The following is a 70,620-nucleotide window of genomic DNA, read 5'->3' as shown; positions in this document are numbered from 1 at the left end:
GGTTCACAATAAGCCATGTCGTTGACAGGACAACTTGAGAAACAGAGTTCTGATATTAAAACGTTTTAATGAGCACCTAATGAAAACTGAGCCCATGTTGTCTGGCTAGTGAGTGATTTTGCAGAGGCAGCATTATGAGAAATGGGCATAAATGAGTATCTTATCGGTGCTCAGGGGTATGTCTGGGGATATTACAGGCTTTGGCCTTGTTTTCACCCAGGGTATATTCGAAGTGGGATTCAGGGCAAAAGGTTAGGGTACAGGAGGTCTCTTGCATGTGAAATCCTGGGGAGGCTTTAACAGTTGCCCATCTAACCAGTATCTAGATGGACTTCAGAGAGAAGTGAAACATGGAGAACTTCCTACGGTTTCTATAGCGTAGCATTTTATCTTCACCTGGTTTACATGCAAATCATTTGTGATACAATGAGAATAGTATGTCTAAATCAGTGCTAGTATTAACCTTTTTTTTTTCTTTTTAAAAAAAAGCATTAACATATTGTATATTTGCAGGTACGGACACTAGAGATGGTCGTCACGCTTCTTACATCGTCATCCTCAGTTGTTCATGTCCCTATGGGTTTGTCTTAGCAACTTGAAAAATCAGTAGTGTATGCCATTTAACCTTAATTTCTCCCTCTTGTATACCACTGAATAAAATCTTGCTGGAGCCTCCCGTCTAAGTTTGTCCTCCTTTCATGAGCGGCAAGTCGGTGAATGAGGAAGGAGAATTATCTGTAGACTTCAGCCAGGGAGCTCTGAAGCTGGGCAGCTCTTCCTGTCAGCATGCCCAGCTTTTGACTGTGGGTTTGGTCGTACTCCCACGTGATTCGGAACCACGCCTCTGGCCCTCTGAAGTCAGCATCGAGCTCCGTCGTGTAGTGCGCTGGGCTCAGGACATGCCTGGCTGAGTAATTTATGCAAATGGCATTTCTTGTGGACATGCTTCTCGTGGCTGAGCTGAAATGATGATCTGGACAGTTAGGGGTTGTGTCATTATTAGAAATTATTCTCTCATGCTTCGGCTCTCTAGTTTGACTAAACCAGCTCCCCAGCGGAGGAAAAATTCAGTACCTGTTTGCAGTTCCATCTGTTGAGCTTGGGAGATGCTAATTAAACGTTAAGATTTTTTTATCAGCGGTCATAAAGCACTTCGATGTGTCGGGTGCAAGTAAACTTGGGAAATTCACCTGATAGATTGACTGCAGAGCTGAAAATAAGCAGCGTCCGAACAAACTCGTGCTGGGTTGGCTTTCTGCTGGTATTTTCCCAGTTCAAGCCAACCCACGGTTCTTACTGGCCAGATGTGACTCTGAAAACTGCATCATGTTTTGTTTGGTATCTGCTGTGCCAACTGGTGTTCTCTTCACTGCATCAAAATTTGGCTCCCATCTTGAGAGCCTCAGCAGATGCCAGGGGCTTGAACAAGGTCAAAGGAATCCTCCCTGCTACGAAAGGCTGTGTCCCTTCACGCTCGCAGCGGTAGATACCGTAAATTTCTTGTGCTGGTTATTCACGAGGTTACCTTTTCATCAACACATTTTTCCTAGCTATTGAGGATGGGACATCTGAGAGCTGATGTTAAACGTTAATGTACTACAGTGATAGGGAACGAAGATCATCGATGGAACCAAAACTTGCAGGTTTTACAGCAATTGCTGGAGCTTTCTTTAACCTGCAGCAAGCAAATACCAGGATTATTTTACCAGCTGGTGTCAGTGCTCTGAAATGATACGGTTTCCTGTCTTTCACCCTGAAGAAGAAAATGGAACAAGCAGAATCAGGAGAGTTTTATCGCTAGACAGCTTATTTACACGGTTCAGTTGGCAGAAAGCTCATTCTGAATTTGCGAGGTAGTTCTGGTGGGGGGACAGGAACGGAGCAGAAGAGAGGGGAAAGATGATCTCAATGGTGGTCAAAGCATTGATCCAGGCAGCGGGGTAGGCAGGTTAAATGCTGATGCCTGGAATTTGGACTCCCATCTGAAAGTCCTGTCCAGACAACTGAAATGTCAGATGGCCCTGTTTATGGCAGTCCGTTGTGTTTACAGCGTTGGATTTCTCAGGACCTGGAACCCAGATGTTCGCTGATGGAGGAATTTAGTTCCTCAAGAACTTTGTTTTGGGTCCAGCTACGTTTTTTTTTGTTGTTGTTGTTTTTTAGTCTGTCCATATTGCCCTGAGCGTATTTTTTTGGCCGGGGACACGCACATCAGTGCGGGCATTTCCCTCTCTTTTCTGTCATTTCAGCTGCTGCAGGTCAAAGCATCCCTTCCCTGCCACTGGTTCACCTGCGGTGAAAGTCTGGGCTCTGTGGTGACCTGAGGCAGCTCCAGCACGTGGCCGTGCAGTTTTTGGTAGCGTGCGTTAAAGGTTGTGTTTGGGGGGAGAGGGAAAAGCTTCGGTGAGCGATCTAAGAGCAGCTCTGCGGTGTGGGGAGCATAGAGTGAAGGGAAGGGGGATCTATTTAATCCCAGGGCACACAGAGCCCCGTTTCTCCAGGGCATGGCTCTTGCTCCGACTCGCATCGCTCTGCGCTGACTTTCACAGCACGGCCCCATCTCCACAGGTGGTGGGAGGGGGAAAACCCTTTAGTCCCTGCCGTCCTTTTTCTGTTTTCCTAAAGCAACACTTGCTGCCAGCCACACCTTCCCCTCCCTGAAAGATACAGACAGACGTCCCGGGGCTGGGAGGAAGAGTCGGACACATTTCTGTCTATGCTTGGGGGGAGGAAGGTGCACAGGGGAAAAGGGTGACCACGTCAGTGCCGTTTGCCTGCTCTGTAAAGGGAGAATGTGTGTGAATTGTGAACCCAGCATACTTTGCCACCTGCAGTGCTGAGCAGGCCCTTCGGGGAGGGCTTGGGGCACGCCACTGTGGCCAGACAGCGGCTTCCTTTCCTATCCTGTGGGGAGGAGGCAATGAACTTCAGATGCTGCCTGGCATCAGCAGTGCCTGCTGCAGCGAATCCCTCGCTGCTAATTCATAAATCTGTCAGAATCAGGTGCCGAGATGGTGTATTCCCTGCTAGATACCTGCAGAAGTAGGAGGGGACCAAATGGCCGTGAAGAAGTGCAGAAGTCCCAGCGGCACGTACCCCTTGTGGAGGAGCCCTGGGAGCTGCTCTGACTGCAGCGTGATGGTGGAACCCCAAAAACACGTGTGATCGTACGCCATGGGGAGGAGAGGCAGGAGCAGCCTCCTGCAGCCATGTGTGCAGACAAGCAGGCGCCAGAGTCTGTCCATCCTCCCCTGCTGGGTCCTTGTGAAGAAGCTAATGGCATCCTGAAGTATTCTGGGGCCACAAAATGCTCAGCAAAGCTGCTGTGAAGGCGACCCAAGTGGAACTGGTGTTGTGCAGTGCCCACTTAGGCAGATGGAGCTTCCAGGAGGGGAGCGACCATGGAGTCTGTGGGGAGATGCGTGCTGCTTTTGAACCCCTGGGCACATCAGGGCAGAAAATGGCAATGAAACCACTTCCCCGACTGATGGCCGCTGTGGTTCGTTCCCGTAGCTAAAAATGAGCAGACAAGGAGAGTGGGTGAGAAGATAACATGAAGAGAAGAGAGGCAGAGACCAAGACGCTGTTCTGGTCAGCGAGCAGATGTCCTGGTGAGCAAAGGCTCTTCCCTGGCAACGCTGGCACGGCCCCTGCTGCTCCGCGTTGCTCTGGGCACTGCTGCCCCAGATTTGCTTTCGCCTGGATGAAAGCTGTCTCACCTTGGAGCCCACCAGGCCGTGGCTGGAGAGAAGCAGAGGAGATGGCACTGCTGAGGGTGGTTTCCTACAGCAGGTTCCCAGGGGGTGGAGGGGATGAGGAGGATGTCTGTGACGAAGCATCCCTTTTCTCCCTGCTTTGCATACCCTGTTCTTTCCCTCCCCACAAAAACTATGGAAAGAGCAGGCTCTTTTCTGCTTTTGCTTTTGCCTTCCCACCACCACACACTTTGTGTAACTTCATTTTCTTCCCCTATGCAACAGGTTTTGCAGCGAGCCTGTTTTGCTTTCCATGGGGCATCTCGGGCGCTTCCCTGTGCTGCTCACCCCCTCCACCACCGCCACGCTGCCCCCATCTTCCACTCCCCCCCGCCTCTGATCTGGTTCCCAGGTAGGTCCCGAGGTGCCCTTGTAGGTCCCTTGTAGGGGACATGTAGGTCCCTTGGTGCCCTTCCACCCTCTGCAGCTTGAGGGAGGGTTGGTGGAAGATTTTTGTCTCGCCTGGGCCAAACTTATAACAGATCCCACAAGTCAAGCTACAAGTTGCTGGAAGGTCTCTTTGGTGTCCCCACTACTTACCTCCTTCACAAGGCTGGGCTGTCAGCCTGTTGTCCCACCTTGTTTAGGCTGTTCTCCAGCTGCTCCACGTTGGACAGGGAAGGAGGTGCTGCCCAAAGCTCAGCCCTGTGACAGCAGAGAGTGCCGGGCCTTCTCATCCTGCTATTGCCAGCAATGGGCAGAGCTGCAAGAGGTTAATAAATAAATAAATAAATATGCACTTGAGGCTTCAGTTTAAAAATCTGTTGAAAATTAACACCACCTGATCCTGGAAAGGATCTATACAGGCAACGAGAAGCACCACTGCCTGCTTTCGAGCTGTATTTACCCACTCCCAGACCCACACAACCTGTGGTTTGCCTGTTTGCTGCCTTTTCCGCATGGCATGGTCACCTGCTTTCCAATTCCTCACGTGGAAGGTGAGTCCTGGCCTCAGTACTCCGTCACGTAAGCCAGGAGAAGGCACAGCATTTGCCTTTGAAAAGCCACCAGGGGTACCCATGTTGTAGGTATGTACGTAGGTGCTGGGGAAGGGGATTAAAGGAGGCCTTCTCCAGAGGCACAGCCTGGTTAGTCTCCTTTTCATCCTTCCTCCATGTCCTAAAAGACATCAGCTACCACGCAAACCCAAACAGGCATTCGTCTCCCATCCGCTTGCTGAGAGGTGGCATTTCCTTGGAGCGTTTTCTTCCTCGCAGTTGTATCGGATGCATCGGAATGAATCATGCTGACATTTTAGACAAGAAACATTACGATTTTTTTACTGCAAAGCATCTCTTTCTTAATGTTTGGGTACCTCCCTCTCCCCCCCCACCCCCGAATTTCAGTATTGTGGCTTTTTTGATGGGTGTGTGTTTGCCACAGTTCAGCTAGCAGCTGAATTCTATAAAAGTTCAGCTTTGTGCAGTTCCGGTGTGTAAGTCACTGCATTTCTCACAAAATCTTTTACTCGCCTCGGGGTTTGGGGTGAGGGGAGAGAGGTGGCTTCGGGTGCCAGGCTCGGGCATCCCCCTGCTCCACACCAGGCGAGTGGCAATCACCTCCCTGCCAGCCACCAGCTCAGCGCCGACAGAGGAGGCAGGAGCTCAGGACGCAGGAGTGAGACACCAAATCCTTCTTCAGGCACTTTAGGAACACAGAGGAGGAGGTTGACGACAGATTTCATTGTATCCACGCAAGGTATTTTGAAAGGGCTGGGGTAAATGTGGATCCCCACCAGTGTGCTGGACATCGCCGTCAGGAGGGTGAAATACGGGAGGTCTGTGTTGGCCTTGCCTCAGGAAGTTTTTGAGTATTTCCCAGACCTTGTCCCCATTCCCTCCCACTTTCTCCTATGAACAGGGGCCTCTTCTCCAGTCACCAGCTGAGCAGCAGACTCTTCATTTAGTTAGTTTTTGTGGTCCATACGCTACCTGCCTCTAAAACCCGAGACTGACACCCAGAGGTGCTCCTACTGCCGATGGAGAAACTGAACCCACCCTTATTCTGGTCCACTATTGTAAACAGCATCTCTCTCAAAACCTGCCTTTTCTGTTTCTGCAGCCGCTGTGCAGTGTCTGTCCTGGGTTGCTGCCACCTCCAGCACCTCACCTACACGGCCGGTCCCGTTCAGAGCTGCAGGCCTCCGAGGGGGAAGACGGCGTCCAGGAGAGGGGGACATGGCAAATCCTCAGACTCTCAAGCAGCAGCAGCAGCATTTGTGCTGAAAAGCAAGGTTAGAGCTGCGACCATTGCTCGTTTTGTGGCTGTTTCCTCAGCCCAGTGCTGTAGGCTGCACAGGCAGAACAGAGCCACGGGTGATGACAGCGGCCTCTTTACATCCAGGGCTGCTGCCACTGCTGGTGCACCACCTTCTGAAGCACCAAAAGCAGCTCCTGGAAAATCATGTGGCCTCATTTCTTTCCTCCTTTCCCACTTGCCTCTTCCAGGATCACCACAATTTTTGGCTTATTCCCTCCTGCTCGCTGGTGACTCAGTCCCTCTGAGTTGTCTACAAATATTGTAACTTTGTCAACATCCAGCCACCTTGGCAAAGGGTCATCCGTGAGCAGCCAGCTGTCCATGAAGGTGCCACGCTGGGGATGTGCATGAGCAGCCTGCGCTGGATGGGAGGCACCTGAAGTCGCTGATATTCCTGGGGCGAGGAGGGTGACCTCAGCCCAGCTCCTCTCTGCTGCCCATAAATCACATTAGAGTATATCAAAGCTCTGAGCTGTCAGCGCTACCTAGATGTAAATACTATAATTATCCAAGGTAAAATTAACAGTTTATCAGACTTCCTGTGTTGAATCTTTTCATTATAGGCTGCTTTTTTTTTTTTTCTTTTTTTTTTTTTTTTTCCTAGCACAGATTTGATTTGCCACAGACTTTGTGTGACATTGGATTATAAATCTCTGGGTTTCAAACACTACCTGACATCACGAGCTGTTGCAGCAGCTACTTGGCAACCTCTCAGAAGCTTATTTTGCTGAGGAGGAGGCCTTTTTTTCCTGGCTGCCCTAAAATTTGCAGGTCCATTTTGGAAAAATGCGGCGATGCCGGATCCATACCAAGGTCCTGAGGGACTCAGGTGGAGATGCAACCCCACAAAGGTGGAGGAACAAGGCTGCATTGAGGAGCACCTGGTGTGGTGCCCGTGCTGGGTGTGGGCTCCAGCCTTCCTCATCCCTGGCACAGCAGAAGGTGGCAGCTTCATGTGGTGAGCCCAAAGACCTTCCCAGCCCACCACTGCCATCGGAGGCTGCCACCAAGGTGGCCTCTACGCCAGGTGAGGCTGCTGACAGCGGCCACCAAGGTGTGTGCTTAAAGCTGAGCCCGGATAAAGCCGTGCTCATATCAGAAGTTATAAATAACACGGGCTGAAGCTTCCTGATGATCGTATCAAGCAGCACGGTTCAAGTCATGTGAAATATCATTTTTTTTTCTTTTCCTATCAGAACGAATGCAGCGGAGCGAAATGCATCTGGCAAGGAGGAAGCTTCCCGTGGCGGGAGCGTGCAGCAAAGGGCAGCGCCGTGTCCTCCACCGCCCGTCCTCCTGCACCAAGGAGCGGCGGGCAGCCTGCGCAGGCATCGCCCCGTGGGTTACAGGTGCCAGATAGAAAGAGGAGCCTTTCCTCACACGCACCCATCTTTGTGCCGCGGTAGGAAACAAGCAGCGTTATTGCTTTTGTCCCACTGGAGCCTGGAGCCGCGGGTTGGTCTCAGATGTTTTTCTTCCCTTTGACTCTCAGCCTGCTCGGTGTATTTCCAGCAGCTCTTCTCCTGCTGAAGGTGATTCAGAAAATGAAACATGACAAAACAAAACTCATTTTAATAGCCTGTCTTGGCCAAGACAAACTAGGGATGGATATAGCTGTGTTATTACCATGAGCTGGAACGCAAAGCTATTTACTTCATTAGCAGGAACGACAACAAAATAACAACCCATGATGTTGGCAAGGGCAGAGCCAGATCTAAAATATTGCATACAAAATGGAAAAAGATCTGGAATAAATTCCTTGATCCAGATCTATTTATTTTTTTTTCTTGGACAAAATAGGCTCAGAAAATTCCAACTGCTTGTGAGAGGCTCCATGGAAAGTGCATTTTTATGCAGTGTCTGACTGTGCGGAGAGTTGGACCTTCCACATCTCGGGGAGATGCCACCAGCTGAGAGCTGGGGGACATTGAATGCTGACACTGTATGACATGGGAACACTTAAAAGGCTGAGGCTGAGCAAGGACAGAGTTGAAACTGCCAACCGAGGAGGGTTTACACCATGAGCAGACTCTGAGCCTGGAACTAGGACTGGTCCTGAGCTTGTGTTTTCATTCCCACCTCTGTAGAAGCAGAGCTGAGCAGCTGCATGGGACAGTAGGAGTAGGCTGAATTCCTTATCATGGGGCTAACATATCTGGGTCGTTTTTTAGGTTGGGTTTTCATTTCTGGTTTTGGGTTGGCTCTCAATGCAATTTCCAGAAGCCTTTTCACTGATTATGGATAACTTCTTTCAGCCTTTCATTTCAGGGATGGATCTGTAGCAGATCCTCCAGCAATGTGGAGGTGCAGGGGTTGCCTTCTCTGGAGAGGGCATCTCATCAGGAAGTACAAGACGTTAGGATAGAAAGGAGAAAGATCTGCAGTAAATTCTGTTTATCTTTGAAAGAGGAACAGAGTGTGTATCTGATCTTAACAGCATAATGTCCTTCAGTTTTGTTCCAAATTTTCCTTCTATCTTGGGCTATCTTTTGCATTTTAAGTAGATCCAGCTGTCCCTAAATCCCCCACGAGCATACCTGGAAACATTTACCGTACCTCCAACATCTAAAATGCCTTCTTGTTCTTCCTCAGTCCAGTACAGAAGCCTTCTAAAGCAGCCCATCAAACAGTCCTCCACACGAGGAGCCCATCCCTCTGTGGGATTTAGATTTTCTTTCCGTTTGCTGGATATTTGGTTCAAATGCCCTGTCCCACACCTCCCCATCTCACCAGCCCTGCCACCGCGTGCTTCCTGCACGCCTGCAGGCATTGACAGAGGAGCCCAACGTGCTCTGGTGAGCAGGCCGTGACTGTCGGAGGTGTCCAAGGATCTCATGGAGCTTCAGTTCCCGGCATGGAGAGTGTCCAGACGGGCATCACGGTGTGCCAGGATGTTCATGCCTGGGAAAACGGCTCGCTCGTGAAGCGATGGGTGCTCCCACCTCCCCAGCTGCAGAAATACTGCCCCGATCTCGTGTAGCCATACGTGCTTCCTCTGAGCCAGCCGTGTTCATGCCAAAGTTAGGAGGAGACAGAAAGCTGGCAGAGCTGTGCTGGCTTCATTCTGTACGTGGATTATTTCCATCATTTATTGCTCCTCACACCTCTGCTCTGGGTCCAGCTGCAGGATGAGCCATTCAGAGGTCATCGCTTGAAGAAAACAAGGTAACAGATGTGCACCAGAATGGAGGTGCCTTGAGATATTTAGTCCACACACGTCTGCACATCAAATGGTGGTCAAAGGAGGAGTGGGAGTGGAAATAGGTAACAAGTCTTTGCTCTGCCTTTTTGAAAACACCGTGTGAAGCAAGGTGAGCCGAAGTCTCAGAAACACCCATGCTTTCTCGTTCTGACTCTGTGGTCTCTTCACTTGCTCGGCCTCACCCTCAGCCTTGGCTTTCTCACGTGCAGACCTGGGAAGGTAACGTGAACAACCCCGGCAGCGCGGGGTTAGGCACGATTACTCAGAGCCTACGGTGCCTGGGAGAGGAGAAATGCAGCGCAAGCACTTCTATTATTTGTGGTAAACACGTACGGTAATTATTCAGGGTTCGTGTGTTTGGGTTGCTTTCTAAGGTTGGTTTAAAAAAAAATCAGTCTTCAGTGATGATTTCTTAAAAAGAAGAGCGGCGAAGGCAGGGAAGTTTCTGCAGTGAGTCAGGGCGAGATCAGAAGCAATTTATCGGTGACTTCCCGTCGGCAGCTGCTTGTCCCGAGCAGCCTCTTCCCGGCCCGATGGATGTCTCCAGGCAGCCCCACTGCTGGTGGCAGCATCCAGCATCCCCCACGTGAGGCCCAAGCTGCTCACCTGCCATAGATGGGTCTCTTTGCATGTGTCTTTTTTCCTCCCCAAAATGTACCTTTTTTTTTTTTTTTTTTTTTTCTTTTTTTTTTCCTTTCATGGATTACCCGGAATGTAAGAGAGATTTATGCTGGGTCTCAAGTGTAAGCTCCTCTTTTAACAAATCGTGCTGTTTGGATGTAAGGAAAACCAAAAATCAATTTGCTTTATGCTCTATGCCCATCCCCTCCTTCTCCTCACGCGCTGTCAGAAACACAGACTGAATTAATTGCGCGAACATCAGGCACCAGAGGGGTAGGGGAAAAAAAAATCAAAGCCTTGTAGTACAACGGTAGCAGCGTTTTGTGTTCTCTGGGGTTTTCACTCGCAGCACTGCCGCATCCTGGTTTTAGTTGCAGAGAATTGAATGCCCATTTTTCTTTTGCTAATTCCATAGCAGGGGAGTGTGTTTGACATTTGCAAAAAAGCTCAGAGGCCTCAATGCTCCTCGAGTCGCGGGTAGGAGCAGGGGCATGGGATGATTTCTGTCTTTGGTTTGTGAAGAAACCAGGGGCTCTTCCTTGCTTTCTCCCCTCCAGTGCTGGTCGAACAGAGAAGCATTATCCATCCACTCGTGCCAAGGTCACAGCTCCTGGAGTGAAGGGATGAAATCAAAATTTGTTCTCTGTATTTTTGATAAATTGAACTTCCAGTCTTCATACTGAGAGGAAATGTGAAAACATCACCAAGAAGACGTCGGCTTGAGACCGTGGAGTGCTAGAGCTCTAGCTCCAAAAAGACACGTGCTGCACTGTGCATCTCAAGTGAGGCTTATCCAAAGGGTTTCTCCTCCTGGTTGGAGAAGACCATGGCTGGAAAGCAGGTCACCAGCCCATGACTGTGGTGGAGGCATGGGAGCCCCGCAGCCTGGTGTCCCTCTTGGTACCGTACCAAGGCCATCACAAAGCGTGTAGGAGCACTGAGATCACTGCACCTCCCACCTGCTCATCCCCGGGGGAAGTTTTTCAGAGTGGGTGACTGATAGGATGCCACTGGGGATATTTTAGAGCTGTATGGCAACCAAAATGCTCCAATAAAGTCTTCCAGGTGCTTGTGTGCCAAACGCCTTGGAAAATTAGGGAATCTACCAACATTATAGGCAACCAAACCTCTTAAAGCATAAGGTGATGAATGTTCTCAGCAGAAGATGATTGGACTTGGTGATCTGGAAGGTCATTTCCAAGGTAGATGATTCTCTGATTATGAGATCTCCATAGGAATAAATTCACAGAATCACAGAATCCTCTAGGTTGGAAGAGACCTCCAAGATCACCGAGTCCAACCTCTGACCTACCCTAACAAGTCCTCCACTAAACCATATCCCTAAGCTCTACATCTAAATGTCTTTTAAAGACCTCCAGGGTTGGTGACTCAGCCACTTCCCTGGGCAGCCCATTCCAGTGTCTAACAACCCTTTCAGTAAAGAAGTTCTTCCTAATATCCAACCTAAGCCTCCCCTGGCGCAACTTTAGCCCATTCCCCCTCGTCCTGTCACCAGGCACGTGGGAGAACAGACCAACCCCCACCTCGCTACAGCCTCCGTTAAGGTACCTGTAGAGAGTGATAAGGTCGCCCCTGAGCCTCCTCTTCAACTTCAACTTAGAGCAGGTCAGAGCCTGGACTTGTCAGTCCTTGGGGCCTCTGGAAAGATCTCTAGGGAAAGTCAGCCCAGTGGCAGTCATCTTTTATCTCTGAGCAGGGAGCCTTTTCTGATAAAAACACAGCAAGCAGTTAGCAAAGTCCAGATTACTCATTTTGCCATCGGTGTATGCTCCCTCTTGCATGGAAGGATTTCCCTGTCCTCCCCAGGGCATTTGCAACCCCCGTACCATGACGGGAGATGATTCAGGCATTTCTGTACTACAGGAACTCTCTCTGGATCCTGCTGCTTTAAACTATTCACTTCCTCTTTTTTTTTTTTTTTTTTTTTTTTTTTTTTTCATCGAGCAAGTGAAAGTACTTTGCCTGTCCTTGCGAGATGGGCTGTGCCTACTCTTTTCCCAGGATGGGTGCTGGGGCTGGGAGAAGACTCATGGTTTTACTACCAGTGCAGACACCAAGTGAGACACTTTGTAAAAGTGTGTGTCCCGGGAAATGCTTGAGACAACAAAACAGTTCCAGGGCTCAGTGTATCAGCAGCCAACACCAATTGCTCCCGGTCTGGGCTGAGTCACTCTGGAGCTGTCACAACCCCATGCGGCTGCCGCGGCAGTGACCGGGTGCCCTCCCAGTACCTTCGCCGCGGCCTCACCCATCGCCCTGCTGGCATCAGCAGCAGAGGTAATGCAGTCACCAGTGCTTTGCTCTTCCCGTGGCTCCGCCACGGTGTTCTGAGCCTGGCTGGCACCGCGGGATGTAGCCACGGACTTGTTAGATGGCAACAGCCCCATAGGATGGACAATCTCTGAATAGGCTGGAGGGTCTCCTGGCTCTCTGGGGGAGCTGAAGGTCACACAGCCTGTGCAATTTTGTGGCAGCAGCATCTGCCACTGTTGGAAACTGCCATTCCTGAGAGACACAGAGGCATTCAAAGACCCCAAAGGCAATAAACTTGAGTAATATGGGCTGTGGGGGTAGCCTTACTCAGCAAAGCACAAAAACAAAGACCATGGGGTTGCTGTGAGGGTAGGGTTGAGCTTGAGAGGCACCTCAAAATCCCAGCAAGTTTGGCAAGCTGTTCAAGCGTGTCCTCCACACTGGGTTTAAAATGTCCACAGAGTGTTTCAGAGGAGCTGAGCCAAGAGATTTACTCAAGGACCAGACTGCAGCACCCCAGCTTATCCCTACTTTGTCCCGACCCCAAAAGTGACCCCAGAAATGGCACAGCAAAGGACCAAACACGCTCATCGTAGAGGTCTCCCACCAGCAGCGATCTGCACATGAGCTTGTTTCCCCGCTTCACAGGGGTGTTGCCAGGCAGTGTGGATGGGAGAGGTGTCCTCCTCCTGCACAGCACCCACCTGTCCCCTGGACAGCTTCGTGCCACCGCCGTGCTGTGACAGCCAGGATTAGTAACAGCCACAGGGCCAGCCCCATCCACAGCTATCACCGTCCTCTTCTGGGTGTCCTGCCAGCTGTGTCTCAGCCCGATTAAATGGTGTTTTGGGGTGGAACAGCAGATGGGATGGTAGCACTTTAAAACTGGGTCCTTAAGCAAAGGTGGGTGAGCAGAAGATTGTTGTTTTTATAGTTGGAGGTGGGCTATTTGTAAGGAGAAAGGAAAAAAAATCAGCAATGTGATAATTCATTGTTTTGTCCTGAATTCAACTGCTGTTCTTTCAATTCCTTCAGAAGAAGGAATAAAGTATAATCAGGGATTTTCAAACTGACTCCTTTTCTCTGTAGCGGAGGACAAGGGCAATGCTCAGCCAATGTGCTGAGCTCTGCCCCAGGATCGTGGGTGGGTTGATACTTCCAGTATGGCATCCTGGGCTGCAACGCTGCCCAAAAAGCAGTGACTTCAACACTTCTCGTATTTACAGCCCTTCAAATCTCCCAGATCTCTGGGAACTCACAAAGCTCTGCCCACTTACAACTTCTGTTCTTTACAAAGACTTTGCTATAAAGAGGAAAAACGAAAGCGACGCTCAGAGCTCTGCTGAACGGGAACAGGGGCTGGCTTCAGGACAAGAGGACATGTAAGCCTGCATGCATGCATTTTTATGTGAGATGCTGCGTTTTAACCTATGCTTTTTTTCCCAAAGAGCCCTATTGTTAGTCCCTAAACAGCCTTCAGCCCCTTGGCTGAGGAGCAGGATGGTGCTGCACGGAAGCCAGTGGTGGAGCAATGGCCTGGGAGCTGGTTTTTGGTTGTTTTCTTTTTTTGTTTCCTGGATGCTGAATGAAGCAGCCCTTCTGTGAACAGCCGGTGTTTACATTCTTCCAAACAAAAGTTGGGATTTCCTCTGATGCTAGCAGCCTTGTCACTGCTGTGTACAGTCAGCCAGACTCTTGGAAAGGATTTTTAATAATGTCTGAGCCAACGCGAGCATGCTCAGCGCTTGCAGGAACAGCCTCACAAAAGCCAAAGCCGTGCCACTGGGACAGGGAGGAGACTTCTCATCACGGTTGAGCTTTCTTGTTTTGAGAAGCCAAGTATCAGGCCCTGCTCCCTGCAAACCTCAGGCCAAGGGCTGGCCCTCAGTCACATTTTCAAAGCACCTACAGACATCCCTCGACTCAGAGGAGCCCCTGATGTGTGGGGCGAGATCAGCCCAAGCATTTTACACCAGGCCTGTTTATCCCAGGCATCTGGCCAGGTTTTCCACACTCGTATGTGCGCTGTATAGTAACTTAGGGTTTCTTTTCATCTGAGAGTTACTGTGCCATTTCAAGATTTCATTTCTTTTTCACTGTGAGGGTTAGGGGAGCACAGAAGTCCTTTACACGTGGATTCTAGCAAATGGGTTCCCGACATTTTGGTTTTGCCCAGAAAATCAAAAGGTTTGATTTGCAGTGCCTAGGAAAACCTTTGCCTTTTAAGCACATTTATTTAAGAATTCCACCGTGTTCCAGAAGACCACATCCAAGAGCATTGTGCCCTCCTCTGCCAATGAAAATGTTAGGAAATCCAAAAAGAAAGTTGTTTATTTTAACTGTCCAGAGCAAATGAACTCTAAACACAGCTAAAAATACATATGGCTCCCCCATAAGCCTTATTTTCTATACTTGAAAGCATTCCGAACAGAGTTCAGTTTTCCTCCCAGATAATTTCTCTTGATTTCACATTTGTTCATTTTCGTTATTAGTTACCTGGTAGCTCTTATTAAATACACGTTGACAGACAAGATTTGCTCATTGCAGATCTCAGGCTTACAGGGAAAACCCTGAGTCTTCAGCCCGACAGCTTTTCTCATGCCTGCACCTGGATGTGAAAGCTGGGAATGCAGCAGAGGTACACAGAGATATTTCACTGTCTTTGAAAACAAACACTGTTGAACGTACTGTTTAGCTGTTAAATGCAGCGAATATATAAGAGCTACTAAGATTTGTCCGGGTTTAACAGCTCTTCACCTCCTAATATGCTGGAAAGAAGGAATATTTGCGGGTGTGTGAAGGGTAGTGCCAGTGCCACGGCTGGGGTCAGCGAGCAGCTGGAAGAACATGCAGAAAGCAGGAGGAAAACCTCTCTGCAAGAGGCAGAAACCCTCGTCAGGGACAGGTGAAGAAGGATTCAGATGCAATTTGTGACCCTTTGTTAAAATAGTCATCAGATCGCAAATGCCAAGAGCTGGCAGGTAAGAGCATGAACTTAGCTGTGAGGAGCTACTGTAGGGTTTGAAATGTTGCTTCGTGGTGAATAAGCACCTGCAGGAGAGCAAAGACGAGTGGAGTTACTATGTGCATGCTCTGAGGCTTCACCCTTTTTGTTTCTTCTCTCCTTTTTCCCCACAGCTCAGCTGGGGAACATCAGGGGAGGATCTCCACCAGCCACCCCCGCGTTGGCTCCAGACACCGAGGCCAAAATGGCAGAAGGCTGCAGACAGACCCTCGTGGTCTCCTGTCCTGGGGTGCACGGCAGGTGCCATGTGTCCCCCAGGAATCAGGGAACAGGACCACTCCTCGTGCTGCCTCCTGCCACCGGGTGATGATGAGCAATTTGGCGTCATCTGCATCCGTCCCAAGGGGGAAAGAGATTTGTCTCTCTCTCTCCCCCTGATGTTCTGTAAGGGGCACTGTGACAATGACACAAACTTGAGACAAAATTGATGAAAAGTCTCTTGTAATCGTTAAAAAATTAATGAACGCAACCGCAGACCACAAAGGTTTCTGAAAGTTTGTCTCTGCAGCGCATCGCTTCCTTCTTAAATTCAAAACCACCTACTAGCAATTTGAGTTAAAATCAGTACAAAACATAAAAGCTGCAGGATCGCTTCTGATGGAAATAGATGGACAACAAACCGATGGTAAAGCTGCATACAGTCGCCATAGCGACGGGACTTCCAAAAGGATGCAGAGAGCAGCACCAGCGTCCGCAGCAAACCGAGGAGCACGGGTGGCCTGAAATGGGGGCTGGGGCTGCCCTGTGCAGGGAGCCGTGTGGGGACAGGCAGGAGGTTGTGCAGGCAGGGTCCCCCCCGATGGCCCCCTCGCCAAAAGAGAAATTGGGCAGATGTGGGGACTGCAGATCTCTGCAGGGGACCCCCCGTAGCAGAGCCGCAAGTCCCCTGGGCTGACCATGAGCGCTGGGGAGGCAACTTCAGTGCCATAACGTGTCTTTGCCATCTCAAATTTCTGTCTGAGTAAGCCCAGAAGAACTTTAGAAAATGTATTTAGAAAATGGGCAGAGGCCAGAAGGAACCAGCTTGGCACTACACCACCTCCCCAGTCACGCGACAATTAAAAAAGGGGGTTGGCCACCCCTGTACTCAGTATAGGGCACAGCTCACAGAGGACTTCATCTCATTTCATGATAAGAAAATGATTACAGAGAAGTATTGCTCTGCTACTCAATAAAGAGCAAATACTATTGATAAATAATGACAATGAAGTCAAAGTGCCTAATACTTTTTTCATTATCGATCTTCAGTGAAAATATTGCTGCCAAGCAGACAACTAACGCAGGAACGGAGACGTAATCCCAGAATAAAGAATTGGCTAGAGAGCACGTGGATGAGCTAAATGTTTTCAGATTCACTCTGCAGGAGGAATTTCGTCCAGCAATGATGGGCATTATCTCATGTTGTGTCATAGTGGTTAATTTGGGGAATTTGTGGGAGACATGGCAGAGCACCCAGAGATTAAAAAAGGGCAAAGGAGTTCCTCTCAGTGGAATAGGGAATAAAAGAGGAGCCAAGGGAATTGCAGACCAGTCAGCTTAACTTCAACTCTCAGGAAAAAAAAAAAAAAAAAAAAAAAGAAAAAAGAAAAAAAATGAACAAATAATCTATTTATTCGTAAACTTATATCGGTAGCAACAAGAGGTGAAGCAGGCAGCTTGGGTTTGTCAACAGCAAGCCCTGTCAACCTTACTGGATTGTCTTCTAAAAGAGAAGAGCAGGCTGTAAAGGTAAAGGAGAAGCTCCAGACATGGCAGAGCTCAACTGCATTAAAACTCCAGTATGATTTCAAGTGATGCTCCCCTAAACCAGGCAGGGAAACTCGTTGGATGAAACTAGCAGAGGATGGGTGGCAAAACCCTGCACTATTTCAGTCTCTAGCAGTGGTTCGCTGTCAACACGAAGGGCTGTACTGAGCGAGGGGCAGTCAGGATCTGGCCCAGGTACAGGACTGCTCACTGGTTTAATATAAATTAGCTGCCTGACGGAAGAAAGATGAGGTTTGTTAAATCCGCAGATGACCCGAAGCTGTATCAGGCTGCATGTAACACAGATAACTGTCCGGAAAAATAATATAAAAGAGGCTTTATACAATAAAATAAGACATTCGAATTTTGGGTATGCTTACTAATAACATCTTGGAAAGACTGAATATACATATAGATGAGATCAGTCAAAATCCTTAGCTACATATCACCCTAAATCAGGAAATTGCTTTCTACCAGAGCACTGTGAAGAGCTTGCCTCCTGATTTGTGCTGTCTCTGCAAAAGGGGAACCAAGGCATCTTTTATTTTACATTTTTATTATTATTTTATTTATTTATTTTGAAGGCCCCTATTTTGCCTTAGGTGCACTATAACTCACATTAGTGACAAAGAAATGTGAAAAGCCTTCTCTGCATTACCCGCAAGCCTGGAGCCTCCATCAGCTGGGAATTCAAAGACATTTTGAACTTTGCCTGTACTGGTGTTTGCAGCAAGAAAATGGCCCCAGTCTACCACTGATCCTGAGAAAACTGTGTTGGTCAAACACCAGGGTTCACACCAGCCATACAGCTTGAACCTGAGGCTGACTGTAATGGAAATTACATCTACGCAAAAGATAGCCGTGTGGAAAATACTGTTCTCAGTACCATCCATTCCTTAAAACAAAACCACCAGCATCACGTCTCTGTCTTGCAATGGATAACCCATGCAGAAGAAGACAAACTGGACTTGAGCGAAGGCTCCCCTCATGATGCATGGGCTGATGAGGGACTGCGTCAGACTCAATGCGGAGCACCCAGAGGAAGCCTCCAATGCTTCACTCAACAAAACAAAGTTCAGAAATAACCCTAAAGTTTAAGGAAGAGGCATTAAAGGTAAGGCACTGTGGAGATACCTGTCTTGTTACTTCACAAAACAGAGCTAAAACAAGATTACTGTATGATGTGGGTCATGGATCTCAGCAAAGAACCCAAGCAGGAGTGGAGGCCTCATCTCCCCAGTGCCTATACCCTTCCCAACCTACATTCTTCGATGGCAGGGTCACTGCATCCACTGGAAAGCGGCTCAGCCTCCTTCTTGAAGTGTCCCTAGATGAGATTAAATCTGAGTGATGTCTCCAGTGACAACTTCACAAATCACTCTGTTAGGCTGATATATAATTTGGCAATCAGATAATTTGAAACTATTGATTTACTATTTCAGTCTTAATCATGATCTTGGTGTGATGATTTCATTGGTCCACATTCAATTAGCTTAGTAAAACTAATGAACTATTTTAGCAATATCTTTGCTCAGGTGTGCCTTCATCTGCTCATCCTTGTTAATCAAATCTGCGAGGAATATGCAAGGCAGGTCTACCCTATCGAATAGAGGTCACAAACCTGAGAGCAGCAGTTAATTTGGGTGAAGCCCACACAGCTCAGCTCTGCAGCTCAGCTCTGCAGCTCTCGAGTCTCCATACACCCTGTGAATGAAGTCATCTCCCAGCAGGTTGGTCTCCAGCATCCCCCAGAGACACCCTGTTGCACTGCTGCATGAGTGCTGTGGAGGGCTTTGTCCTGAAAGCGGTCAAACTTTTCTAGGACATCCTTCTCCACAGTTCACTAAGGAGAGGACAGGGTACCCTGGGCTCCATGTTTGGTGATTTGTTCTCCCTTAGCCTTCCCTTGCAAGCATCCAGAGCTCTGTTTTGAAGTCCTTAGGGACCAATGGGATGGGTACTGCATGCACTGCAAGTCTTGATGGACTTCATGCAAGACAGCTGGGTGCTTGAAGGTGTGCAGCAGCTGAAGTCCCACCAAATGGCTCTCCACGGGCAATCTGTAGCTGAGCAGTTGAAAATTTTGATCAAAAGGGCTGAAGCCTCCATGCATGGCACAGGATGGGAGCAAACGGAGAGAGAAGGAATCAGGGCTGATGCCTTCAAAGCTGGGTCAGCTGCCCTGGACCCATCACACCATGATGGCAGAGGCCATCACACCGTGACTGTGGGACGCAGCTTTCCCAACCGTGCAGTTAGTTAATTGTGTTTGTTACGGACATTGCTATCTGTAAGCTTTGTGAGGAGGCCAGACGATATAGCCCAAACTTTGCGCTGGCTTGAAAAATTATAAACAAGCGACTTATTTATTTATTTATTTTAAATGGGAAAGCTGTTAGAGGCCTGGTTTGAAGCCAATTTTAGTCGTTGGCAGGATTTAACAGGGCTTTGTTTCCAGGCTCACGGAAGCCTCTTTTAAAATCGGCCCTCTGCTCGTAACCAGGACTGGTCCCTGTCAGATTTTAATCACTCCTTCCCAGGCCAGGCGCTGGGACGGGGACATGACGGATTGCCGTCGGCGCAGGCAGCCGCTGCCTCAGCCACGCACTGCCCGTGCGTTCTTGGCATGTGAGCCGCGGCCGCTTCGCCGCTTCCAGCGCGGGCTGTTCGCAGGCGCCGCATCGGGAGCCATGCAGCCCCGGGGAGGGAGGGGTTTGGTGGCTGGGCTGGGATCACTGCCGACATCCATTTCCAGATCGGGAGGAAGGTCTCAAGCCATTTTAGGCATTTTCTTGGACTTCCTCCCCATCTTTTAATTAAAACACCCAGAAGGGAGCCGCACGCCCTTCACCCTGAGGCCTCAGCCTCTCTGCACGGGACGGGCCTGGCGTGGGCCTCATCCCGGCACACCTGCACCTCCCCTCCCGTCAGCTCCTCTGCAGAGGCAGGCACCCACCTCAGCCACAACAATTTTAAAAGGATTTTCCTGAAAGGGACTAAGTGTGCTGGGATGGTTCCTGGCACCTGCCGCCCCAACGCACAGCGATTGAGACCCAGTTAATTTTATGGGGCCCACACACTCGTACAAAGCGTTTACTCCCTGCTTCCAACATGTGAGGTGGTGAAAGGCTAAACCGAACTTCCCAGCATGTTGTGATGGTTGTGCACCTCACTTCACATTTTATTTCCTGGGAGCTGGTTCTTAAACAGCAGCAAATCGGCAATCATATAAATATTGACAATTGAGTAGTAACATCAACCTTCAAATTACTTTTCTTGATCACCAGGAAAAGCCCTCCACATTCCCCCCAATGTCACCTGCATGTTTCTTCAGCTATAGTGAAAGACAAAATGCTTCATCATTGTATGCTGAAAACCACATCAAGAAGTTTTCTGAGATTTGCTGTGGGACATGGTTTAGGGCAATTTTTCTTCTCTCAGAATCACTAAAACTTCCTATCTTCACTGCTTGTATTTCTTCACGTCCACGGGCTGCTGATGTCCATCCACCACATGGTGTCCACTATAGCATAACACCATCAGGGTCTGATCCCTTTTTCTGAGGCTCCCATGTCTCTTGTGTGAGAAGGTCAGAGGATGCTAACAATTTGGCTTAGTGATAACAGAAAGCCCAAGGCCGCCTGACGTCGGCATCACTGCTAGGAGAGAACAAGAGAACAAAAAACTTCACAGATGTTGAAACGTGAGGATTCAAGATGGACCTTCTGGGAAGACAAGTGATAAAGCCAAATAAATTAGGAAGGTAAGGAACTGATGATTAACCCTATTGTTTTACACAGAGGTGTTGCATTAGAGTCACCTGGCTTTTGGAGTTTGTGGTTAATTATTGACTTTTATCTGTGTGTGGAAAGAAAGCATGAAGACATTGCCTTTTTTGGCAAGCCAAAAAGCCAAGAAAGTACAAGACCACTTTATAAAAAATGAAAAAAGGAAAAAAAAAAAAAGGAAAAAAAAGGAAAAGAAAAAGGAAAAGAAAAAGAAAAGAAAAAAGACCTATATTTCCTTTTTTTTTTTTTTTTTTTTTTTTTTTTTTTTCCCATGGCAACTGTAAAAACAGCTCAGACTGTGTTGATTAGCTCCGTGTATTATCCCATACACGGGCTCAGTGTATTATCCCATGTATGGTCCCGTTAGCTCTGTCTGAAGGCCAATACCCTCTGTACTGAAAACCTTTCTATTCAGTACATTTCTCTGTTGAAGAGTAAATGCCTTCCTGACCTCAGTGAAAGAATCACTTTATATCTCAAAGCATGTAAAGTAATAAATCAGAAAAATGTTCCTTTTCTTTCTTTACATTTTGATTGCAAACATCAAACAATACATTGCAGTTCGGCATATAGAAGAATATTGTCGCACATTTAAAAAAAAAAAAAGAATTAAGGAAGGGCCACTTAAAAATTAAAAAAAAAAAGAAAAAAGAAAAAAACAAACAGCCAAGAAAGGGAAGGTATAAGAGAAATAATTGTATTTTGTTCTTTATAAGCATGTGTGGACAGAGGATTTGTATCTGTGGGACAATTATGGAACAAACAAAAAAAAAGTTTGGGTTTTAAGCTCAGCAGATTTCAAAACACACTGTTTATACCTTCTGCAGTACAATAAAGCTTATCAAGAACTTTCCCATTGGATACCAGAGTCAAAAGAAGTGAGAGGAATGTAACAGTGTGCTTCCTCTGGCTCATTACTATAACTGTAATTCTTTCAGTGCAGATTTCCCATATTAGCTCAAGCTCCACTGCACAATGATCATTTTCAGTACATCATTGTAAATATAGTCAGAAATTTGCCACCACTTCACCCTCTACAAGCTCAAAGCACATGGAAAGTTCAAGGGCTCTTAATTAAAAATATTACGTTTTCATTCTAGAACCTCTTGCTTTTGTCCCTGTAATATACTGGGATTAATCAACTGCTGATGCAAATGCATTAATTTCAGTGTGATTTCATTAAGAAGACAAGAAAGAGCAGTCTCACAGAAACAGTGGCACCTAGATTTTTATTTAATTATCCTGATATGCTTTATGTAAGAGGGGAAGCATCACCTCCCTGCTGGAGAGAGCTGAGCCTCGGGAGTGAAAGAAGGTGATTTGCCAACACTGGGACAGCGTGCAGGTCTCCCGGTGCTATTTCACATTTGTGCCTTTGACGTGGAACAGAATATGAAAACAATGCATAAAGATAAATACATTTCAGAGTGTGAGATCGTCCCTAAATCACCAAACTGCAGTGTTTCCTACACAGAGCCTACCTCTGCCCCTCCGCTAAACCCAGTGGTCAGAACTGTCTGCTTTTTCTTTTCGCTCTTGCAAGGGGGACGGTATGGCATGTTTGTTAGGACCATAATGTTGCTTTTCCTAATGAAATGAAGTGTTTTGGAGAACTTCTTTTAAGCAAAAACATGTGTTCCGGGGAGGAAACATTCTTCTGGTAAACAGCTGAGCCCTTAATATTTAGCAACATAACTCCGTGTTTGCAGCTATTGAAAGCTGTGTGACTAAAGAATCCTGCATTTCTGGGGCTGAGGACTGCAAGCATTTTGCTCGTTGTCAGCTAGCCAGCCCTTTCTTTTATGTATACACTAGCTGCAAGAACCAGCTATTGAATGGTTACTTCTTATGGTTTTAATAAAATTTGTCTCGTATCAAAATGCCGCTGGGTTTCAACATTGACACTGCACTGAGCAATGCTCTCCACTCAGGCACAGCTGGCCCTTGCTTTCCAGAAATATTGCTGCGCCCTGGCATTATTTGCAAAAATTGCAGCCCTAAATCATTTCCTCGTCCCTCCAACCTGCACCAAGAGGAACCTTCCACACGCAGCTCCTCTCCTTCATTGGAAGCAGGGGTCATTCCTCCCCACCCCCCCAGGAGATGTGCTGCATGAGCAAGGACCTGCAGTGGTAGGAGGCAGCTGAGGGACAGGACAAATTACCTGCCAGACACAGGTATCAGCCATGGGGAGCTCAGGAAAAAAACTAAAACAGCTCAAAAATGCGGTAAGGAACAGGGATGAGAAGACAGGAGCACCCCAAGCCCCCGTGGGTGGGAAAGATGCTGTGTGCTGGTGATGCTGGGACATCCAGTTCTGGGCACTCCCGCAGTGCGAGGGGATGTTATCTTGTTCCCTGTAGCCCTCGGAACAGCTGGGCATGCTTACAATTTTCAGCAACTACCAACTAAGGCCAAACAAGATCCCATGATAAAAGTTCAAGGCCTCAAATTCCTCTTCTTATTGCTTTCCTGAGTGGCTTCTTATTTTAATCAGACTTATGGTACTTTCATCCAGTTATCTCAAAGCACATAACAACCACTATAATTACTGGCAATAATGAGCTAATTAATTCTTCTGGGTATTGTTTTTCTAGGGATAAATACAACTATCCTTAGTGTAGGGATGGGGAAGTGGAGGTAAGAAGGAGCAGTTGTCCTTGGGTAAATAACTTTGTTTTCTTTTTCCTAGCTTATTTCTTTCCTGGTTTTATTCAAGTAGATCTATGTTTGTTTGTTTGTTTTTTATTATTATTATTCTAGGAGAGTTTACATTTTATTCTTGTTTTCTAGTAATTTTGAATGTTATCATTTTGGCAGGTGATGTTTAACAACAGTTGGCTGTTTGTGTATGTATTGAGGTTCGTTTATGAAAACTGCAATGTTTTTAGAAAAATGAACAGATGAAGTTTTTCTAAATTCATTTTAATCTTTTTTTTTTTTTTCGAGTTTTTTTTTTTTTTTTGTTTTTTTTTTTTTTTTTTTCTTTTTTTTTGTCTTTTTTTTAATTTTTTTTTCCCCCAGGAAAAAAAAATACAAGTAGTATCTCATGCTGATTCTTTTCTATTTATTTTCCATATACCTTAGTCCCTAATGCAGAAAGCTGACTGAATATGACTTTCTAACATGTGAAGAATTCTTCTGGTTGTGAAGCTTGTATACCAGAGGTATAGATTTACTAGCATATTGGTTAATATAATTCATGTTAAAAGTGTATGTGCTGCTTTGGTAGCATTCACCAAGGGTGCATGTTTCCCACAGTTCAGATAGGACAGGTAGGCTTTTCTGAAGTTGTCCTAAGGCAGAGCAGAGGAGATGCGTCACACGCAAAGGAAAGGACTTTATTTTGGTTTTCTCTCAGCTTCCTCTGGTGCTTAACTAAACTAACTTATCCACATGACGCTCTCTGGAGTAGCAAATAACTACCCAGTTTCTTAACTTTTATCTCTTAGGCTGTGATCCAGCAGGCACACATGTGCTTGGTTTTACTACAGCAAGAAGTACGGTGAGATTTCAGTGGAACTACGTGCGATATAAAACTAAGCACACATGCAACTATTGGTAGGAGCAAGCGTCTAGATAGGAGCTAGTGTCACGAAACTCTTATTTGAAACATCTGCTTTGCTCGGAACTTGTTGTTTAGTAATGGCTAGACTTTTAAAAGCACTTAGGTGTTTATGTGCACCTTGGTATCTTTATAAAGCTGGCACTAATTCCTTACTGAAGTATGGATTAAGGGCCTCTAGAGAGTCTGAAAACGTTATATAGACTTATTTCAGTCAACTTTTAATTCTAAGGAGACTTTAAAAAAGTTTAAAATTAGTCTCAGCTGTGGTTTTTTAAAAAATGAAGCGCTTCACAAGCAAGGAAATGGTCAATCTGACAAAACAAATTGAGGTAATACAAGACCTCTGTAACTAGAATATTTCTGGGAATTTAGCAGCACTAAGAGGCAGGAAGACGTGTGAGGGTGGTAGCGCGGTCTCTAAGGCGATGCTGTTAGGTCGCTGTTAACCCCAGCAGCCGTAGTTCTGGGACCAACAAACTTCCTGGCCTCCAGACTCTTCTCCTATCGCTCGCTCTTGCGAGCCTTCCTCCAGCCCTCTCCTCAACCGCGTACATGCGGGCGCTGCCCGTGGCTCCGGGGCTCCTGGGGAAGGCCAAGCCGCGCCGAACCTCGACGTGCAGCCGGCGGGGTGCGCGCAGAGCCCTGCCTGCGTTTCCCTTTTGTTAGGGGGGAAGCAGCACCAACGCTGCTCGACATAAAGCCCCAACTGGGGAAGCTCCAGGGCGGGAGCGAGTACATGAGGGAGCTGCTGGGGAACGCTCGAAGGGTTGCGGGCGGTTGAAGGGCTGTGGTTCTGTACTGATTTATTCCGCGTCGCGGTGTTCGTGGGGTGCTTGTGAGGTACTTCGTGTGGTGCTTCGGGACGGGCTCTCCCCAGATCCGCTTCCAGGGCTGCAGAGGACCTGGCGCTGAGCGTGGGTGCCGAGGGGAGGCCTGCCCTAAGGGCCGCCACGGCTGCCAGCGGGCAGGGGTACAGGCCCAGCCCGGCCTGTGCCCCCTGCCCACCTCACGGCAGGGCGCCCAGCCCCTCGCCCCCCGGCCCCGCTCGGGCGGGAGGAGGATGACGGAGGGGGGATTTTTTGGGAGCGCTTCCCCTTTAAAAGGCGGGCCCCGCGCAGTTTGCGGAAGCGCTCCGCAAACGCCGGGCGCTGATTGGCCGGGGGCGGTCTCGTGACGCCGGCTGGGCTGCTCCCCCCCCCTCGCTCCCCGCGTTCCATTGTGTGCGCCAGCGCCCGCCGGGACCCGCCCCCCGCGCCGGGACCCGCCCCTTCCCCCCCCCCCACCTCTTGGCTCATTTCCGGCCGCCGCCGCCGCCGCTCGCTTCCCTCCGAGGGCTCGGGAGAGCGAAGAAACAACAGCCGCCATTTTGTTTGTGTGCGAGCGACGCGCGGAGGGAGCCAGAGCCGCGGGCCGCGCCGGACGGGGCGAGCCGGGGGGGGCAGCGCACAGAGACAGGGCCCGGCCGGGGACGGGCAGCGGAGCGCGGAGCCCAGGCGCCCGCTACCCCTCTCTTTATTTTATTTTTTTTTTCCCTCTCTCTTCTTCTCCCCTTTTTCAGATTTTTTTTTCTTAATTTTTATTTTTCTCTTCTCTTCCCCTCCTTCCTTCCCCGGCTTCTCGCCGGCCCCCCGCTCCGCCACACACGCCCCAGCAGCAGCAGCGGCCGCCGCCGAGCGCCAGGCAGGGGCAGTAGGGAGCCTGCGCTCGGCCCCCGCGCTGCCCGCCCCACCCCCCCCCGCCGGCCATTTAACCCACCCCGCGGCCAGGCCCCCGCCCTCCTCCTCCTCCCCCGGCGGAATTTTTCCTTTTTTATTTTTTTTTTATTTTTTAATTTTTCTTTTTATTATTTTAAATTTTACCACCCCCTCTCCCGGCTCTTCCTTTCCGCCCCCCCCACCCCGCCACCAACCTCTTGGCTTTCCTTCCCCGGCCCCGCCGAGGCGAGGTGCGGGTCCCCCGCCGTAGCCGGGAGGCGGCCGAGGGGGGGCGGCTTTCTCCCCGCTGCCCCCGTCGGGGAGCGGAGCCGAGCCGCCGGGGCTCGCCACCATCCCGGGAGGGGGGAAGGTAGGCAGCGAGGGGGGGAGGGGCCGGCTCCTTCCTCCTCCTCCTCCTCCCGCCGCCGCCGCCGTGGGATCGGCCCCTGCGCCTCCTGCGCCCGAGGGGGGGGCAGCCCGCTACTGAGAGCGAGAGAAAGAGGAAGGGGAAAGGAGAGGAGAAGGGAGGGGAGGGGGGGGCAGAGAGGGGTGTTGGAACCCGCCCCCCACCTTCCCATCCCGCGATCGGTGCTGCCTCCATCAGGACAACAACCCCTCCTCCTTCCCTGCACAACAAGATGTGAAGCGGAGACTCCTGGGACTTATCCTCACCCTCCTCATCCTTACGGCTCCCCTTTCTGCAGCCATTAGCGACTGGCGAGGAAGAAGCGAGTGGAGCTGGGGACCCCGCGCCCGCTCGGCCTCTCGCCCCGCCGCCTCCCCCCCGGCCCCGTCGCTGGCGGTGGGTATTTTTTTGCAGGGTGGTGTCGGAGGGGGAAGGAGCCGCTGCTAGAGGACGGTGAGCTTTTTTTCTTTTTTCCTCCTCCTCTCCCCTCCTTCGCCCGCCTCCTTGTGGCGATGAGGAGGAGGAGGACGGCGCCGAGGAGGAAGAGGCTGATGGCGGCGGTGAGGAGGCAGCAGGAGGAGGAGACCCCCCGAAGGATGAAGATGATGATGGTGGCGGCGGCGAGGAAGCACCAGCAGCACAACAGCCGGGATTAATTTCACCGAGGGAAGAAGGAAAAAAAAAATCAAACCACCAGCCTCTTTTTTTTTTTTTTTTTTTAATTTTTAATTTTCTTTTTTTGGCGGGGGCTCTTCCCATCTCCGCTCAGCCCTCTCGCCTGGGGGAAGAGGCCTCTGCCCCCGCCGCTCCCACCTTCGCCCCGCTCCTCCGCTGCCGCCCTCCCGGAGCCCGAGGGGCAGAAAAGGGGAACTTGCTCCCCCCCCCCTCCGCCGGATCCTCCTCGCTCCCTCTCGTCGGTATTGTTGTTATTCAGCTGACCCGGGGCCCGAGAAGAAGGTGAAGGTTTTGGGGCTCCCCCCCTCCCCGTCTCTCTGCTCGGAGTGATTGTCTAAAAAAGAATTAAAAATGGCCGAGAATGTGGTGGAGCCGGGCCCGCCTTCAGCCAAGCGGCCTAAACTCTCCTCACCGGCGCTCTCCGTGTCCGCCAGCGACGGCACAGGTCAGTCTCGGGGGCCCAGGCCCTCAGCCTCTGGATGCCCCAATTGCTGCCCTTCTCTCCCCTCTCTTGCCCAAATCTTCCCCCTCCCTTTGGCAGAAGGCAAACTTGTGTCTGCCTTCGGCCTTTCTCGGGGGTTTTCTCCCCTTCCAGCTCCGTTTGAACCTATTTGCATGGCATACGAGGGGCGTTCGGATGATTCTGCCTCCTATTTTTTTCTGAAGGTGTTGGAAGGCAAAGCTGGTCAGTTTATTGTGCTTTTGATCAATTGCAGATAACAGTTTGGCATTTTCATGTCTTTCACAATAGTTATTACAGAGCTCCTTTTGAAGCCTGTGCCTTTAGCACTATTTTGTCTTTCTGCAACTGGAATTAAAGATGACGGTTTCGTACACTTTATTGTTGAATTTGTGTGTACTCTTGTACGTACACAGGTACCTGTCTCGTTTCTTATTTTGCGTATATACAAGTTTTTTTCACAGCTCGTCAGAAACGAGGTTTTTCTCTGTTTTTTCCCCTCTCACGTTCAGCCTGGTTATTTGAGTTATTTTTACAATTCCTCTTACTCTTCTTTGCACAAGAATATCTAAAAATCATTTTTTGGTCGTTCTGTTTCAAATAGGCCATTGACTTGGCGAGAAGAGCCAAAACCAAAATCCAGATCCCAAGTTTGGGGCATAAGGTTCCTCAAGACTCTTAGAAACAAAATGTTATTTCACCTTTTTTGCAATAAGCATCAATATGGAGTGCAGTTCGTTTTGCATCTCCCATTTCTTTGCGGTGAGACTAAGATGTCTGAAATTGCCCTGACTTAGGGGTTGGGAGGATAGAGGGGCTTTTCTGCAGTCCTGCAAAGGTCTTTGGGGATGCTGTGAAGGCAGACTGGAGGTTGGAAAATGTAGGTATCCCAACCAGTAGCAGATCTGAACTGGTTGTACTGGGAGGGGAGACACAGTACCACAGGGCTGTTGAGCTTTTTCATGCTTCTGGTGAAGTAGAAGCCCATTTCTTATAATTCTGCTATGCGAGTACTTGGTTACCTGTCCCCCAGGAGTTTCTTTAGGCTCACTTTAGATCTTAAGCCTACGGAGTGTGGATGGAGATGGCCTCCTCCTGCCAGCGTCTGGCGAGTGGTGGTGTCCTCATGCCACCAGCCTTGTTTGCTGCAGCTAGAGCTGCCAAGAAGAAGGAAGAGTTTAAAAAATAAAGTAAAATGGCTGGTCACTTGACAGTAGACAGCAGGTTTCAGCATCCAGCTCTTGTTTGAGCAGTGGATGTGATTCCGCTTGGAATCATCTTCACAAACTTGATTTTTGCCTTCTGTTCTTGGCGAATGACGGATTAGTTTTGAAAAGTTCCTATGTAACTCCTTGAGCATTGTACGTACAGGCAGTGGAATCAGTATAATGTTGCAAGTGGAGGACACAACTCTCCTTAATAGCAACAGGTCTCCACAAAGAGAGCTGAAGAAGCTGCCCTTTAGCTAGAGCTAGTTGGTTTTTCGTGCTACGCTTGGAAACCCGTGCTTAACGGTAGTAACCATTTTTCTTTGCCTTGGCAGCGGTGATCTTGTTCTGCTGATGGAGGTGAGATAAAAAATGTTTTTAAGGGAAGTCTTGATACCTGAAAATATGAAAACTGAAGGCTTATTTTTGTTGAGATGAATGGATGTATCGAAGTTGAGGCGTTTAAGATCAAATAAAGCTTGAATAATGCAAATCTATTTCAGTTGAACAGGTGCAGATTTTACAGAATATTCAGTTTATTTTAATTGTTAGCTTGCTGAGCAGTTTAATAAATGAACTTCGTATATTTATAGAGAGAGACTAAGGATTATTGAAAAGTTTCAGAGGGATTCAGGTGTGACAACACATAAAATGGAATAAATTTTTTCACAGTCATTGCGATCGTCATCACCTGGTAGCTATGCAGGGGTCTATAGTGCTGCAAAATGCTTAATATGTGCTACAAAAAAATTATTGAAGGATTTTTACTCTTAAGGACTTCTTGTTGACATTCTATACCTGCTTGTGGGATACTTCCACATACCTGTTTTTCTAACTAAATAAAATAAAACCTGCCGAACCAATAAATGTATTTTAAGGGTTGCGTTTTTCAGTTGCTGCTCGAATGACTGATTTTTTTCTCTCGCTTCTACTGTTGTGGGAAACAGCTTTGAAGTTTACATTTTTAACCTGTCTGCTCTTTAAATTCGCTTTGAAATAGCGCAACTTTCACACTAGAGAACTGGTATTGTCCTCCCTCCTGCGCTAATTATAGGAAATCAGAAATGTGGTGCTGATGTAGTTTCTGCAGCGATCTCTTTAAATGTAGTGCTAAATTCACACTATCAATGTGGAGGGAGAGAGAGGTAAGAAACTTGCGATGTTAAGGAAACTTTTCCCAGCACATGTATGTAGTGGCTCTTCCAGTGTGTTTCTCGTGCTGTTAACTTTGTGACTAAGCTCTTCGCGTGAAATACGGTTTTAGCTTGTTAGGTATGTAAAAGTAATGGCTGGCTTCAGTTAACTTCTTCCCAAACTTGTAGGGGTTAGGTGTATTTACACTGGACTCAAAGTCAAGTCTCTTAATTCACCCACGTTGTCATTGTAGACCTGGAAGACGCTGATATTCTGGGTTTGAAATATACTAAACTCAATTACATGAAAAAAGTAATGGTAGTTACGTGTATATTTTCTTCAGTTACAAAGACCTTTACAGTAGCGTCATCTTTTATTGGTACAGTTTGCTTAGTATAGGATGGGAATCTGTGACCCTGTGCTAGCAACTTTTCTGTACTAGCGTAGAGAAAGTGATGTAAGTATTGATAGAAATGGAAACGCTGTTCTGGTATGTTGCATCCAGCCTCAGAAGCCTTTCTTTTGAAGGCTGTATTAGCAAACTCATTGTGTACGCTAGTTTTTCTGTCACTATAACAGAATAATTTCAGTGCATCCTGGAAAATTATCTCCTTGAGTAAGTGAGCGGAAGTCTTTCATAAAGATACGTTTTTAGCAGGATACTTTAAACCAGTGATTTTATTTTGGGCATTTTATTTCTGAGCCCCTCAGTTTTTCCTGCAGTGATGCAGGTGGGCTGAAATTGCCGCATACAGATTCCTACGTGGTTCGTGTAGACCCACGTGTGCTGGTAGGGGTGAGTTCAGTTGCCTTTTACGATTTCTTTTACGAATCGTCTTTATCCCCCCCACTCTTAGAAATAACCTGTATCCTGCAGACAAGGAGAACTTTCTGGCTGTGGATTCTGAGCGGCTCTTTGATCAAGGAATAAAGCTGGAATATGCTCTGTACCGTAGCATGGCTGTGTAGTATCACATCTTTTGGTTGTTAGATCCTGAAATAGGATTTTAAGTGCTTAGTGTTTCTGGCTTGCCCTGACATTGGAAGTCACTTCTCTGCAATTAACTAGTTGATACGTTTGTTATATCAGAGATAACTTTGTGTTTGTTATATGTGCCTTAAGTTCCTTCAGTTTACAGTATCCAAAAGTTGTGTTGTTCTGAGTAATAGCACATCTCCAGTCGCTGTTCCAGTACTCATCTTACATAAAACTTGCATGTTCTTTTCTGTTTTTTTTTTTTTTTTTTTTTTTTGCACTTCTTTTTAACTTTTAAAATTTATACTTATTTAAATAAATTTTTTAAATCTTTTTTTTTTTTTTTTTTTTTTAAAAAAAAAAAAACTCATCTGGAGTGGTACAATTTTTGACTGATTCTCATCTGTCACTTGGTCCAAGTGTTATCAGGCTGCTTCTTTGCTTGAAATAAATCTTAATCTTGTCTCACTGCCTTTTCCAGAGGCACTTATAAGGTTTTGAATTCTGTTTTCAGTCTGCTATGGATTTTTTTCTTAAGAGTTTGTATATACATCTTTCAAATACTTACAAGTCTGTTTTCTGACTAATGTTTAAGACCAAGTAGTTAGCCACATTCATTTTGCAGCCATCAGTTAAATATTTCTATCCCTTTGTGTTGAGAGCCGCTTTTAAACTTATTTCCACGTGTTATCACATAAGATGCATTGAAGTAGGGTTTGTAGGATGGCATACTGTAAATCAGGTGTTGCAGCAGATGAATTTCTAAGCCAATCGTGGTTGCTGCATTTGCCAGGCATGGCAAATGGGTATCTCTGCCTTGGAGTTCCCTAGGTTGTCCAAGAAGGGTCTTAATTGAAATAAGATGTTTCAAATACCTTGCGAACTGATGATTCTCATGGTGCTGAGTAACTTTTAAAAGAAAGTCTTACAGGCTTTTGAACCTTCTAGACCTCCAAATTGCTACGCCTCTGTTTCTCTGACCACTTGAAGCGGGTTGTGCGTGTTGGACATAGGTATGTACTTCCTTTGCACAGGGTTAGAAAGGTACGTCTGCTTCTAAAGAAATACCACTGCAACTCGGGGACCATCGGTACTGTGATGCCAAACTGAATTTTGAGCACCTACTTACAAATAAAAACCTTTGAGACTAGAAAATGAGTTTAGAGTTGCAATTTAAAAACACAAATTCACAAGTTTGATATTGCAGGGAAAGGCTTTGTTGCCGAATTTGGGAATAAAAATCCTAGATTTGGGAATATAAATCCTAGATTCAACAAACAAAAAACACAAACAGCACAAAACAAAAAAATGCTGATTTTTTTTTTTTTTTTGCATCTCTTCCCAGCATTTCCAGAGCAGCATTAGGATTTAGCATAGGTCAGTTCTGTACTTGCAAAAAAAGCAATTAGTGGAGTCTAGGGCTTGACATGTTTTCTGAGAGTGTGCATTTCATGAGAACCTGGTGATTAACACTGAACTCTTCCTGTAGAAACTTTCTTATACCTTTATAACTTGGACAAGGTGACTTTATTACTAGATTTTAATTTGGTGTGATTTACGGGGTATTTTTCCCATTTTCTCCATAAGCTGTTTCTTTTATTTTTTCATCTCAGTGTGTCACTTAGGCTGTTCCTGCTAAAGCAGCTTCCTATGCTTATTCTAACACTGTAATGATATTACTTTAACCTTTCTCATCACCCTAACTAGTGCCCCCCCGAGAGGGTTTGGCCAGGAGTCCCTTAGATTTGACAAACAGTGCTTTTGCTGTGCAGTCTTCACTGACAGATCAACAAAGCACACCTGCCTCCAAGGATTTGGATTTTCTTTCTATACTTAAACTGTAGCAGCAGGCTGAAGTAAGATACATCTGTCCCTGCATGTGGTTGTAGGCACTGACAAAACATCTGTAGTTACATTGAATTTGTAGGGCTTCAAGTACAGCTCCATCTCGGGCAATTCATAGAAATCCTCTTCCTGGCTGGTAAGTGATGGATCTGACAAACTGGTTTTGTTCTCTTCCTAAATATCAATGAGTTTCCTTAAAATGGATTGGCACAGGAACGTGTTTAAAGTTCTGCAAAAACTTGACATGTTATTTTTCATCTTCAAGCACAGTTATCTTACAGAACTTTTTTGAAGAAAATTAGGACAAGAAACGTTAAATTCTGTGCTCCAGTCCAAAGTAACTCCTGGCTTAGCTGTCTGCCAGCTGTGCTTACAGGAAAGCATGGGTATGAAATAGTGTTCTAGACCTGGATTTTCACAGAAAAAGTGAAAGTTGGGTTCAGAATCTTCAGAAACTGTAGGTTATTTTCTGTGATTGGTGTTTGTAAGATGAGGTGGAGATACCTGTTGCTCTCTTCCAATTGATGGTGTGGAACTGCTCTGTACTGCGCCTACTCCTGCATCTCCATAAGAAGCAAGTCGAATTTGGAACCATATCTGTCTGCTTGTGGAGGCGTGAGGGCCAGGAAAGGCAATGGTGACTCTTCTACAGAGGCATTCCTAAGAGAAATAACTTACTGGTTCTTGCTTTGTGGAACTCCCAGAAACAAGTGATGAGATAATCTCTCTTAAAACATACTCTTACTGTGTTAATGAACATAAAGAATCTAATGTTAGAGTTCACGTAAGTAAAATTCTGGCAAGATGCTGGTGTATGACTTGCTGAAGCTAAACTGCCTTTTATGTATTCCTGGATGTCAATTTAGGAACTCTGTTGGGCTACCGGTTCAAGATGAAGTCTGATGTACTGACTTTTATATAGATAATTTAATGTTGCTTTTCTGGTTTTACTCAGGAGTGATGTGGAATGAACTCAAGTCAGTAGTATTCAGAGAACTCACTTTGCTTTTTGGTGATCGTATACACAGTATGCGTTATTTTGAAGTTGGTATTAACTTGACAGTGAAGTGAGCTTCATTCTTTTCTTGAAACCGATTTGTAATCACTTCTGAAATTGATTTGGTCTGTCTGGGGACACGGATGTGTTCCCTTCCTATCTGTGTGCACCCATGTTTTTGCCTGCTAGTGTAGCAAACCAGCAACTTCCAAAATCTGCAGATCAATAAGGCACTTTTAGCTTTCTGGACTTCTGTGGTCCATCATTTATCAGGCTCCCTACTGAAATCCATTCTTACTACTTAGCAATCTCACAGACCAACAGTAGGTAACTTAACGTGGTCTTGGGGGAATTTCAGCAACATCCCAAGACAGGATACTCTTGGGAATAAGAACACCAATTGAGAGACTTTATAAAGTTAAGGGCAGCACAAGGAAACTTATGCAAATAACATGTTCACAAGTAAATGATTAACTGTGTGACTTCAGCATCTTGGAATTACAACGTCAAAACTTCATCTTGTTTGGGTCATCAGTGGCAGCAAGACTGGTACCTTTTTCTTTGTGTTACATCAAAGTGTGAATAGGCTGGTGCATGAAGAACGGGGTCTCTGAACTTCCACCTTAAGTAATGTCTTTTCCATATGATTGTACTCCTTCCATTTTCCTAGAACAAAATCAACAAAATCCATATTTTTGGAATCATGAATCTTTTCAGTTTTTTTCAGTGGTGAACTGCAGTCATCTGTATCTCTCAGTAGTACTTCTTAAAGAACTTTGAGAGAGAACAGCTTGTTATTAATGCAGTTTGCTTCTGAAGTGGCAAAACCCACTTTATCCAGAGTCCACAAAAAACAGTCTCTCTGTTAATATGAGCTTGGTATGAGTTAAACTTGCAGATTATTTTTCTGGGCAAAACTGGGACTTTTAAGAAGGAGTTGATGTGTTTGACGCAGTGTTTGAGTAGAGATTAGGATAGCTTCAAAAAATGAAGGAAGAGTGCGGTCCTCCAATAGCCTTTGTTAGAAGTTGAGCAATAAGTGGTTGCTTCTTTAGAGTGATTTTTTTTTTTTGTGCTTGCAAAATTCTTGTGTTTATACTCAGTTGTTAGAACTAATAATGAAATCATGTGCATTTGAGATGAGGAATTAGATCAACAGACTGTTTTTAAAGATTTATGCCTGAAGTTGTGTGCTGGCATGACTTGCAGATGTGTTTTGTGCCTTTGCATCTGCTGTCTTCCAGGGGTTCTGAGCTCCCTCTCAGAATGAGTAGCGTGCCTCTGTTTTCAGCTGTATTTTCTACTAGCATTGCTTGTGGTCTGTCTTCAAGTTATCACGTTTCTTGATGTGGTGAGCAAATTCAGGTCTTCTCTGGATTAGCAGGAAGGAAGGAGGAGGCAGTGCTTCCCCACTTTCTTGCAGAGAACGGAATTAAAAATAGTCTGATGCCGAAGACCTTGTTACTGGAGCACTGTAATGCAGAATAAGAATTCACTCCTGCTTATGCAAGAGCAACTGAGAAGGCCTGCATCACGCTTCCACTTGGGCAGCGTGTGGTGATCAGGGTTATGCAGGGGCTGATGTCCTAGGATCGTGGGAGCAGTGAATCTAGACCTTAAAGTTCTATGGCTGATGCCTGAATATTTCCTCTTCTGTCTTGCATCGAGCTAATAGATTAATTAAAACTAACTGTACAGTTTCAGGTAGGGAAAATGGCTTGGCAGAGTTCTTGTTACCATTGGGTAATTGTGGCTTCACAGAGCATCCATGTGAAAAGCCTTTTCTTTAAAAGGCTTTAATCGTTAAGTAAATCTGTTCTCCAAAATACAGCAAAACTCTCTCACGCCCACTTGGTAGGAATCTTGAGAGATTTTGCCTCTTTCTTAGCATGTTTTTTTCCCCACTACAATTGCCTGAACATGACTAGCTTAATTTTCTGCCATTGCAGATGCCGTGGGAATTGATGATTTTCTTTTTAGTAGCACTTGGTTATGTAGCTATCTGTGCTTCACCTTTGCTCCTGTGTTTTCATGGATGCCTGAGAGTTGTCTTGTGAGGATGTGGCTCCTTGTCCTGTTCTCCCTCTTTTTTTTTTTTTTTTTTAAGGGTATTATAGGGTAATGCTGGTGCTTGACTGCAGACCTGAGTAGCTGGTTACTCTGGGGTATTGGTTGTATCCTCTGGGCATTTTCTCTGTTAACACCTATGTCCTGTTCGATCCTGGATAGCTTAGATGTCACCGTGTGGGGAAGATGCTGAGCTGAGCAGCTCGTTGTGCTCTGTCTGAAAGCACAGCGAAGGTATCATGCTTTCTGTGTAGTCCAGCATCACCTGCAGCTCCTGTCAACCCTGTCACATGCCTACGTTGTATTCAGCGTCCCATATTAAGCCTCATCCCCTTCTTTCATTGTGCACTTAACGACTGTGGTACAATTTCATCCACTGATAAGTTTTGGAGCCCAGAAACAGATGTGCAGAAAGGTGGCTGTTGAGCAGCTTTCTGGCTTGGTATGTCTGTGTTCAGAATATAATGTCATAGGTGCAGGGACTGGAACTGCAAGTCTCACACCTACCGATAGGCTCAGCACTGAGGTAAGCACAGGAGTAAGCTCTCATCTTTCTTACACGACTGGCATGAAGGGTTCTCCAGGCACTGCTGTTCACACATGATGCTGCTGCTTCAGATGCACCAACTCCTCCAGTGCTTCAGTTTCATGGCTCATCACACAGCGCACACGCGAGTAAAGTGTTCTGGGCTGTATTGTAGCACGTAAGCAAGTTTTTAGGCTGCAATGAGTAATGTTAGCTTTCTGTTTGTTAGAACCAGGTAATCTTCATTTTGACAGAAACGCCTGTTTTGTTCCGAGAGGGGGAATAGAAGTCTGTCTTAAGCCAGAAATGAGAAAACTATGAGGCTAGAAAGCATGCAAGAGAAACTAGTGTGTGCAATTTGAAACCCACGTGTGAATTTCTTTGCTAGTTAGTCAGTATTGGATAATATTCTCCATGCATTGTAAGCATTTTTGTCGGAAATCTCTACCTTGCCTTGTGTGCTTTGTCAACGGTTATCACTGGGGCCACCAGGAGCTCTTGCAGTAAAACTAGCTTGAAATACACGTTTTTGTGACTCATCTGAAATCTGATTGCTTGATAGGGCACTGATTTTTTTTTTTTTTTAAATCACTTAAGGGTTTTGATTGCCCTCTCTGAATCTGTACTGTTTGCAAGGCCTTTCTGGTGTTTCTAACACGGGCCAGTGGTCTTGCAGATCAGGCACCGTCAAAGGCATGTTACTTAGAAGGCAGAGGTTTGTAGGGTCCAAAACTGAGAAAAGAAGTCACGGTAGACAAGGAAAGCTAACGCACCAATTTTTGAGGTGGCTTCCTTGCAGTTCAGGGTGAAGTTCCAGTTACCTGATCCAGTCTGACTGGACTGCCATTGAAAGACAGACCTGCTCCATCTGCTGTCTCTTCTGACCCACCTTCTTCTCATGACAGATTTGATGCAGTTGTGGCAAGCTGGGCCAGGTTCTGGGCTTCAGAATAGACTTGATACCCTTGTGTTAAAGGTTCACGGGTGGTATAGTTCCTAAGGAGAAGCATTGCATGCCTTTGCATCCTATTACCTAGATGTTGTCCTACGGAGGTACCTTACGTCTCTTTCCTTGTGATCTTGCTGGGCAGGAGCAGTCCGAGCACTTCTTGTCACCTACGGAAAGAAATACACTAGAATACCATTAATAGTATAATCTGGAATCTCTGTGTCTATATTGAGATCAAGATCTCGTTTCAACACTTGTTACTGGATGTTTCTGATGAGCTCTTGGGTCAGTCAGTGGCGTTCTGTTCTATCCCAGCCGTTGATCGTGGGGTATAACCGCAGACCTCTAGGGACTGTGAATCGGGTAGACGAACCTTTGCAGTGCTATCTGTCTTCTTCCATTTCCCACAAGCTTTGCTTTCTTAGAAATCTTTCTGTGCATCCTTAATGAAAAAGATGGCAAGTGTGTTTAGTGTACTGGAAAGTCGCTCAGTTCTCTGGCTATTTATCTCCTCTGTCTTAAGCTGTTCTGTTGGCTCTCGTGTGAATGCATTTACCATTATTTTCACATACTCTGAGCTGTCTGGCCTAGCTTTGTCGATGTTTGGATTGGCCATGGTAGGTCTCTCTACAGTGGGCTTTAGGGTGTGCAGAGTACGTGAAGGGCTGTGAAACAGATTGGAGCTCTTGCTGTATGCGCACAAAGTCCTATTGTTCCGTATGGTCTTCTGAGACTGTTTGTGTTTCAGTCTCGTACCTGAAATCTTCTGCCTCCTGGCAGCTGACTAGGAGTGGGATTTTGTAGTTGACCAGAAAACTGAACCTTTCTCTGGTTTTGTTGTTTTTTAATCTGCTGGCTGGAGAAGACTTGGAAGTTTGTGTTTTAGAAAAGATTAAAAAAAAAAAATGTCAGGAGAAGGCAAACTTGCACCACAGTGGTGCCTCACTGGTATTTACTGCTTTTGATTTTGCCTTGTAGGTGCTAGGAATCTCTTCTGGTGCCTTCTACTGGATTGACAATTTTAGCATGTTAGTTTCACGTGGAAAGAACAGAATGTGTTTTCTCATTTAAGCTTTTGGATGTAAAGGACTAATCCTAATGGGACCGTCTTCATTTAGTTTGTGTTGGTTTGGTATGTAGCTGTTGATTTTTGTTATAAGAAATTAATAAAAAGGAGAATCCAGAACACTTTAAGGTTTTATGACTTTCTGCTCCCTGCTCATGGGTTTGCCCAGAACAAACTTGCCAGGGAGCTCTGCTTGCTTGTACCAGGATACTCGAGGTGGATGTGAGCGAGTGAGCTTTGCAGCTGGAAGTGTCTCCTTCTTTGATGAGAAGGAATGCTGAAAGAATGAGGTCTTCATAGAAGCAGATTAATATTTTCTTGGGAAGAAAGATGAGCAAATCTTTCAGTCTTTCAAAACAAGAATTGCACTGTCCTTTTGTAGTGTTATATCTGAAATCATTTACATATACCTCAGTAAATGATCTGTGGTAGTTTGAAAAAACAAGTAGCTCATATTCAGCTGATCAGTGACCATCTTCCAGGTTGTTTTGTGAATGTCTTTATGTGCAAAGGTCTGGTCTCCGTGGAGGCAAAGTGGAGAATTTTGTTATGGGACTGACTGTGTCCTGGAAGCTGCATCTGTTTTGAGAAGGAGTTCTGTCCACCTGCAGCCAGTCACAAAACTGCCTTTTGAGCTGTTTGAGCAGCTTTGCTGGAACAAGTGCTTCCCAGTTCAGAGATGGGAGGTTGCTGTGCTCTTCCAGCATGGTTTTGCTGTAGGTCTGGGGTATATGTTGGATGCTTAAGTTTTCAGTTCATCTAGGAGAAATCGTTCTAGACAGCAGACTAACCTGAGAATTGCTGGTCTTATTTTTCACTCCCTGAGTTGTGAGATCTTTGTCAGGTTATTTTGCCAGAGTGTTTTCTGAATTACAGTGCTTCAATGCTTGCTGTTTAAAGGCATCCTCACAGGCACCTCAAAATGCTCATCAAAGGCATCTTAGTTTGCCTGTTGAAGCCATTCTAAACTGTCATGTGGTATTTTTTGATGGCTTTCTTCATTATCTTGATCTTGAGGGTCTCTCCTACTGTGGCTTTTTCCATGTGCATCAATATTTAATTCTTAATCTGACGAAACACTTTGAGTTTTGGGAGGTGTTTGTTTTGAGGTAAGCGTACCAGCCCAAAACTCTAAATTCATTATTTCAAATGTAGGAGAACTTGGACAAAACTTTATTCTTCTGAATCTTCAACAAATATCTCATGTTGAAAAGTACTAGAGATGTAATTAAAAGATGAATCCTTAGTATGTAGTGCAAAACATAACTTTTAGCACAAGGCTTTAAAATCAGCTAGCCCATTCTTTATTAATAGTCTAAAACATTTGGCAACTCCTTCTTCTTCTGGTGCTTTACGTTAGTGAATAGCATATAAATGATGATATGAAATCTCTTGGTATACCTGCATTCTTGTCAGCCTTGTATCATATGCTTAGAATTCTTAAAAGTCCTGATCTTATGACAGTTAAGAAATTGTGTTTTGTAAAAAACAACAAAGCTCTTCTATTAGTACTGGAGGTCAGCTATTTGGCAACTCATGGTATTGTGTAAAACATTTTGTACAGATTTCTGATGCCGATCAGCTCTTCTGACTTACGTGTGGTTTAACTGTAGTCTCTTCCATCAATATTTGGAACAAGTCATCTTGCCAACCTCTGTGAAATTCGCTGTAATTGATACTTCCTTTTTTGCAATTGCTGAAATGAGTAGTATTTTAAGTCATCGTCTAGATCTGAAGGTTTTGAAAATGCATTGTAATAGATCCTGCAGAGCATCCATGAAATGACCTTTCTGGCAGATGTGATGCTGCACTATTCTAAAAGCTAATATAAAAGAAATCATTGACTGCGTATTCTCAAATTCTAAATACTGATATTCTCAAATTCTAAATACTGAGCTTTATAGCCTAGTGGTTATGTGTGGCTGTGTCACACAATAGCCTGGCTTTTAGCCACAAACTTTCTACATTATTTTTGTTTTAGCTAGTATAGAAATATGTAATATGCAGATCAAGGTGCATGCTACTTCCGCAGACATAAAACTTCTCGTTTGCTTGATCAAATTGATGGCACTGTGTAATAATGATCTTTTGCCATTTAGTTACCTTGGAGATTACTTTGAATGGGTTCTTGTTCAAGAGAAAAAATTCTCTTGAATTTTTTTCCCCCCATCATAATGTTTTTTCACAACTCCATGGCCAGGAGGGTTACTTAAATTGTTTTCTGACTATGCTTGTTGAGGGGAAAATACTGTCTGTTCCATCAAGTTCAATTTAATTTTGCAGTTCTGTGCTGGGAATGACTGGATGTGGAAAACTAAAACAAACCACCACCAAACAAGAAGAAAGCTGCTCATATTTATTTCTGTAAATAATAAGCCATTTTGAAAACCGTACTTACTATATTAGTTGTCTCTTCCGGAAGTGACACTTCAGTGAGAGTCAAAAATCACAAGACAGTACCTCTATCATTGATCTTTTAACTCTTCTTAAGTCGTCTAATTCCATTGGTGAATTCTGAGATTTTAGTACAGTTTTTTCCCTCCTTCACCTTCAAATTTCACAAGTTGGGAGATTATGTTCCGACATACCTAGTGATCTTTCAACGTGTATAATGTTGTAGAAAAGAATGGTTTTCTCCAATTCAGACTTTGTAAGGTTTAGAAGTTACATTTATGATGATAAATTGGGATAGTTTTCAGTATTGGCTGATAGAGGAATTCTGCTGGAAAAGTAAAATTTTGATAGTTAAATGAAATGAATGGTAACTGAACAAGATTCTTCAAGATATTGCTGATGGCACTGACCTCATACAACATTTCTTTTGTTTTTCAGATTTTGGATCACTCTTTGATCTGGAACATGACTTGCCAGATGAACTGATCAGCTCCACCGAACTGGGACTCAGCAATGGCGGTGACATTAATCAGCTGCAGACCAGCCTTGGCCTGGCACAAGATGCTGCCTCTAAACACAAGCAGCTGTCCGAACTCTTACGGGCTGGTAGCTCCCCAAACCTCAACATGGGGGTTGGTGGCCCTGGCCAGGGCATGGCTGGTCAAACGCAACAGAACAGCCCTGGGATGGGGATGTTGAACAGCATGGTGAAAAGCCCCATGGCGCAGGCTGGGCTGACTTCTCCCAGCATGGCGATGGCTACGAGCGGACCAAACCAGGGTCCTTCAGCCCAGTCTGCAGCAGGAATGATGCCAACAGTAAACAGTCCAGTTAACCAGCCTGGCATGGGAATGAACACAGGGATGAATGCTGGCATGAATCCTGGGATGTTGGCAGCAGGCAACGGGCAGGGGATGATGCAGGGGCAAGTCATGAACGGTTCAATTGGAGCAGGCAGAGGGCGACCTAATATGCCCTACCCAAACCCAGGAATGGCAAGTGCTGGCAACTTGTTGGCTGAGACTCTGCAGCAAGGCTCTCCGCAGATGGGAGGGCAGACTGCACTGAGGGGGCCACAGCCCGGAGCCATGAACAAGGTAAGCATGGCAAGCTGAGCTTGATTTATCTTCATTCTTGGCCTTTATTTTGTAAGGAAGATCCCTCTGCAGTAGGATCCTGTAGAACAAGGTTCCTCTGCAGTAGGGATACTATGGAATAGGGTTTTTGTCCCTTTACCAGAGGATCCAAGACTTAATTATTTATATGATGCTAAAGTTTAAGTGATAGGAGGCAAAAATTGGGTCTTGCTCAACAAGCAAGAGTATTTCTAGATTAACCATCTCTTTTCTCTTAAGTCCTGTGAGAGTATAGGTTATCAACAATATGGAAAACTTAACTTGGTAGTACTTATTCTTCTTTTATGCCTTTGTCCAAAAATGTATTTTCCCATCTAACGTGGTGAGTGTGATGGGAATATATCAGGATCTTCTAGAAGTTTGGCACTTCTCTGTGTGACACTCAGTAAGAACGTTTTTTGTCTGAGATGTGTTGTATATTGGTTTATGCTGGAGCAGATGAGAAGAGGCAAACGTGGGTCTGAATGGACTGGTGTGTAGTGTGTATTAAGACGTACATTGGCATTGAGGAATACTTGAGTTACTGGAGAACGAATGCTTGTATAAATGCCCAAAGACAAGTGTAGGGTTGTTTAAGACTATTGGCACCCAGTTCTAGGGTTAAAACTCAGGAAGGTTTTGTTTGTCGGAGGGTAAATCGAAAGCAGAAAAAGGTTTTCTGTTAGTGGGGGAGATAGGTGTGCTTTTATAATTCAGGAGATTAGAATAAAGTTGTTGTAGGTTGCTCTGAAGAGATGAGAGAAGTTAAGTTAGGAGATGTGCATGATAAGAGAAAAAAAATTAGACAAGCAGCTTTCCTAGAGTAGGGAAACAAATGAGTGTTTCATCTCAAGTTTTTGGTGTTTTGATTTAAAAAAAAAAAAAAAAGCCTGGAAAATATTTAACTTACTTCAGTTCACTTTAGGTGGATTTTTTGTGTTTATTAGTTAATGAGTGGAAAGTTTTTTCTAAGGTGCTTTCTAACACCTGAATAGATTCATCTTGGAGTGACCAAAATCAATCTGCCTGGAGGGCTTGTAATTATAACTAACACAGTCTGTACGTGTATTTGAAACGAGTGAAAATCAACGCTGTGTCAATGATTTTGCTATGCTTGAATATGTTAAGTAAAATGATGTTAGTGTAGTGTCTTGTGAACATCATTAATTACAAACTTTTTTGGTCTTAGCTGGTTGCTTGGGCTCAGTGTGCTGCTAACCATGGTCCCGATATGTCTGGCTAGCGATGAGTTGATGTTGCAACCTGTTCATATCAAGTATTCTTGCCTGATAAATAAGATGTTGCAAAGTTTGCTACAGTAGGAAAATCTGTACACAGTTCATATTGGTAAGAAATAAGGAACTGCTTGGAGACATTTATGTATTGGAATTAGATAATTTGTTGCTTATTGGCTCTGGAAAAAAAATTACTTCGGTCTCTAGAAAGAGGTCAAAAATTGATGAAATAAGAACTTGGTGAAATGCCACATTGTCATCCTTATTATCCTTATCCTCAAAGCTAAAGTAAGGTTTTAAATTATTAAACAAACAAAAACCCTCCTCTTACCTAGGAGAAAGAAAGAAATATCACAAATTGAGTTTTTGGCTTCTGTTACAGTTCAAAACTAAATTGTCCTCCTGGCTTTCTCAAACTCTGGAGTGTGCAGTATACCTAACATAAGCAGCGTTTTGTGCTTTTTGGGAACCTCCCCACCAACTACAGAACTTCTGCTTTTTAGCTCATAATCCCAGACTGGTTAAAAAATGAAAACCAAAACTTGGAGTTCCTTACCCATCGAGAAAAAAGCCTCGAGCCCGGTCGCGTAAGCGTAGTGGGCGCAGCCCGCGCGGAGCAGTTCAAACTGCCGGATACGAAGGAACGGTCTGAAATGGAGGCTGAAATTCCAGAACGTCTTCCATTGGTTTGGCTGCTGGCAGGCAGCCTGGGTTTCGCTTCGTGCAGCCGAGTTAGCAGGATCTGACACAGTCATGTCTGACCGTTTTCTCCCTCCACCCATCTGCTTTTGTTTTTCCCCCCACCTACAAATCTTCAAAAAGTAGAGGAAAACAGAGGACCCTGAGCAGTTGTTTGCAAAATGCAGCTTTTTTTTTTTAATTGGTAAATTTAGCCCTGTGTTGCTGCTAATGTGGGAGTTTGTGTAATAACTTTTGTGCGCTTCCTTCATCGCTGCAGAAATGTGTGTTATTCAAGAGCTGTCCTTCGGTAGGAGGGGAAAAATAGCAAAGCAGGCGCTTTGGTTCTGTTCAACTGCATCGTGGTAGCTTGCCAAAGTCAGCCTCTTTAGGTGAAGCGAGGGTTGCCTCTGTGAATTGGCTTTCAGTAAAACAGATGTGTTGTCAGCAATGGCTTTTACAGGCGAATAGCTTATGTTTGCTGGGATGTTAACTAATTGGGAAGGAGGATGTTATGTTCTCCTAATAGTAGAGATGAGTTCCGAGCGGGTATTCGATTTGGACAGCAAACTGGTAATGCTTCTGCCTTGTTGTGTCGTCCTGTGGGGTTGCTGAAAAATTTTCTTCCTTTCCTCCTGAAAGATCGGCAGCAGAACGCTTGCTTTGCACATTCGGCACAGAGTTCCCTGGTTTTCTAGCTGTGAATGACATTTTTTTAAGCCTGGAGATCCCAAACGTCTGTGTAGCTGATTGCTTTGGGGTCACCAGGTATGTATAAATTCAAATCATGGTATTCTGCCACTTGTCTTGGGGTCTAATGCTGTATGTTACGTATGATACAAGCAGTCACCGAGATGGGAAGAAGCAATTGTCTGCAAACCATCCCTGTACCAGTTACATGACATTATACCGGGGAACTAGTGCAGGCTTGAAACTCACCTGGTCATTTAAAATAATAATTTGAATTAGTTTCCTGATTCACTCCATGCTGGCTGACTGGAGAGAGAGCCCTGATATTAGGGAGGGGACGTGTTAAAGGAGAGGGTGTTGCTGCTCTGAGCAGGGTGTGGGCCCTGCTTTGGTACCAGAGTCAGCTTAAAAATACCTGTGGAGGTTTAGCCTAAAAGGAAATTCTGGAGAGGGAAGGAATTGTAACAAGTTTAGCTTTCTTGAATGGCTTTTTGTTTTCTGTGCGCTTGCTTGTGTGCATGTGAAGTGTAACAGGAATGTCTGTCCTCTTAAAATAGAGTTTTGGAAACTGTTTGTAATGCTTTGATTCTTTCAGTGTTTAAGCATTTTTCAGGCTTCTTATTTCACTGGATAGCCTTACAGCTTTGACTAATTTAAGTGTAAACAGCAAATTCAAGCTCCACAGTAAGTTAAGAACAAATTCATGTTTCCTGTCTTGAACCATTCTTCATTTGGAAATACATACATGTAGTTAAAACCTTTGGGTGGCTCTTCAGCTGTTCTGCCGGGTTCTGCCTGGAGTTCCAGGCTTATTGTCCAGCCTCTTGTTAGAGGGAGAGAGGATTTTGCATATGAGTTGATGGGTGTATTTCTGTGATCCTAAAGGGAATAAATTCACCTGACATTCAGGTCACGTAGATGGAGTATCTTGCTGATCTAAGAAATGCTCTGTTACTTGATGAAATGGACATGAAGGCAATTCAAATTAAAATAATCACATAGCAAAGGTTGGACTCTTGTGAAATTACTTGAAACATTCAGAGCTCCAGTGTTAATTCTGTCACTTGGCTTATTGTCTACAGTGAATATATACACAGCTCTGCTATTGTAGTGGAGATACTACTGTGCTTTACCAATGCTTAGCAATTCTGTTAAGAAAAATGAGTTGTAATGTTTTACAAATATGAGCGTAATTATTTAGATTCTCCATACCTTCCTTTAAATAAAGTAGCAGGAAATGTTGAAGTCTTGTTCAAAATTGCAGAACTTGAAAATGATGATACCCTCAAATAGTAAATTTAGGTAAGGGAAATGAAAAAAAGCTTGCTAATTAGTGTTAGCGTGTTCAGTGTAGTTTTCATTTCACATTATAAAACAACCAAGAACACTGACCTTCTACATACCGCTTGCAAGAAGCATTTGGTTCAGCATGTAGGTCTATCCACGGTGTTTAGATTCCGTGCCCCAAGTGTACCATATGACCAAGTACTAAGCCATTGAAAGTGTAGCTGCACGTTGTGGTCCTGAGGTGAACCAAGGTTTGAAAAATGGGTAATTCTCACTTTATCCCAGCGTATGGGAGGAATGTGTCTGGGGGAGAAAGGGAGCAGTGAGGACTTGTTTCTGGGGTGGGTAGGGGGGTTTCTTGCAGGGATGACAGTGCAGTAATGCTTGTCTTGCAGTACATGTCTTAAACATAATGCAGTCAAATGCAAAGAATCTTTAGCAGTCCTTGCAAAGAATGCAGCAGGTATCACTGGCACAGTTTTGTTGTTACTAAATTCCAGAAGAGAACTGTTAAAATTGACTTCCTGCTTTAGGGAAGTTAATTTCTACCTGTGGACACGTGTACGTGGAAAGATTGCATTCATGTAGTCTTAACCTAGTGCATGTACTACAGTTACCTCAACAGAGGGGCGCAGCTGATGCTGCAAACGTTGGATTACTTGGAGCAGTCTTATATCTTCATTCTATTTCTTCCTTACAATTACCTTTGCAAATCTTTAAATCTGTCACTGCTCAGTTCAGTTGCTGATAGCTAGCTGTCTTCCAAATACCAAGCTCTAAAAACAACTGCCTCTTTGACAGAGCAACAGTAGAAAATTTGTCATGTCTGCATGCACGGCTCTAACAGGTATTCCTCCTCTGGTAGGGTTTGTGCTTGTGGTACCCGACAGTAAAACTAGAGGCAGAGTTGTTGGTTACTAGACCCTCGTCCAAGCTGAAAGTACATCTGTTTTGTGGCATTAGAACAAACCAGTGGGGAGTTTCCTCTACCTCTGGAGTTGCCCTGGTCAGATTGGGAAGGGGGGGAGTTGTGAACAGCCTTACCTGCTAGAGCTCTTGCTTGGGAACTTGAATGTTTCTTCAACTCCTCTCATCCGTGCCCTTCACATGATGAGAGGTACGTGTCTTCCACCAGCCCTTGCTTCAACTGGGGGCAAGAAAATCGAGCAGAGTTGTTTTTTGCTCTGTGTGGCAGGAATAAGCATTTGAGATTGTTACCTATTAGCCACACGTCGTCATCTTTTGCTTCGTTTCCCTTTATTTCTCTTCTCCTTTACTGTGATGTGCCTCTGTCCGCTCTTCTTTCTGTGCGAGTCCTTGCTTATGTGATGAATGGAACTTGAGGCTCTGAGGTGAGGAGGAAAACAACAGATGGGGTGAATGAAGAAGAAAATGGAAAGAGCAGTGGAAGGAGGCAGGCCAGGAAGGAGCGAGCAGAAGTTGCGCTTGCCGCCTCTGAGCTGTGATTCAGCCATGTAGGGTTTTGCATGGTATTTCAGATGAAGCCTTGTACCTAAACAGCACTGAAACCACCCTTCCTTGGCTGGTGCTTCTGCATTTGATGGCATATTTACCCCTCACTCCCAGCCTGTCACTAATCTGGTGAGCTGTATGTCAGTCTTTCTGGTCATTTCCAATGGATGAACTTAAGCACCCTTCTGAGGTGATGCTTGCACGTGGTTTTCAGGGTCAGTTTGCTGTGCCTGCTTTCTGTCCTGGCCAGTGCTTTGCCGGGTATCTGCTTCTCCTGTGGGCTGGGACAGGATTACTGGGGTCAGCTGGGCTGAGGGGGGCACCTGGTCTGCTGCCAGCTCCCAGAGGATGGGGCAGGGGGCAGAAAGTCCACTTTGGGGGGTGGATGATGGTTCTCAGCCTTAGGGAGAGTGGGGCCTGCGTTTCTGCCATGGAGGTGACATTACTGGAGGGGGCTGATTTTGCACCCCCAAACAACACCAGTAGCTCAGCTCACGCTTGAGAAAGCACCAGAGATCTTCATGCTTTGTCAGCCAGAGCAGCACATTTGAAAAAGCCATATGCTTCACCTAAAACTTGTGTCCAGCCGTACTGCGGGTACAAAGGTTGACTGGCATGGTCAAACCTCGTCCCTGTGTTTCATCAGAAAGCTTCGCTTGCCAGTGACATAGCAAAGGTGCTCTTGTAAGTCCAGGTTTGTCTTAACCCCTGTTGTCAAGACAGAGCTGGCTCATCAGGCCACGCTCGTTCTGAGCCCTTGGGTATCAGCATAAGTCCCAACTTGCTGAAGGTGAGCATATTGATTTCTTTGTTTCTCCCCAGTGACATCAAGGCTTGAAAATGTGCCTTCACCTTTCAAATCTGAGTTGGCTGGCTAGTTTTCATTAAGGCTGGTGGCAGTGTGTACTCTGGTAACAGCTAACTGTGAACATGAATTCAATTAACTAAAAACTTTGCTTACAAATTGCCCATTCTTTGAGATGTTCCTGATTTTACCCTTTCTGGAACCAAAGGGATCAGGCTGTCTTTCCAGGAAAACCCCACTTGTTTTCCAAAGGAAGTAATTCACACTGTCAGTCCTCCACTGACTCTTGAACCTGTTGGTCAATTTGAGGCAGCAGTGACAGTGGGGAAAGTGTCTCCAAAATTACCTGTGCGTTTGGCTCTCAACATTTTTCTTCTCCATCCAACTTGCACAGAAGAGAGCCCTTACTGATCTTCAGCCCTCCATGCCTCCCCCCAGAAGTCTTCTTACCTGCCCCATTTCTGGCAGCAGCTGCCTGCCTGATCTCCATGTGTATTCATCGTGGTGGAGACATGACAGTGACAGCGCTGAACGAGACAAAGGAAGTGTTTTTAGTTCTTCCTCCTTGTTGCACAATTTGTCTGCCACACGTAGAGGCTTTTTCATTACTCTCCAATGAATTACTGCTGTGTAATCGTGGTTATCGCTTGTGGGGCAAGGGGGGGGGGTTGTCCTCAAGGAAATTGACTTACATACCTAAAGTGGCAGAGTTGTCAGCGAGGTTTTGGCCCTGTTTCCTGTAGCATAGACTTGATCCTGCTTTATTTAAAATGCAAGTTGAAGGCTGTCGTAAAGGATTGGCAGAAGTTACAACCTGCGGAAGGAAAACTTCAGGCTAATCACAAGTAATCTCTGGACTTGTGGATTACTTTTCTGTGTACATTGGAGAGGCTTGGTGAGGAGCAGGACCAGGGTGCTTCCGCTACTGGAAGAGCATTTGAGAGCAAATACAGGAGCGATAGGAAAGAAACCTGTGTTAGGAGCTTGTATATACTCTTTTGGATCCAGGAAAATGCCCAAACCTGAACCAAAATGTGTCAAATAGACTGAACATTGAGTCAAATGCTAATCTGAACTGAAACATACAGCTCTTTCAAGTGTTTTTGGGCTTTATTTTTGTGAGTTATGCTCCTTGAGGATCCTGACTGAGTAATGGTGAGAGCATGGTAATCTTAACAAAAATCTCAAATATTCCTGCTCCTCTATTGCTAGTTGTTTTGGTCTTAGAAAGGCAAATTTTCCATGAAAAATAGATGGGAATCGAATGGACAGTTAGGGAAGAAACAACTTTATTGGCAAGGTTGATAGATTCTAACTGTTCTTCAGATTCTGGAGTGCTCCAATACACCAAACCACAGATTCTGGTAGGCTAAAACTGTTGAATATGCAAAGACGGGATGCACAGTGCAGAAAGCAACCTATAGCTCATATGAAACACGTATCTACTTCCCCTGTAGATGAATGGTTCTATAGCTTCATTTTGTTAGCAGCATTCCTTCCTGCTGTCTCCTTTGACCTTGAGTACTGCTCACTGCAAACAGGTTCCTGTGACTGGGTGATCGTGGTGTTTGTTACCTGTGCCTGTTCTCTTGAACTGAAACTGGTGTGCTGCACATGCAGGCGTGCATTACTCCAGCCCTCTGGAGGGGAGCTGTGGGAGTGCTGACAGTTGGGTAGGAGGTATTTGGGATAAGCCCTGCTGATACACATGAAGGGGTTATTTGTCCCCATGTGGACTCTACACAGATGCAGGGAGTAGAAGAATTCTTCCAGACTTGAGTTATGTAGTCCACGGTGCAGATTGGTGATTGAGAAAGCTGGAATGAGAAATGTGTTGAATAAAATCTTTATTATAAAGAAAGAATCAGGCCAGTTCTGACCAGACTTGACCTCAAGGTTGATAAATTGGTCTTACTCTGTTTATCTCAGGATCCATGAGGTTGAGGAATTAATGTGTGGTGGAAGTGGATACATACACAAGAAGGGAAGCATGTGGATCAGTATTGCATTGCAGTTGTTTCATGGCTTTGATTGTTCTTGCTTCTCTGAAGTGTTCATTTGCCTTTTGAATTGCGAGCTAGGTTGTCTTACTTGAACATCTTGCCATTTTAATCCCTAGATGGGAATGATGAGCAATCCCAGTCCTTATGGTCAGCCATACAGTCAGAATACTGGGCAGCAGATCGGAGCCAGTAGCCTTGGACCTCAGATGCAGAATAAAGCCGGACTGCAAAATAGCCTTCCACAGTTTCCAATGGACAAGAAGCCAGTTCCTGGGGCAGGAATGCCGAACATGGTAAGTAGAACAAAAAATGTCTCCAGCAAATGTTGTAGCAGACCAAAGTGGAGCAGTGTGCAGTACTCAGATGCTGCCCTGTTAAAGGTCTTGCAGCTGGCATACCCAGTGTGAATTCGTGCTCTGCATCAACATGCAATTCACTTCAACTTCTGAAAGGACTGGTGTGGAGAAGAAGGCTGGGCTGTTGCTCCCTCTGTTGATAAGCTGCACCTCTGCTCTTCACCCTTCAAACCCTGTTAGCAGAGAAAATGAAAAGGAGCTCCTTATCCAAAGCGACCTTTGCTACATGTTAAGACACCTTTGCTCTCCCATTCCATCCCTGCTCTTGTGGTTGGCTCACTGGGTCTCTTCTCAGTGTGAATTCACCTTGAGGGTTGTTTTCTTGCTTGTACTCACTGATGCTTTTGGGAGAGAGAAGCTGCTCTTAAAAGTATCCTGTAATAGTGCCTAGAAGCCCCGGTTGTGTGTGTTCTTACGCTCTTATGTGAACACGTGCAATGCTCCTGATGCTGCTGTGGTAGCCCTTTCACTCCCCCTGTCCCTCCAGCACTGTTAGAGCAGTAGGGCACGAAGAAGGAGGAGGTGAGTGGTGGGCAGAGCGGATGGCCCGAGCTTATAAATGACAAGCACTAATATGAGACTCCCCAGCTTGAGTTTAGCACTAGTGCCTAATGTTCTAGGAGAGCAACAGCTGAGCCTGTTTGCCTCATTATTCCGAAAATTTAAATTGACTGGGGGAAGACATGCAGCATTGCACTACTGTTCTTTGTGCATCAAATGCACAAAAATGCTTCAAATTTTACATTGTTTTTCCACTTTCTTGGGGTTCAGTCTCTTGATCTTAGTAACTTGCTAAAAAAAACACTTTGAGGTAACTTTTGTGCCTTAGAACTCATGAGGTTGAGCTCTCTAATTCAATTTATTTTTTTTTAAAGTTGAGTATGAAACACTAGAATCCTAATACAACCCATTGGTTGTATGAATCAATAAAGAAGCAGCCAGAACTTGCTGATCAGTATCCCAGCTGTCAAACTTGTGTTCTGCGCAGAGCATTTAATTCTTGGAGTTACTACCCTGCTGGGCCTAGGAATGAAAAGTTGCTGCTATCTCAGTTGTCATTTGGGCAAAAAGACTAAAATTGCCAAAAATGCAGTTAGAGTTATACTGAAGGGGACTGAGTAACTGGTAAAGTCTCCTTGTAGAATGAAAGGTTCATGTAGGTATTGAAGAGGCATGGAAGAACTGGGGTTTAGGAATCATCAAATCACAGAATGGTTTGGGTTGGAAGCGACCTTAAACACCAGCTGGTTCCACCCCCTGCCATGGGCAGGGACACCTCCCACCAGACCAGGTTGCCCAAAGCCCCATCCAGCCTGGCCTTGAACACCTCCAGGGATGAGGCATCCACAGCTTCTCTGGGCAACCTGTGCCAGTGCCTCACCACCATCAGAGTACATAACTTCTTCCTAAAGTTGAAGTTAAATTACCCCTTTTTAATTTAAAACCATTATACAGGAAGTCGAGCTCTTTAAAAAAATAATAATCTTCAGAAACATTCCCTAAAACCCTCTATAAGTGAAGACTCCGTTAGAAACAGAAGGCTGTTGAACTGAAGTGAGGCAAGCAACACAGAGTCCCTGAGCCCCTCTTCTTCGTGAGTGCTTCTCACATTTCACCTGGAAGAAGCACGAAGTCTGAAGACACACCCAGAAGTACTGGGCATTGCCATACTTGACATTACTTCTCTGGCCTGCATTATGCTGAAGTTGTGCTGCTTCTCCTGCAGGGACTAGCAGATGCTTTTTCTGAAGGTGTTTGTGCAAGTTTCCTAATGGCAAAAGGTCCCCAAACTTGCCCTTCGTTATCCTTTTCTATGAGTCCCACAGGAGGGGAAAACTATCAATTTTAAAACGTGCTTTCTTCCACTAATACAAAAATACAAAAATTGGGGATACAGTTCTCTAGTCTCCAAAATGAGATGATCATCCGAGGTCTAAGTGCTGTCACTATCTTTCTGGTTGGACTAGCACCACAAGTTAACTTCTGAGCATGTGCAAAGTTAAATTCTGCTGGTCCTTGATAAGGCGAGAGCTAGAAATAGGAGGGTGTGGTGTGGGGAAGACGTTGTGGTTGGCAAGAGAAGTGCTGCCCGCACTGTTGTTGAGTGGTTGTTTAAAATGGGTCATCCAGAGCTGCACATAGATCGGATATTCCCTTGGTTACACAATGTAGTGATTCTTCATAGATTTATTTTTGTCGTTCACGTGTTAAATAGATGATTCTTAAATAGATTTATTTCTGGGTATTTCTTTCCTGCCTCTTCCAGGGCCAGCAACAGGCTCCCCAAGTTCAGCAAGCTGGGATGGGGCCAGCAGCTTCACAAGGAATGGGGTCTGGAGCCCCGACAGCAGATCCAGAAAAACGCAAGCTCATCCAGCAGCAATTAGTTCTCCTCTTACATGCTCACAAGTGTCAGCGGCGAGAGCAGGCCAACGGTGAGGTGCGACAGTGCAACCTCCCTCACTGCCGAACCATGAAGAATGTCCTGAACCACATGACACATTGTCAGGCTGGCAAATCCTGCCAGGGTAAGTGAAGGAGTGATTATATAGATGTCAACCTTTGCAAGACCAAAAAGGTTTCTAGAAAGAGAGAGAATGAGTGGGCAGCTTGGGAAATTGATTTTTTTTAAGTTGTCCGTCCCCTGAGGAGTGCATATTTATAAACTTCTGAGTCTTAAAAGTTTAGGCAAGTTAAGACAAGATAACACATGAGTTGAGATATTTTGCTCAACTTTGTACCTCACTGCTAGACCTTTTGGATGCTGCCTTCTGTTAAGGGCTGACAAAGGGGGAATCTGCAAGCAGGGGTCTGACTGTTTCCCCTAAATGGAAGGGAGAAATCTCAAGCAATAGCTACCCAGGAGTCAAGCAGCTTCTGGCACTGATGAACTCTTCAGTCTATCCTAGTAGCAAAAGAAAATGTGTGCAATCTTCTACCCTCCCTCGTCTGGGTTGTACCAGTGGCTGGCATCATAATTGCTTGATTCCATCTGTCCAGTCCCTGATGTGCATGGTGTTATCCTCTGAGCTAGGCTTGGATGCATAACGTGGAGCTTCCAAGCAAGCTTTAATTGAGCCAATAGTATTTGAAGGAGTCTAGCTACCTTATCAGGGCTAGTTAGTACTGAACTATGTAAAGTAATCCTTTACTAAACTGTGATATAGGTGTATGGCCCAAGAGAAGTAGTTGCTCCCTACCCAGATTGTATTGACCTTGTGTAGATGCTGGCAGTAGTTTATAAAGGTTTTCCTTTCCCTTCCCTTCCTCAGTGGCACACTGCGCGTCTTCCCGACAAATCATCTCGCACTGGAAGAACTGTACGAGACATGACTGTCCTGTATGTTTGCCTCTGAAAAATGCTGGGGACAAAAGAAACCAACAATGTAAGTCTACTACAAAGTTCCGTGTATTGGACAAACAGTAAAATTTATGTTAGGAGTTGAACTTGGTTGCACCCAGGTGGTAGTGGGTGATGCTCTTGAACCTGAGTGTACGTAATGGGATTTTCTTCTTGCTTCGTAGTGGCAGAATATTTTTCTGTCTCTGATAGCTAGTGTTTGTGGAAGATGACTACATTCCAAATCAAAATCTCTTTGAGCTGATGAGCTTCTGGAGACAGACATGCATGTGCAGAGATGGTTGTACCATTTCAGCCCTGATGATCTTTGTTCTGTCTTCATCCTCTGATTGCATCATGTTTCTTTCCCACCTCCCCTTTCTGTCCCCATGGGTCTTCCTGCCAAAGATCGCAAGATTTCTGTCCTCATGTTACCTGTATGCTTTTTCATGCTTCTTAATGTATACTTTGGGCTCTTCTCATGACCACTGTCAGCTGGGATATTTCATGTTTTAAGAAAATGATAATAAAATGAAAAACCATGACAGTGGCTGTTGAAGAGCTATACCCTGCTGTCTTTAACCTCTGTGACCCAGGTGCTTCTGTTCTCAGTTTTGAGCAAACAGATGTCCTAAATACTTAGTGTGGGTTTCCTCAGCAGCTCAAAGGGAAAACAGCATATTCCTGGATTGACTGGTTGGGTCAAAATTTGTCTCCATTTCATGACAGCTTTTCCAAACCTGGCCTCTTATCTGCGTAGTCCTAGAAGGTGGTGTTGCTTTTGAATAGCCAGACATCATTTTTCCCTGTTTTTATGGATCTCTTTGGCTGCCTTCCGTTGTCTTTACTAACTTCTGGCATGTTTCTTCCAGCGCTGCTGGGTGGAGCTGCCGTAGGACTTGCAAATACTGGCTCGGTTGGTGTGGGGCAGCAGACAACGCCCAGCATAAGCACTACCAGTCAGATAGACCCCAGCTCCATCGAGAGAGCCTATGCAGCCCTCGGACTGACCTATCAAGGGAACCAGATGCAGACACAGTCTCAGGCTCAAGTGAAGAATCAGCAGCAAGGACAGTCGCCCCAGGGCCTGCGCCCTATGAATCCCATAAGTAAGTAGATCTGTCAGTTAAAACACTAATTACAGGCAATTTTCTGTGCTATATCTGATGCAAGTTTTCTTACCTGATACCTGAATACAGGTCATTCAGATACCTGAATACGGATAGATCCAGCTAGACCTGGGATATCAAGCTGCTCAGTGGAACAGGGAACGTTAGAGGACTGAAATGCCTTCCCTTACAAAAATATTTTTCTGTGCAAAGTGTTCTATTTGGAGGGAAATAATATTTTGGGGGACAAAGATTTTCCAAATAACTTTATTAAATGTTGTTTTTTAGCTTTATTATTGTACTGTTTTGCCAGTTTCAGGTGGTTTGGGAGTTTTTAATTGGAAATGCATGCATCAGAATGCTTGTGTTTAAATGTGCTTTCCTTGTCACTCAGACTAACATTTTACAGTTGAATCTCAGTTGTGCAATGCTTCTTTTAAAAATGTGTAAAGTAGTACGTACAAACCAGCTCTCTGAATCTTGTCTTGTGGACTCGTGTAACTGTAAGCTGTGTGGCTTATTGCAAAATCACAAGAGATAACATGAGAATTTCAATTTGAAGAGTGTAATTGTACCATGGCTGTCATTGGTTACTTACCAATCAAGTAACCCTTAATCATCAAATCGGATGCTGATAGTTTGAGATTACATCACAGGAATTTTTTTCACCCTCAGCTCTTAGCTTGAGTTGCTTAAGCAGAGCTAGTTTTTAATTGAAAAGTGGAAAGATGGGCTGGTAGGCATTTAACCAATGCTCTTATGAGATTGTAGTGCTCCAGCCTATATGCTCCATGACAAACTCTTGAATGGAATGAGTGCTGTGTTAGCACAGGGTTGCCAGTGGGAAAGACTGAGAGATTGCCAGGGAAAGTAAGCAGCTGGTTGCAGGCTACAGTTCTGATGCGCTGTTTCTGCACGAAAGAACATCGTACTCCTGAGTTACTCAGGAAAAGACTGTTAGGCAAATTAGACTTGTTAGTGAGATGACTGATCCTCATAGGTCATGTATACCTTACATGCTACTGCAACTTTGCCTTCAGCATGAAAAGGGAGAGCTTGGTCTTAAAACGGGTAGATAAAATATGATTTTCTGCTGTATGTTAGTGCTCTAAAAATGAATGAATTTCTAGAAGGTCCAAAATGTTCTAGTAAGGAGCTTAGGAGTTTGAAATTGTTTTTTTGAAGTGAAACGGTTCTCTGCTTTATTTCTCTGAAAAAAAAAGAGACAGAATTTGGCCTGTGACTTCTTAATTGGGCATCCCTTGTAGCACTTTTTAGCTTTTTTTTTTTTTTTAAAAAAAAGAAGAGATAGGGTTGAAAAGTTCTTTGAGAGTGAAGAACTGGTGCTTAATGGAGAAAGGACAACCATGGAGAATGTGGACATTTGACTTGTTTCATTATTAGGAGTGGAAATTAGAACAGCTGAAGTAGGAATCATCAGCTTGTGTACTGACTGCATGCCAACTAGCTTAGAAGAAAGATTGGGATTTGGTGAGGCCTCTGATTTTGAAGAGATGTAGTCCTACAAAGATTAAATAAATTGGTTTGGGCAGTTGAAAGGGAGAGGTGAGGCAAAGGTTTACAGTTGTCTTCTATACCAGCTTGTTCTCAGATGGTGTAAAAGTAAATTTGTGAAGGATAAAAGTGATTAGGCTAGGGGGGCTTCAGAAAGCTGTAGGAAGGGGCTGCTAAACAATTGACTAGGATATTAGAGGTATATATTAGACTTACTTAACTTAGTTTCAGTGGATTTCTCTTGTACACAGTGTCTAATTTTGCTTGAAGTACAAATTCTGTAGGATTCAGATGTCTTAAATACACGTAAAGCCTGGTAATGGGTTTCATGCTACTCAGCTTCACAAAGTGATCTATTCAGAAGTTCTGGCCAGATATACACTGCATTCATCAAATAATGATTAGTCTTAATTGTAGTGTGTAGGCACTTCTTATGGTGCTTGGGATCTTCTGTGATTCAGAAAATGAGATGTTGGTACATAAATTACTAGCACTTTTTCCTGCAAAGGTTTGTCAGATTTTCCTCCTTTTTAGCACAAACACTGGAGTTAGCTGTAGGTTCCCTGAGTGTGGAATGAGTGAGAGGGGATCTTGCCAGATGTAGTTGTAGCTGATGCTTTGTTTTCAAAGCCTTTGAATGTCTATTCTAAGCCTCTGAATCACAGAAAAAAACTTGTAAGCAAACAACAGAATTGGTTTGTAATGCTGGACCTTTAGAGGGTCACAGGAAAGGACTCGGGTACATAACATTGGCAGCAAATGTAAATGGCTTGTTTAAGAAGTTCAGGAAGGTGTGCAGAGGAGTAATACTGCATGATTCTTCACTTGGAGGTCACCAATGTTGTGCCTCAGACTTTAATTTGATAAAAGGAAGGGATAAGTGGTAAAGGGAGCAGAGAGTAATTAAACTCCTTCCACAAAAATCAAAGTACTTGAAAGTGTAGACCCTTGTTATTGCTGAACAATTGCTGTTCTTGCTTAGTAACTAAGCTGGTTGTTTAATACTTGTGTTTTCTAGGTGCAAATCCAATGGGAGTGAATGGAGGAGTAGGGGTTCAAACCCCCAGCCTGCTGCCTGACTCGATGTTGCATTCAACCATGAATTCCCAAAAGTAAGTTGAATAATTCTTTGCAAGCCAGTGTTTTGTTCAGCTGCAAATGCTGATTGCCTGTAGTAAGTAAATGAGATGAAGGCGATGGGAGTGTAAGGGTTTGCACGCTTATGCTACGAGGGGCTGAGCTGATCCTTGCTGCTCAGGACAATCAGCAAGGAACTACCTGTGTAGTTGGGATATCTGTTCTTACCCTTTCTAGAGGTCTTGGTGTCCACTTTAACTTTGGCACTTAGTGCTTGCAAACTGATTTTCTTAGGCCATAGAGGTTATAGATGTTATCTGGATTAGTATCTGGGCAGATCTGAAGCACTGGTGCGTTTGCTGATTAGGATGGCATACCGTGAACTTGTTGCTCCACAGTGGGAGTAAGGGGTGAGTTGTTTGCTGAGGTGTAAAAGTGATCCTTGTGCTTAAGTCTCATGGCACTTTCTGAATAAACAGTGGGATAAATTCCATTGATTGTTATCTCTCCCTTTGGATTTTCTAGCTTTTGTTCCAGTTTTCAAAATCCTTGGGTAGCACAGCATGTACTCTTCCATGGTCCTCTTTAATCCTGAGAGGGATGCGTTGTTTTGGTGTCTGTACAGCTATTTCTGCACAGTTTGTCCATTGATTAGGGAATGGCTCAACTAGCACTTTGTCCTAACGTTATTCAAAAAGAGGCTATGACTGTAAGATGACTAAGCTTGGGCTGGGCTTCCACCCTCAAATTCTTACTTTGTTTTGAAGCTCCATGATGAGTGAAAGCGCCAACGTTGCCAGTTTGGGGGCTATGCCAACAGCTCAACCATCCAATACTGGAATCCGAAAGCAGTGGCATGAAGACATTACTCAGGATCTCCGAAATCATCTTGTTCATAAACTGTGAGTAGCTAGCAGCAAAACTAAGGGGCCAGAGTGTGAGTTTTGTGAGGACCGGTGAGAAGGGAAAGCAGAAGCCTGACAGAGGTTCTCCTGCTTTCCTTGTTTGTGGAGCTGCACATGCTGCTCAGGGGCTGTCGTACTGGAAATATTCTGCTCTATACTTGGGCCATCGGCACAATGTGAGTGCTGACCTGGGAGTAGTGGCAGTGCCTCTGTCTGTTGAAGACCTGCTTTCTGCTTTGTGTTCCAATCACTTTGGATTGGTGCTGAGGCCCTAGTTTGGAGACAACCTAATAGCTTGTGTACTTTTTCTTCAGAGTCCAAGCCATATTTCCTACTCCTGACCCTGCAGCACTGAAGGATCGACGGATGGAGAATCTGGTGGCATACGCTCGGAAGGTGGAAGGCGACATGTATGAATCAGCAAATAGCAGGGTGAGATGCTGTCCTCTCATCATTTGCACATCTCTGATCCCCCTTGGCAGTGACTGGGGAAGAGGAGTGGAAGCACAGACTAGTATCCCAGGCTGAGGAAGCACATGTGCCAGGGCTGCTGGCTTCTACCTGATGTGCTGGGACTCAAGGCAGTGCCTGTGGTGTTGTGCTGTGCTTGAGACTTGCTGGGGCCTTGTGAAGGCAGCAGGAGGCTCCCTGGCAGTACCTGTAAAGGAAGAGCTTCTTTCCCCCTTCTTCCCCCACCCCCACTATTGATTTGATTACTTTAATTACTATGACCTGCTGCCTTTACTTAATGCATCTCTTCTCCTTTCCTGACTTGTGCTCCTCCCCTGCAGGCAGAGTACTATCACCTGCTAGCTGAGAAGATCTATAAGATTCAGAAGGAGTTGGAGGAAAAGCGAAGAACCAGGCTGCAGAAACAAAATATGATACCAAATGCACCAGGCATGCCACAGGCTCCCATGAATCAAGGGCCCAACATGGGACAGCCTCAGCCAGGAATGTCTGCAAGTAAGAACAGCTGGGTTACTTACTACTTGGTGCAGTGTGATTGTGTACTGTCTCTATGGTAGACTGAGCATTTTGCCCACATCATTTCACAGATACCTGGCTTACTCAAAGTTAAACTCAGCTTCCTCATCTTCAGAAGTACTTGCCAAGTCTTTGCCTTACTTATGTATTAATCGATGACAGTAGGTTATGTAAAATCATTTTGTCTTGTGAGCAAATTGGAATATCCTAGACCTTTTTTACACTTGCTTTGAGGTTGGAGGGAATGGAGACCAAGTTGCACTTGTAACACTGGAGAACTTCAGTCTCATCACATTCACCTCTAAAAGTAATTGATTTGAAGATAACCCCACTTAACTGCAAAATAAATATATTTTCATAATACTTAGCTGTGTGGTGTTTAAAATGATCGTCACTATTACTGTTGTTGCTAAGCAGAGACTGATAATTGAAGTGATTGTTCTATTTATATTTATGCCTTTGAAAGTTTAGATAGTGCTTGTTCTATGCCACATTGGTATTTTGGACAAATGGCCTTTCCAGCATGCAGTGAAAACTGGATTCCTATTTTTTCCCATGTAGCTGTCTTCTGTTACACAGTATCTCTGTTACTTGAGTTGACCCTCCTAATGATGAACAGATTATTATTAGATTGCTTTCTAACCAGGCATTTGTATAATTAGAAGAAAAATGATTTTTGGAGAGGAGCTAATGATCAAAACTATAATGCCACTAAAGAGTGCAGTGTCTTTTTACAGCACTAGAAAGTGGTGAGGCTTTGCCAGATATCTAGTATTTTTGCTTGGGTAACAGGTAAACACAGATAAGAAATATCACCTACCAGAAATAATTGTTAAAAATGAAAAATGGGTAGGTACATTTGCTGACACTATTTTTTTCCAGTTAAGTCCCGTAGATCGTTAACATACAGGATTTTAACCTGTACATTTCTCTAAAATGGCATTGTATACTGTGATTTTAACTATACAGGAGAACCAATATTTTTAAATATTTCAACTAAAATGTACTTTTGGGTGTCTGTTTTTGTCTGTGATTCTGAACTGACAGCTCTAGAGACTGAAATAGTCCTTCTTAAACTGAAGTGCAACAGCTCCGTAAACGTACTTGATAGAGATCTGCCCTTCCCCCCCTGCATGATTCTCTCCTGAGAGTTTCCTTCTCAGAAGGATTTTCTCCTTGATTTATTCATTCCTGTTTGTTCTTAGTTACTTCACAGTTAAGAAATGAGTTAAGGCATCTAATGGGAACAGATGTATAGCTGTCAATGACACTAATAAATTATCTTAAGAAGACAGGGTCAAAATTGGAATTAGCAATTGAGGAGGCAAATCCTCCCCTTTTTTCCTAATGCTGCATGATGATCCAGTAGTTTCAGCATTCTGCTACAAGAAGCTTAATCTACATTCTTTCTTCCTTTTAAATATGAATGTGTCTTGGTAAATCCAGTCCTGGGTCTTTTTGTGCTTGAAGTCAGAACTGGATATGCTGAGATGCGTTGCCAAGATGCAAGAGAGGCCTTTAAGATCAGTACTGTGAATTTATTTGTTGCAACGTTTATCACGTACGTCAGTAGCTCTCAGAATTCAGAGCTTTGATAAATACTTTGAACCATATAGTTCACATAGTGTTGTCAACGTAGAAGTGCAGTAATGGCATAGAATGGTCTGTAGAAGTTCTTGTCTGGAATGCTCATGAGCTGCTGAGTTTCTCATTGTACATTGGTAACATGCTTCATATTTGTCCTCAATTTCCAAAGATCTGTTTCTAAGTCAGAGCACTTTACCCAATGGGATAGGCTCATGTTGCCAAAGAGGCTTCTGTTTCTTCCTCCGCAATTCAGGGACTCTTAAAATAAGTGTTTAGAATTACTGGACAGTAGCTGTGCATCTTTTGTACGTGGATTTTAACATGTAATTCTCATTAACGTGTTTGGTGGATAAAACCTGGTGGTCTCTAAATGTCATAATCTTACTCCAATGTCTTTTTGTCCAGATGGTCCTCTTCCTGACCCAACGCTGATACGTGCCAATGTGCCAAACCAGATGATGAACCGCATGCAGGCACAGCCAGGTAAATACTGGAAGAAAACTTGCTCCTGTCCTTGTAAAGGAATCTTGCAGTTGGGCAGCTCTTGCTGCAGCCTTTGTTTCACCTGCTCTTTTCCCATTTGACTAAGAAAAGAGTTTCTGTACTGCATAATACTTGCATAATGGTGTTTCATGATCTTGGGAATTTGAGATGCTTGTTAGCTGCTTGCTTTGTTAAATTAACTTTATCCTTGTGGAAGTTCTGTTTGTGTGAACAGAGGATGGTGGGGGTTAGTCAGACATGGTTGGCCTAGTCAGCTTAGATGAAGATGCCTTTGTAGATGAGGGAGGATGGTGAGAATTACTGCTTCGAAGGAAGGGGTAGAACCTCATTTACGTGTACGAAAAGTATTGTAGGCAACATAAAAGGCGCTCAAGGAATCAAAGATTTACCATCTGAAATTCAAGAAGTGAATTTCTAATAATTAAGGTAATGCAAGCTTTCTGAAGCTATATGTGGAAGCAAGTCTGTCCGGGGGGGAAAAAGCCAGTCTGTTCTGAAGGAGTATGGTATCTATGTCACTATCACTTGATATTTAAAATTGTTCTATGTAACTGGTTGATAGGAGGAGGTATTTCCGTTACTGTATTGCATGCCTGAAAACTAATTTAAAAAAAATAATAATTGGGAAGAAACTAACAGCACTTTTTCTGTAAGTCTTGAATGGTATCCGGATGAAAATTCAGGCCTTTGCTCATAAGTGTTTTTTTGGCACAAATGCGCAGGAATGAATCAGTTTGGCCAGATGAACATGCAGCTGTCACCGATGGGACCCCGACAAACCCCTCCTCTTCAGCACCCTGGACAGCTAAGCCAGGCTGGGGCCATGAACCAGGTCAGTGCAGGCTTCCTTTGGCCAGGGCACCGAGCTCACGGGATTGCTGCCATTGGCTGTGCTGCTCTTAACATAGGCTAAGAAAAACTAATAAAATTCAAACACTTCCTGTGTTCTGTAGATACTTCTTTTGCATCCCCACTAAAAGATTTACTTGGTCTGCCATCAGCCTTAGATCTTGGTGATTTTTTTTTTAAAAAAAGTGATTCCCTTCACGGAAAACTAAGTTTAAGTGGGTTTGGAGGCTGTTGAACTCCTGAAACAAGGAACAAACTTAAGCCATGGTCCTAGACTGAAATCAGTATCCTGTTCCTTAGCGGACAGGGGAAATAATCATAATTCCTTTTTTGACAGGAGCTATAGCAGGCTTTCCATATTGTATTGTACATATAAGTAACAAGCATCTATTTCTGCAAGAAGAAAAATGTTCTGCGTAAAACGTTCCAGGTATATGCATGTTGTGTGAAATGGGTTTTTCTTTTCCAACAGATGGGATTTCCTTCACGTATGCAACAGCCAGGAGTTGGCCAACCTTCTGGTCAGAATCAGTTTCTGCAACAGAACCCGTTCCCTGCTTCTTCTCCAGGAATGAATGCAGCAAGCATGCCTATGGCTCAGCCTGGCAACCAGACACCAGTTTCTCAAGTAAGCTTGTGATTTTTGGAAGTGGTGTCAGTGGGCTCTGTCACATACTGGTTTCATCATTCAAGTTTGTAGTAACGGAGAGCTTCTTTTCTTAAGATGCTGCTAAACCTATAGTCAATTGAATTCATTTATTGAGACTCAGCATTTTCTTGGCTGTAGTGCTGGTAATGGCAGGGGTAAAATGTTACTGCCTGGTTCTCAGGCTTAAGTGGCAGGATTTTTAAGCTTGTTTTTTTTGGAGCAAGGAAAAAATTGTTATTCAGCATATAGTAAAGAACTTGTTGCTTAACATCAGAGCCTGGAAAATTAAGAGATACTGAAAGAATAAGTCACATAAAGACATGTCCATCCACGACCACCAAATGTGTGTTGTTGGCTTTGGGGAATAGGAGGGTTGTCACTACTTAAAAGATCTGAATTTAGAGTCTAGCAGTTTCCTTTCTGTCCTTTCCCTCTCCATTTTCAGCAAGAACCTTTCAGGCCAGGAAGAAGTAGGGAACGTCAGTTTGCTTCTCGTTGATGGTTCTTCCTAGTTTGCAGGCAAGATTACTGTGCAGTGACAGCTTTTTTTCTTGACCAATACATTTATTTATAATCTCAGTGCAGTTACAGCTGTACTTCTGATGATAAATTCAGTTTCTAGTCTTGGGGGTGGGGGATGTGGGCACACTAAGTATATTTCAATCCTTTTTTTCCACTGTGGTGCATTGACCCTTATTGAGGATGTACATATCTGCATTTTTAGAAAGAAATGTTTTGTGAACTGGAAGTGTAGGTGTTCCAGTCTTTAAATATATTGAGTATTAGTGCTTAATTGAAAATTCTCTTCTAGAGTTGAATAAGCTACAAAACAGCTTAATGTTCTGTGTTCATGTGGAGCAAAATAAATTGCCCATTTCTCCTCTTTAACTACTCTTAAAAAAAGGTTTATCACTTTTTAAAGTGCGCCAGTAATGGTGGGAAACAGTAACTTCTCTCCTTTTCTGTTCCAAGTCATTACAAATGTGTACTTGTTTTCCCATAGGCACAAATGACCAGCTCTTCCTGTCCTGTGAATTCTCCTGCAATGGCTCCGGGTTCTCAAGGGAGCCATATTCACTGCCCACCTCTTCCACAGCCGCCCATGCACAGAAATTCTCCCTCTCCAGTACCTAGTCGAACCCCAACACCTCACCACACGCCCCCAGGCTTGGGATCACAGCAACAGCAGGCGGCAGCAGCAGCCACCACTGCCCCCACCCCTACTCCTCAGGCGATGCCACCTGGGCCGCAGTCGCAAACTATGCACCCTGCTCAAAGGCAGACTCCAACACCTCCACAGGCACAGCTGCCTCCACAGGTCCAGCCTCCAGTTCCCGTTACCCCCTCTGCAGAGCAACAGCAGCAGCCCTTGTCACAGCAGAGCACGACTGCATCTGTTCCCACACCAACAGCACCGCTGCAGCCACAGCACCCCACAACACCTGTAAGGAACTACTTAAATTGTACAAATGGTCAAGTGTAAGGTTTAGTTTTTAGTTAATGTTTATTTTTTTGTGGGACTCTTATGGAAGTAGCTCTTGGTAGGCTTAGTATTAAAAAAATACTGCATTTGGGAAGTAACATTTTTGCCTCAAGACAAGTCTATAGTTCATCTGGTGTTTCCACAGAGGAATTTTCATGCATGTTTAAAGATTTGCTGTGAAATGTGCATGAGACCTTCAGTTATATCTATGTACACATAGTGATGGTGTACAGTGAGGAACAATATGAAATTGTCTACATGCTAGTTCTTCCAGTGCATGTGTCTGTTTTCTAGTTGTGTAGCAATATGTACTTCAGGTTAATCAAGTAGAAGTACTAGAGTGCATTTAAACTTGGTGGAAATAAAGTGTAGGTAAAAGGTAGATTAGAGCAAAGAAAAATAATAGGTTTGCTAGAAGCCTATTTGTAATATGTGTGTTTTTCCCCCCTCAGCTTTCACAACCAGCTGTAAGCATTGATGGGCAGGTATCCAACCCCCCATCCACCAGCAGCACAGAAGTGAACTCTCAGCAGACTGCTCCAGAGCAGCAGCAGCCACCTTTGCAGGAAGTGAAAATGGATATTAAAACAGATGAGGGGGAACCAGAACAAACAGAGCTGCAAATGGAGGAGAAATCTGAAGTGAGTTTGGCCTGTTGTTGGGTAGAATATCTTCATCTAGTGCTGTTAGATGCTCTGTCTCCATGCAAGCCATTCCTTCCAGAGTTCAGTGAGGGCTGTGGATGCTGCCTGCTGCTGCTCTTTTGATTGTCATCTCTCCTCCCTCTTCCTAAAGAAGGGTCTCTGTTTTGTGGTCGTATATGACAGGCTGCTTTACTAGTCCATGACAGCTTGTCAGTGAGGACACTGAGGAATGTGGTTGCCAGCAGTGTCACTCTGGCAACTGCAGTGCAGGACAGACCGTCAGACGTGTGTGAGGGGCAGGATGAATGCCCCTGGGTCTGCTTGCAGCTCGGAATTGTTCAACAATCTATCCCTGCTACTACAGTAGTGTTTAAAGATACATTCTAGCATATCTGATCAAGTTTTAGGCAGGTTACGACTGCAAAGTAGGAGGCTTTTATCCTGGGGAAGACTGGCGGGCAAGACAGCAGAGAAATTTAAAGGACAGAAACGTGGCTGGATGACTCTGCAGGCAGCTGTGACAGGCTGTAATCTAATTTTCAGGTTAAAGTAGAACCAGTTGTGGAAGAATGTAAACCAGACCCAATGGAACAAGAAGAGAAGAAAACAGAAGTGAAGACTGAAATACCAGAGGGGGAAGAAAGACCTACTACTCCAGCTACTCAGTCTTCTCCAGCAGCAGGACAGTCTAAGAAAAAAAGTAAGTGGGAACGCTGACTGAAATTCACTCATCTGCCTAGAGTCTTGGGAAGGGGTTGGGGGAGATGGGGACTGAGCTTTCTTCAGTGGTAATCAGTAGGCTTTTATGAATTGGTTTTGTGGCTCTTGAACAAAAATGCCTAACCTGTGCACTTGTAATTGGCTTTGGTCAAGTTCTTAAGGCTTCAGTTTAAACATTAAGTATCAGTAAAATGGTCTGTACAGCAGAGATTGGAGAGAATTCTGTTGTAGATTGTCAGACAAGTTATTCCTGTAACATCAGAGAGGGGCCATATTTGAAATGTAAATTGGCTGTTAAATTTAACAGTGTCTTCCTATTTTGAAACAAGATCCTCTTAAATGTTTTGGCAGTTTCCTTATGTCCAGGTGATTGTTTTTATGTCCTACTGAGAACTTAGTGTTGAGAGGATAAACAACCTATGTTAAGTATCTTATACGTGTTGCGTTGCCTGTAGTCTTTTCACACACCACATTTTCCCAGCACGTTTCTTCCTTACAGACGTTTTTCTTTCTAATGTTGATTGTTTTTCAAAAGTTTTCAAGCCAGAAGAGTTGCGGCAGGCACTTATGCCAACACTGGAGGCACTTTACCGTCAGGATCCAGAGTCTCTTCCATTTCGACAGCCTGTGGATCCCCAGCTACTAGGAATTCCTGTGAGTTTCTTAGCAAGATATTTTCCTGGCTTTAACCCAGAACTGCTACGTTATGACATATCTACTTGAGAACAGCTTAGTCTGTCTTGTTACCGTTTTTGTGTTGATGTGTTTGAAGAGGTATAATTTAGTGGAACATATGATGTTTGAGTTAGGAAGGTTTGGTTTTTTCAAAGGTTCATTTAGTTCTGTGTTCCTTTTTATATATAAGCAGGTGTATCATCCATTGAAGTGATTACCACCAGTTCCCACTGCTGTGGGGGGATTCTTTTATATATGCTCCTTCATATTGTGATGCTTCTATCAATGAGAAGCACCTGTAGAATTGAGAGCTTTGAGTATGTAGGAAACTAAGTGGATTAAGACCATTTGAAAATAAAATTATCAATGATTAAGTTATTAGCAAAGAGGAGACTACTCAACTTGTTTTTCTTTAGGCTGAATTTTCTGCTTGTTTCAGAGTTGTCTCTGGAAGTAATTAGTATTCTTGAAGGGGTCTGTGTTTAAACTCACTGGATTGACCACACAAGTTTATTATTTGACCATATGTGTACAAAGAATTCCTACTTAAATTGTTTGGGCAACGGTTGTCTGAAAGATTTTTTGATTGGACAGCTTTATTCAGTTTTATTTTTCTGCAAAAATACAAGACCTGTGTTATAGGCAGGCATAAGTGTTTCTAATATTCTTGAGCAAGCTTTCAGTTGGCTGTCGTATTTGGAGGGCTTGCTTAAGACAAGCAGTCCTGTAACTGGGGGGGGGGGGGGGGGGGATTGGAAAAAGGCATTCATTAGATGAAAGATGTGTAGGAGGAGACGTGACATCTTTTATCTTAAAATTATTGGGTTTTGTTATTAGATTAGCTCATCTATTTAAAAAAAAAAAAACAAACAGGTTCTTTATGCTAATGTTCTCAGAATCATGGTGGCTGCAAGAAACACTGCCATTTCCTTCTTTCTGTAAGCCTTGTTTTGCTGACTAAAATTAGCGGCTTTATTTCATCGAGAGTAGATGAGTGATGGAGCCTGAGAAATACAGGAATAATGAAAAGGAAGTGCTAGGGAATGATATGGTATTGCTTAGACTTCGCTGTATGTCACAAGCAGCTTGACAGTCAAGTCAGGGATGAACCTGTTTTTCTTGCTGTGTTCCAGAAGAATTTATATGCTGAGAATGCCTGTGCTGTCATTTCACAATGTAGTTCTGGAGTAGTATTTTGATATGCTACTTGTTCTTTCAGGATTACTTTGACATAGTGAAGAACCCCATGGACCTCTCTACTATAAAGAGGAAGCTAGATACAGGACAGTATCAGGAACCATGGCAATATGTAGATGACATCTGGCTCATGTTCAATAACGCCTGGCTCTATAACCGCAAAACTTCCAGGGTATATAAATACTGTTCAAAACTGGCAGAGGTGTTTGAGCAAGAAATTGACCCAGTTATGCAGAGCCTTGGTTACTGCTGTGGAAGAAAGGTAAGGAAAAGTTATTTTTGTTGTTTGTGTTTTTTTCCTCTGTTGCTAGCTTTATGACAACGAGGAGGAAAAATACAGCACTTGTAGCTGTTAGCAACTGTGGTGTTTAAAAGATGCTGAAAGCTTACCAGGATTTAGTAATCTTAAGTGATCTGGTTTTAAGTTTTTAATGCGTCTTCTAATTCTATCTGTGGCTTAAATCATATATTCATATATAAGCCCTTAGGGGGGCGGGGGAAGAGTCAATTACTGAAGGCTTATGTGCATTTTGTTTAGTGCTAACCAGTTCATAATTACAAATGAAACAGATGTTACTGCACAAATTCTCTCAATTTCATTGTGTATTGAGACTGGTGCACTTCCACTGTCTTTTTGATATGCTCTTCACGTTTGGGGAAGAGCTAACTTGAAAATAACAGCCTACTGAATGTTTCTTATGGCTCTTTGTAGTCTTCCTATACTGTGAGATCTGTGCACAGAATAATGTGGTAATGGTTGGTGTCTGGGTCATGCTTGCTTGCTATGGAGAGCAAGTGACAACGTATTAGTACTAAGATGACCCGTTCCTCTTTGCAGTTGGAGTTCTCGCCACAGACTCTATGTTGCTATGGCAAACAGCTATGCACAATCCCTCGAGATGCCACTTACTACAGTTACCAGAACAGGTAAGGAAAACTCACTTGCAGCAGTTTTGTGCATGCTGCAATCAATCTGTCAAAGGCATGCATGTATATACACATACACCCTCTTCATATGTGTACACCTCTGTGTTACAAGAGAAAAGTTGCTGGAAGTGCCCTTGAATAGTTTACCTTGTGTGCTAGTGATTTCTTTTTGCAAAAGTTGACTGTAGTCTATGCAGTTTTGCTTGCAATAACGTGTCATGTCTTAAATTATCTTGCAGTTAACTAAATCTAAATATCATATGTACTAGTCTATGTTTTTGCTTGCTACCATGCAGCAGTATTTTTCATGGGGAAAAGATACATACAGCAAGTATGTTATGTTCATAATACGTATCATACTTTGCAAGTCTTTATTTTTCTTGCGATTTTAAGTGGAGAATAAATGTTTTTGTGGTGCAAATCTTCAATGAGGATTTGTATAGTCAGATACCAAGTAGATTGCTTGCTTTTTCCGCTGAAGTAAGGGAGCTGTCTTCAGAGGCTTTTAGCAGCTGTTAGTTCTATAGCTCTTTTAAATAATTTTTTTGACTTCCAGTTTATTGAAGCATTTAAACCTTATTTGACTTCTTAGGGAAGATTTCTTGCTAGGCTTCTCTTTGCCAACTGAGGGATTGAGGCAGGAAGAAACAGACTTTATGCTCTCATATCCTCATGCATATTGCCAGAATGCACACGTTAGAGCAAAAGGATGGTTACCTCCAAATTATGTTTCCTCCATCCGTTTAGTTCCCGCTCTGTTCTAACACCATTCAAAAACAGCAACAAGGAAAACGCAAAGGTTTTTACCTGAAAGTCAAGATTTTGCAAGAACTGAAAATTTCTTAAGCACTTGGTTAGGTAAAAGCAACCAAATATATCTGAACCTTTTTAGGCTTCATAAAGTTTTGTAGCAGTGAATGGAGGTTTTTAGGAATGAAGTAGGAAATTGTTTGTAGTTTGAGTTTGTAGAGTCCCATAACTTCTGTATTCTGAAAGTCCAAAATTATAATAAGCTCTGTATTACGTATCAGTATTTTCTACTTACATTTATGTATGATCAAACACTTGATGGACCAAAAGACTGGTATTCCAAAGTCTGGCATGTTTAACATGCTTTCAAACATCAGAATGGAACGCTTACATGTGCACATGGGACTTATTTGTATATAACAATATACACATGTACCTGTATATGTGTAGACTGAAGTGCACAATTCCAGAAGCACTATTCTGTGTATCACCTCAGGTTAAGACTGGGAGAGAGGGTTGAAAGCTGTCATCTTAGCTTAACAGCTGCTATAGTGTTGGTTTGTGTAGCTTTACAATAAACTGTTGTAACTGTTTTTAGATGGGTTGTCCACTCAAGATGCCTTGTGCACTCAGTTAACATGCTTTAGTAATAGAGAGGCCACAGTTTCAGAACAGTTCTGAGGGCTGGGGTAGGAACTCGAATTAATGACTTTTTTTTTTTTCAAATGTAAATGAAACTAAATGAAACCTTTCTGTGATGCTTACTGTACTGACACTTGCACTGTTCTATGCTCAGATTGAGCTGTGGAAGAACTGTATGTGTGGTTAATTTTAGGTGTTTAGTTAATACATCGTTTGACAGTTCTATAATTGTCCGAAAGATTTTGAGGAGAGATTGTTTTATTCTTTAAGATTCTGGTGTTTAGCTTCCCCTTTCAACTGGGAGAGAATCCTGTGGCCTTTCAGCATTTATACATTGAAGATAGAAGGTTTATCCTTCTTCCATTGATGTCCTATAGATCCTCCTGCCAACAGAACTGCTATGCTGATTTGTATGTCAGCATAGCAGTTCTTCCTCCTTTCTGCTCTACCCCTCTTTCATTTTAATTCTTTGCTATGTGTGGCATGGATTATTAAAATGAAGAGGGTATGGGTATGCTAAAACGGAATACTCATTTAATTTGCTTTAATCATTTGCTGCTTGAGAACCCGTTTGAGAGATTTAATGCTAATCTGTGCTTTGCCTTGGCTTTCTGCTTTGTGTTGTCTTGTCCTGCTTCTATGTTCTTGTTTTTGTCCTGCAAACCCTCATTTCTTTGTCTGTTTGTGTATCTTCTCCTTTGTGCTTGTCGTTGTCTGCACTTGGCTTTGATTGCGCAAAAAACCCACCCAAACAAACAAAACCAAAAAACAAAACCAAAACAA

At 44.5% G+C, this 70,620-nt stretch overlaps 2 protein-coding genes across 3 annotated transcripts in view; both read left to right on the top strand.

Moving 5' to 3' along the window:
• The window catches only part of LOC118156893 (E3 ubiquitin-protein ligase RBX1), a 10,983-nt gene extending 10,303 nt beyond the window's left edge, over positions 1-680 (top strand). The window contains exon 5 of the mRNA XM_035311109.1: positions 514-680. Within this exon, the coding sequence (XP_035167000.1) occupies positions 514-526 (13 nt within the window). The 3' untranslated portion in view covers positions 527-680. The remainder of the gene's footprint in view (positions 1-513) is intronic.
• Positions 681-26,124: 25,444 nt separating this feature from the next.
• Positions 26,125-68,510, top strand: LOC118156896 (histone acetyltransferase p300-like). 2 transcript variants are annotated; one of them, XM_035311111.1, is made up of 19 exons: positions 26,125-27,458; positions 41,074-41,732; positions 50,038-50,214; positions 52,544-52,805; positions 53,550-53,663; positions 54,490-54,726; positions 57,260-57,353; positions 58,086-58,220; positions 58,538-58,655; positions 59,015-59,189; positions 61,203-61,280; positions 62,024-62,133; positions 62,623-62,778; positions 63,803-64,243; positions 64,735-64,923; positions 65,470-65,626; positions 66,182-66,300; positions 67,541-67,780; positions 68,357-68,510. In XM_035311111.1, the coding sequence occupies exons 1-19, from the start codon at positions 27,365-27,367 to the stop codon at positions 68,447-68,449; spliced, it is 3,648 nt and encodes a 1,215-aa protein (XP_035167002.1). In that variant the 5' UTR covers positions 26,125-27,364; the 3' UTR covers positions 68,450-68,510. The 2 variants fall into 2 exon arrangements, with proteins under 2 accessions (XP_035167002.1, XP_035167003.1); XM_035311112.1 differs by lacking the exon at positions 68,357-68,510 and having other exon boundaries at positions 27,365-27,458; positions 65,470-65,630; positions 67,541-67,679.
• The last annotated feature ends 2,110 nt before the right edge of the window (positions 68,511-70,620 follow it).

Source organism: Oxyura jamaicensis, assembly GCF_011077185.1.
Source record: "Oxyura jamaicensis isolate SHBP4307 breed ruddy duck chromosome 1 unlocalized genomic scaffold, BPBGC_Ojam_1.0 oxy1_random_OJ106470, whole genome shotgun sequence".
In the NCBI taxonomy this organism is placed as follows: domain Eukaryota; kingdom Metazoa; phylum Chordata; class Aves; order Anseriformes; family Anatidae; genus Oxyura; species Oxyura jamaicensis.
Note: the sequence above shows the minus strand (reverse complement) of the source record. Positions and strands in the feature narration are given on the sequence as shown.

Excerpts from the sequence above, each read along its gene's own strand:
- LOC118156896 (XM_035311111.1), top strand. The coding sequence starts at position 27,365 with ATGGCCGAGAATGTGGTGGAGCCGGGCCCGCCTTCAGCCAAGCGGCCT. Across the intron at positions 27,459-41,073 it reads GTCCGCCAGCGACGGCACAG|ATTTTGGATCACTCTTTGAT; the intron begins GTCAGTCTCGGG and ends TTTGTTTTTCAG. Across the intron at positions 64,244-64,734 it reads CACAGCACCCCACAACACCT|CTTTCACAACCAGCTGTAAG; the intron begins GTAAGGAACTAC and ends TTCCCCCCTCAG.